Source organism: Myxocyprinus asiaticus, chromosome 16 (assembly GCF_019703515.2).
Source record: "Myxocyprinus asiaticus isolate MX2 ecotype Aquarium Trade chromosome 16, UBuf_Myxa_2, whole genome shotgun sequence".
Classification (NCBI taxonomy): domain Eukaryota; kingdom Metazoa; phylum Chordata; class Actinopteri; order Cypriniformes; family Catostomidae; genus Myxocyprinus; species Myxocyprinus asiaticus.
Window position 1 is genome coordinate 22,475,173 of NC_059359.1, and position 72,089 is coordinate 22,547,261.

Consider the following 72,089-nt stretch of genomic DNA (forward strand, 5'->3'; position numbering starts at 1 on the left):
CCTAACGCTGATGATCAGGGCTTTTTTATAGATCTTGAAGGGATGTTGCAAGTTACTGGCACTCCTCATGATATAATATTGGAGACTTTAATCTATTGATGTACTCAGTGAAGCAAAAGTGGGTAAGCCCCCTAGAGCAACATTGACACTTCACAGGATGTGTAAAAATCTTGGTCTTACAGATATTTGGAGACTTTTTAATCCATCTGGGAGGGACTATACATTCTTTTCATCAGTCCATAAGATTTATTCTAGAATAGATGATGTTGTCTGAAAGTATATATATATATATATATATATATATATATATATATATATATATATTATGTTTTATTTATTTATTTTTAATGTTCTAATTGTTGGTGACCACTGTAGTGTATGTTTGTGTCGGGTGGGGGGTGTGTGGGAGTGTTCGGGGGGAGGGGTTTAATTTATATAATTGATTCCATATTTTATGTTTTGTTTGTATGATTTATGTATGGAATCAATAAAAATTGTTAATAACAAAATAAAAATACTGAGCTATCTTCAATCAATCAACAATAAATAGATTATATAATAAATAAATAGATTTTCTTTGTTAGCTTAAAGACCCCACGAAATTACAGCTTCCTCAAAGGTGCTGTAAGTGATTTTTTTTTTTATGGAATTGTATTGAGAGAATGTTCCTTTCAGCTGAAAGATATCAGTGAAATAAGTGTCCGGAGATATCTCACCAGTCTCTGTGAAAGCACTAGACTGTGTAACCAGCAAACAAAAATGTGACCCCTGGCCACGGACACGTTCTTTGATCAGCCAATCAGTAGATTTTCATGTGCTTTCCGACTCAATCATTTTGTGTGTCCTCAGAGTGTAGTAGCTGAAGCGGAACATTCAGGTTCAATGTCATGTTGATATTCATAACAGTTGTCAGCTGAGGGCGCTATTTTGCTACTGTTGTGTTTGACAACCATGTGAAGACAAGTAGGTATAGCTGCAGGCTGGAGACCTCCAAATGGGGGTGGAATTTCCAAAAGGTGGCAGGGTTACACCAATAGCAGATTACACCAACTCCAAAAGGGGGCGTCACTTCCACTCACGGTTAAGGTTAGGGAAAAGGTACACCCCTTTTTGGAGCACTGCCTGCAGCTATACCCTTCTCTGAGAAGATGCATTACTGCTCTACTGACTACGGGTGATGGTCTCAACAGTATTTTTGGAGGGTGGTGTTTTGCAAAGAGGGACTGTGTCTAATTTAACGGCTCAGTCTTGTGGAAGTTCCAGAACTGCTAAAATCGCTTACAGCACATTTCATTTTACACAATTATAGTTTGTATGCCAAGCAGAGATTGACATCAGTGCAAAAGGAAACAGACTGGCTGCATTATTATTTTTGTCCTTATGTTCTCCCTATCTTAAAAGACAGGGTTAACTTTTGGTTAGGTCAACTCAGTTAGACCTCATTATGCAGGGACCCTGTGAAAAGCCTTGAAGGATGAAGGAAAGCTGACCTCTACTGGCTTCTTTTGCCATTAGGGTACATGGAAGGAAACAGGAGCTGCGATATCCGGTGTGTTTTTTACAACTTCAAAATCAGACCTTGGCCTTTCATGGTTTAGGGTTTATTTCAAAATCCCTAAAATAAGACCAAAATTGTCAGATGTAACTCCTACTGGAGCTTTCAAACTACATACACCAAACATTGGCACAGACCTAGGTTGTTCTGACTTAGTGTTCTATGTCCTTTCTAACTGATCAGAATTACAGTTTTCACACAGCGGACAATCAAAAGTTGGTAAAAATCCCATAGACTTACATTGACAATGTTCAAATGAATATTCAAGCTCAAACTATCTCTCTCTCTCTCTCTCTCTGTCTGTCTATCAGGCTGGCTGGCTTACTGTAAGGTCTTTTAAACATCAAGCTTGAAAAACATTTTTAAACTTTCAGGCCAGGTTTTGTCAAGCCAACATCAAAGTTTGTCTTGACAAACTTTACATATCAAGTTCTAGTCTAGCATAGTTAGCATACTCCTAAGTATTTTAGTATTATCAGACTCTGTGTTTCTGTGTATGATGTACACTCTTGTAGCCATAGAGAAATGCATTCAGTTCCCTAAAATTCCAGTGGAAGAACATAATGTTTGAAAAGGAAAGTGAAAGACAGAGAGAAGAAAACTCAGGAAAGTCCCCAAGTCTTGCCAGTGCCGGATCCTGCTGAATATTGGATTCCCTTTCTGTAACATCTATGAGTTCTCTCTCACAGTTTCCGTGGAAACATGCACTGTATGCTGTAGCTAAATTCACTGCAGTGGTCCTCACTCTCACTTTCATGAAGCTCAGTTTCTTGGATTTTCAAAGCTGCTATGTTTTAATCTCTAAATGTAATAGTTTTTTTCCCCACACATTTTAGTCAATCTAAGAATAATTAGTTAGTTTAAAAAAACTATTTTATATATTTTTACTTTGAGTATGGTTATTTAGCATGAAATGTTCTATTTCCAGTATGTATTTATTTGTATAGCACTCTTTATAATATACGTATATTGTTGTAAAGCAGCTTTAAAAAAAAAAAAACAATGCCTGTCTGTAGCGAACCAGTTGATTTTGGGTGAGAACATACCAAAATGTAACTCCTTTTTCACTGTACATCTTGACAGCAGTCTCCTTGGCGATCATGATTTCAAGCTTGATTACACTTCCTATGTCGCCATCTAGCGCTCTGCACATGCGTCAAGCTCTAGGAAGTGTAACCGAGCTTGATATTATGATTGTGCCTAGAGACTGCAATGGCAAGATGTACAGTGAAAAAAAGACATATTTTGGTCTGTTCTCACACAACTGGATCGCTTCAGAAGACATTGATAAAACCACAGTCGTATGGATTACATTTATGCTGACTTTATGTGTTTTCACCATTCACTTGCATTGTATGGACCAACATAGCTGGGATATTCTTCTAAAAATATTTGTTTGTGTTCGGCAGAAGAAAGAAAGCCATACACATCAGGGATGGCATGAGGGTTAGTAAATGATGAGAGAATTTTAATTTTGGGTGAACTATCCCTTTAAATTTTTAGCCTTTCACACCCAAACACGATGCACATCTATTGCACTCATTTGTGCTTGTGAACAGTCTTCTTTTTCTTTTCTTTTTTTTTAATGTGTGATGCTAAAACTGATGCCATACTCCAGGGGAGCCACTGCGTACCTTTCACTCCAGAGAGAGAGAGAGAGAGAGAGAGAGAGAGAGAGAGAGAGAGAGAGAGAGAGAGAGAGAGAGAGAGAGAGAGAGAGAGAGACGTGAAGAATGAAATCTATCTCTGTTTATCTGCAGTATGACTTTTATGTAACAGTTTATTAGATTACATTTCATATAAAAGCCCTCTTTCTTTTTCCCAACATCTCTCTCTCTCTCTCTGCTCTGTTTTGTGTTACTCTACTGCAGCCTCCAAAGAGATACCGAAATCTGCTGACATCATTGTCCAAGACCCACTTGCCGAAAGGAAGAGCAGGAGGGAAGGCAAGAGAGGGAGGAGGAGAGAGAGCATCAGACTGGGGCGGGCGCTCTCGCAATCAGAGAGAATGCTGCATCTCACGCTCAGATTTCCCATGCTGTAACCAGTGTGGCTCTGCAGCTCTCTCTCTCTCTCTCTCTCTCTCTCACTCTCACTGACGTAAACGCACACGCACTGAGCACGGATCCTCTTGTATTTTCACTGGACGGCATCTTTGCACTGAGCAGGCAGCAGCCAACACTAATTTTCTCTCTCCTGCGTTCGCTGGCTACTCTCATCTGAAGCCTGTATTTAGGGAGTGCGTCAGAGGCTGTGGCACACGGATATGCCTGGTGAAACTGCTCATCGCAGCGGCCCATCACAGGGCCAGCTGGACTCTGGAGACTCACAATCAGAGCTACCAGGATTAGGTGAGCAAACTCGCACCTTACTACAGCACGCTATACCAGGCACAGCGAAGGAGATAGGTGGAAATAGCAGGTGGCTGGATTTGTGCATGAAGGAAATGAAATAATCCACTAGGACAAGTACGTCTAGGAGACAGAGAAAAGGAAGAGGTCAGCCGCACCCAGAAACATCACACAGCATGGTCAAAAAGTGATTGTTGTACACACACACACACACACACACACACATACATACATACATACATATACACACACTACTCCTTCCTGCCAGCAATTACAGTAGCATGAATCAGCATCCCTTTCAGGCCCACAAGTTATAACATCAGTTGGAATCAAGGCCGCAATAGGACAAGTGCTTAGGTGCCCATAACATGGATACATGAAATACCTTGATCTAATATGTTACTTTAGTATAAGATCTTCATGCCTGGGGTAAATGAGTACTGTATCTCTGTTTGCTTGTTGAAAGAGAGGGAACAATGGCCAAATGTTATGTGCAAAAATTACACATAAACACTCTTGCAAATTACAGGTTGCATTTCTGAGCATCAGAATGTTCTATTTATATTTGAACTAAACTAAAATTATTAACTGCTTAAAAATTAATTCTAACATAAACTGCAGTTTTTTTTGTTATGGTGTTTTGAGATAAGAGTAAAGGTGGTTATAATTTGGGCATATGGTCACTTATTTGTTTAATCAGTAATGGAGTTAATAGTTTTGGTGCAGTGGAGGAAGAAAGCTTGTCAAACTATAGTTACTAGGTGATTGTTTGTGTGCTTCCACACAGGCTACTTTGCTTCAACACTGATTAATTGGAGAAAGAAGCACAATCTGCAAAAAGGCATGGAATTTTCCAGTAAGCATATATGTGTGTGTGTTTAAATGAGCGGAAAGATTGCCCTAAAAACGAGAGCCCCATTGTGTGACAGTTTGTCTGCACTATCTTTAGATGACCGAACTAATAAGAAAGGAGTAGAGAGACCTATGACACAGGGCCTGATTGTGAAATCTGTAGAGTTGATTCAGTCCATGCTGCCTCTAAATCAGATATATAAGGTGAACCGAACATCACAACACAGTACGAGGCATACTGGGACAGTAAAGGTTGTGTTCAGTGATGATAAGGGTGTGGTACTGGAGAGCTGTGAGGAATATGGCAGAATTATTTGCAAGCCCCACTGGTGATGATACAGTTCTTCTTATAATTTATATTGTTGGCATTAAAATGTACCTACCATGTATAAAAATTACTTCTGCATGCTCAGAGAAGAAAAGCCCAATCAGTCCTTTCTGTCAAGATGCTTTGGAAAAAGAAAAAAAAAAAAAACTTTCCTAAAAATGCTATATATAATAAAGTGAATTAGAAATAAAGTGATTTCCATTTCTTCACTTAATGGGTTTATTCATATTTCATTGATTTTTAACTGCTTTATAAATATTTAAATGCAGTACGAAGAGGTTGAAACTAAGACACTCACTAATTGAAAAAAATCTGTTGGCAATATAAGGGCTAGATAAGCTGAGAGGATGTTGATCTGGTTTGGTTTCCCTGCTTATATTCAGTCCTGGTCATTACATCACATATATAGCAAGGAATCAGACAGGTCAGGCATTAGACAGGCAGACAAGGGGGGTTAATTTGTCTTTGTTAATGCGCTCTGTGTGGTTCCTATTGACCATGTGTGCGTTAATGAGGCCATTTCCATACAAAACCCACAAGATACAGACAGGCTGAAAGTAATAGTTACTTTTTGTATTTTATTTATTTATTTGTATTTTATTTGCAAGTACTATGCTGCTGTTGACAGTACCTTCCATTGGGGAATCAGTGTTAAGATATCAGAGATGTTTCATCATTACTCTTGCCTCTAAGGACAACAGCATTGTTTTTATCAATCAGAGCTTGTCTTCAGTGAGCCACTCAGCTATAGTTTTATAAGTCTCTTTAGTATTTTTGTTTTAAATCTGAACAATGTATCCCACTCTGTAGCCTAATAAGCATCTCCGGTACAGAGATCAAACCCTTCTCTATCTCTCTCCATTTGATTGAGTACTCCGATTAAAAAAATAAGACCAGAGGCTATTTAGCAGAGACGGGCCTATTAAAATGAATGGGAAAAATTGGAATCCCCAGCAGTCAACGGATGTAGAAAGGAAGTCCCGCCTTACAGGTAAAAGAGCCAATCACCTTTTAGATACAGACATCGCCTGTCAATCAACTCGAGAACATGCATGCGCATTAGCAATAAATGCCATAATTTTTTTTTTTTTTTTTACCGTAATCTGAGGTAAAGAAGCGCAATTTATGATTCCAGAGTTGTCATATTTTACCACTGATTTGAAATATGTTCTTTGATCGGAATCTTGACCAACCATTTTGGAGATTTTGGTCTTTCCCCATTCAAGTAGATAGGAGCTGCACTTTCATACACTGGAAATAGCTTCCCGGGAGTGTTCCAAAGATGGCTGCCAGTGGACTGACTTGCTAGAAAGACTTTGGGTACGTCTCAATCAGCTCCCTAGCTCCCTATGTTGTGATTAGTATATGGTGAACATGAATTCGTGCACTGGCAAGGGTGTTCATCCACTGAACATTGGGACACTTATGACTCAATTACCTGCGACACGAAAAAGAGCTTGTGCATTCAAGCGCAGCTATCCATCGCTGTATGAATGACACTAGCGTTCATTTTCTTTGAAGATATTAAAATGTACAGTGTTATTATGAAAGATAAATTACATTAAATACAGAAATAAAAGTATAAAGGAGTATATTTTAAGCCTACTTTAACAACTCTAATATTTAAAAGATTTTTTCATTTTCAAGATCATGAATAAAAGACATTACAAACAACATCTCTTTAAAAGAGAAAATAAGGCTTTGACATATATTTACACTTGTGCTAGTCTTCTATCATCTTAAGAGTCTTCAGAAGACATGACGACATTTCCAGTAAGGGAACATAGTGAGCAACACTGCTCCCTGGTTTTTATGGTGAATTGTGGGATTTTTTAGGGAGCGAACGTTTCAGTGTACTGGAACGATTTTGCGATTAAGACAGCCCTAGAAATGGCCGACTCCCTGATCAATGCCCTGACTACTGAACTAGGGAGCTAATTGAGACATACCTATTGATAAGGCTGGGCATAGATTCATTCATTCTTTGACTACAAACTCTTCAGACATGTTTTGTAAGTTTTGTTCTGTGGTTTGAGTGGTTTTCTGTTATTAATATTGATTGTGGTCCGGTTGAAGGGAAACATCTTGTCAGAGGTTGCAGTGTAACTGCTGCTCTTGTGCACTCTCATGAACGTGCACAGGACAGCAATGGTCAGTCAAGAGTTTCACCTAAATAATACATTAGATTTAACAATGACTGAATTTTTACTTTTGGGTGAAATATCCCTTTAAGAAAAACTGTTTTTTGCGCTTTATTATCTTTCCTCATAATACTGCAATGATTGATTTATGTCCTCATGAAATCAGAGACTCTCCCCTCGAAATCTAAACACAACTGGTCAAAAAACACGACTTGGTGTAACAGTGATGTGTCTCACTTGTACACTTGTGATTGGATCACCCAAAATGCATCTTAATACCAGGTGTACACAGGGCCTTAGTCGGGGACAAATGTTCATGTAATTGATACAACCAGTCTGCGATCAGTCGTGTATTGTGCGCACCAGCATGACGGATAACAAGAATGTGAGCCGCTGGGCACTGACTGCAAGTCATGTAGTGTGCGCTTGGCATCTGTATACGGTTCAGTGTGACTCTGTTGGGTTCAAACGTGTACTGTGATTTGCCCTTCTTTTGAATCAGCTGCCGTAGCAGTCATGTGGTTTTCACCCAACGTGCAGCTCATGCAGACTGTATATTGTTTAATTAAATGACATCCTTCTGCTTTTCAATGACCACACTTGGCCATATTGTTAAATTGTCATTGTTTTCATCTAAACAATTTCACATTCTGTAAAATTTTTCTAATAGCATTACACTGGAATATGATACCGAAATTAGCAACAAGATAATATTGTACAGCTTAAAAAAATCTGGTATCACAATATTTCGTTAGTATTGGTATACCACGCATCCCTACAATGGAGTAGCATGTCAGAATCCTCAGTATTCATAAAATGGTGAACAAGAAATATCTGGATGACCTACTATTTCTGGCGAGATTCTAAAGTGCAGATCGACTGGACACTTTACTATGCCATAATCCCTCAGGAGCTAAGAGACGTTACGTTCAAAATGTTGGATTTAAAAGAATGGTGGTGAACCGCAAGTCGGACGGATCTTTTCAACTGTAATGATTTATATAACAAGATATATGGAAAAATTAGTTTTTCCTTATTTTTAGCAAAAACAGAGTATATTATTTTCACAGTTGTTGTTATTACATCATATATTCGGGTCACGGGTCAATGCCCATGTCCCCGGATGAAATATGATCAGAATCTATTCATACTACTCGTATGCATACCTAAAGAATGTAGGCTGAGTTTGGAAAGGCATACTACCCATGCTACTCTTACTACTGCTATATCTGTTCATGGCAGAAATAGTAAGAGTAGTATGGTAGTATGCCATCCCTAACTCGGATCGGCCGAGAAGAGTGTCCTTCATCAAATACAGTATATATTCCAACATTACGCGATTTCAGACGCAGGGCATATGCTCGTGCTACCTGGCAAACAGCAGGGGTCTGATAGCAGAGGGCACTCAAGAAAGAGGTCAGACACACACACAAACACACACAACACACTTCCTTTGCCCCATAGTTACTTTGTTCTGTAATTTTGTTCCATAAAGGATTTTTTGTGGCAACAAAAGGCTCCTCACACACACACACACACACAATCACTTTGCATACAGTTCCAAAACAGTGCTGCCTTGTGCAGAAAACAGAAGATGGCGTTATCTTTTCGTGTCATGGCTAAGCAGAACAATCAACCTACTGTCACACATACACAAACATACTGTCAAGCATGCACAAATATGTACAAAATAGCTCAAAAGGTTGGATGATGTGAACACACAACAATACAAGCTGTTATGACACAATAGGATGGATCTGGCCATTGTTGACATTTTTAGGACACATAGAAGGAGAAACAAGAGGGAAGGGATAAGATGGTGATGCACAAAGGCAAACGAGAAAGATAGAGGCCTGAAGTGGTTTGGAGTGGTACACATGGTGGGAAGGGCAAAGAAGACAATGGACAAATCAGAATAAAAAATAAACACACACAGAAACCCCACAAGCATAGAGCAAGGAAACATAAGAAAACATAAATGCATATAGAGTTGTTTATTCATAACATCAATTTGTATGCTACATAAGATATATTAGGACTACAATGTTTGTCTGATTAGTCAATAACAAAAACTGTAATTGTAGTTCTTATGTTGCAACATGATAACAACTTATGATTTTAAAGCACACAACAGCTTCAAAATTCACTTTTGATGACTGTGCAATTCAAAGGACAAAACATTTTAATTCTCTTTAAGTAAATATAACCACAAACATTGTTTTACTTATAAATCAAAAATCGCTATTCTTAAAAACCATTGGACATTCCAGAAAGAAAACATGTTTTTAGAACTACAAATTGAACAGCTCTATAAAGACAGGACAGGACTTCATGTGTATATCCCCAATCCTACGTAACTTGACTTTTGTCATTTGTGTCAGTAACTATGCCTGTGTGAGTATTGTTGATTTTTTTAGAGTGCTAATCAGCTTGTGCGGTAGGCCTCAAAGTCATTGATGTTGTAAGGACAATCTTATAAAATCTTTCTGTCAAAGCTCTTGTCAACAACAGACTCTGTTGCTGTATTTTGAACATCATTATATTGTATGTTTTACACATAATTAAGCATATGAAATTGAGAACATGATAGATTAATGGCAATGTGACTAAAATGAGATCATCTGAGGAAAAATATACAACACGCATACAAATGAACGTCACTGAATTTCATGCATCTACTGAATGTAATAAGCTACATGACTATCTTTGTCTGACAAAACTATGATGCTAAGAATCTCCCCACAGACTGATAAACATTTTGCATGTTGCTTTTTTTCCTCATTTTATTTTCTGAACACATGTACTTACACATACACTGTGCCAGCTTCTTTAAAAACATTTTACATTTCTATCCTTTTCATGTAAATATATTGTGTGTGTGCATGCAGGGGTGTTAGAAAACCAGAAAGGAATAAGAGAGATTTCTGTTGACAATACTGCCTATTTTGCTCCCTTTAAAATCCATGCTGTCAGTCTGAGTTTGCCATATAGGCAAAAAAGAGACTTGTTTCCCAAAGACATCCAATTACCACACATACATTAACATGCTCCTCAGTAAACATCACTCTTTCTGTCACTCACTCTCCTGAAGTCAAGTAAAAGTTTCCATCATGATATCTTTAGATTACTCATTTTATGACCTGCAATGTTACAGGTATCTCATCCTACATTATATTACTTTTGAATTATTTTGAATGGTTCTGCTTGTTGTCATGCCTTATTACACTGGAATTAAGTTTTTTTTTATTCTGTCTCTGTATGATTGTATTGTATGCAATCCACTTTAGAACACTTTATATAGCTACAGTTCAGGTCACCTTTTGAAGAACTGTTTTGAATATTTCATACACTGACATTTAATTGACTACTAAGAGACTTAAAGGGGGATAAAAAAAAAAAGAGCTCAGTGGCTTCTGTACGGTGTGAAGTGACTTTATCAGGCAATTCCTATTTCTTTTCCAAAGCAAGAAAATTTTAGTATTTTTATAATATTCTATACTATCGTAAAGACTCCGTTATCAAACTATTATGAGAATTTGCTTTAAACCATATTATGAAGACTTTCTTTTCAAAGAGTATTCATGCAGAAATTTATCAAAATGTATGTATAAAATGCATAATATCTGGGCATGAATAGTAAATCTATGCAGGAACTAAATGTAGTTTTTCTCTATTCTTCAACCTTTTAGATCTATCTGGTCAAACATCCAGCTCTTCATCCTCAACTCCAACTGACAGTGTCTCCAGTCCTTCTCCCAGCAGCCCTCCCAAACTGTCCCCATTATATACTCCATTTGGCCCCCGTCTAGTAATGGCCAAACCCACCACTTCTCCTCGTCCACAGCCTGAAGGTGCAAGTTTTGAACTGGAAGGGCGGTCTGGAACTATCATCCGACCAACGGGGCGATTTGGTAAAGGAGCCTGTAGAAGAGGTCCTATGAAAATGGAACGGATTAAAGTCTTAACTGGAGAAGAAATAGAGAGTGACTGTCAGGAGCCAGAGACCATGGACTCAAGGGTAGTAATGGGGCAAGAAGCTCTACTAAGAAACATGGAGACACAGAGTGGAATGCTGCTAGGAAAACAGATAGGCCAAGAAAAACCTATTTCAGGACACCAGCTCTCAGAACGTTTTAAGAAAAGTCAGGTGGAGCTGGATGAGAAAGAAAAACTAGACACTGGTCAGGTGAATCCCATTGTGGACCAGGGTATGAGTTTAACTTCAACCCCAGAACAGGAGAGAACCATAGGTCAGTTATTTGAATGTCCAGTCCTTGAGTCCAAAGAGAAAGATGGTGAACTGACAGAGAGCAGTACTTTTTTCCCAGACAATGAGGGAGAGCCGCTGTCTTTATCTCAAGGTAAAGTGCCTTCCTTGTCATTTTCCGAGCCTCCCTTTGTTGTTGACCCACGACGCATTGGTGTTCTTCCAGGTGTGGATTCTGATCAATACTATACAGCCCCTTCCACTCCCATTAAGATGGCTTACTGCTCACATCTCAAGCAACAATGGTGCTCAGGGAGCCCGAGCCAAAGTCCTGGTTCCCCAGCTGATGAGTCCGATCTGTGCTCCCCTCCTACCTCTCCCTCTGGCTCCTACATCACGGCTGAGGGAGGCAGCTGGACCTCATACACCTCCAGCACCTCTCACTCCTGCTCCCCAAATTTAACAGCTGAGGCAGAGTTGCAAGAGGCTCCAGCTTGCTACGTGGGGTCCCTGTCAGAGATCGGTGATGAGTTTGGAGAGGAGCGAATCGGAACTGAGAAGGATTCTTGCATGTCAAAACCTGATATGTCAGAGTTGCTTGAAGATGTGGTCTGTGAGGTGGATATGCTAACAAGGGACACCTGTAAGCCTCGTTGGGTGATGGAACAGGCTTCCACACATGAGAGCAGGATAAACACAGACTGCCAGGAAGAGACCGAAGTGTCTGAGGACTCTCAAGGGCAAATAGATTTCCAGAGAGCCCCTGGTGTAACCCATGCTTTTAATGATCCACATCATAGTCTGGAACTGGATGTCCATGCCTGTGTGTCAGAGCCATTTGCAAGCCTGGATCCCCCTCTAACACCAGAGGAGAATCCAACTTCTTTTCTCCTCAATCAGAGGCTGACAACAGTGCCTACCTCACATGACACAGGGAGCAAAACTCCTGTTGAATGCTCTTCAGAGATCGGAGACATAGGCCATAACAGTTTATATCTTGAGATTGGATCCTCAGCTCCACTGTTTCATGGCTACTCCAGAGAAGATGGACCCGGGGGAGATGTAATGATTCCTGCCTCCATGTTGCCTTTCCACGGAAGCTTGATATTCCAGGCTGATTCCATGGAGATAACACTGTTTCCTACAGATGATGAGCAAGGGAACGATGTAGATGCATATGCTGCTGGAGAGGAGGAAGCAGATGTAGAGGAGTGTGATGAGGAGGAGGACGAAGATAATGGTGTTGATGATGATGATAAAGATGTGGATCACAACAACGATGCACAACAGCAAGAGGCAGATTGGAGGGGTGGAAGGGGTATTGAAGACCCAATTGAGGATGACACCTCAGCATCGTTCCTAAATTCACTTTCAGAGAACTCGATAAATGAGGGAGTAGATGAGTCCTTTGCTTATCAGGATGACACAGAGGAGTCTATTGATTCCACTTCTTTTAACGGGGATGACGATGACCACCTGTATAGCACAGAGAAGCATGCTGAACTTGCCCAACATTTTCCTGGGCCAGATGAACCTGTGCAGTCAGTGAGCCATGCCAAATCAGAATCCTCAGGCAGAGAGAGTGAAATGGAGATATCCTCTGGATCATCTGAGCCTCCAAATGTAGAATCACAGGAAAATCTACCAGAATGCAATGCGCATGATGAAAGCATAATCACACCACAAATCTCAGAAACAAAGGGTGAGCTTGCAGAAGGATTAACTGTAAATATTGAAATAATAGAGCAGGAAGGCCAACAAAGAACAGATCCCTCAAAAGTCACAGTAACTGAAGAGAAAGGACAGCAGATCATCACCAATGATCCAACATCAGTTGATCAAGACAAAGACATAGGAAAATATAGTCAAATTGACTCCTGTGTGGAAGGTGCCACAGCCGCTGACATATGCTACGAGACTAATGTAGACGATAACCAGGAACTGGATACGAAAAATGGAAATAGCATGGAATTGATTGACACATCAGTGCAGCTGGCTGAAATGGCAACCAATGACCTAAATAAGGGAGACCCCCACCTAACATACCTTGATGACTGCAGCCCCACAAACATTCCTGTCTGTGCCTATCCTGAACTGTCTGATGTACCAGATAACTTAACTCCAGCTGATGTTCTACCATTTGAACGTTCCATGAATCAAGAAAATCTTACAGACAATCAGCATGGCAATGATGATATAAACCACAGCTCTTCAAATATGTCTTGCTCCACTTACAGCAGACTTGTCATTTCACCAAAGAAAGAGAACTCTGACATGGCAGAAAATGAATTTTACTCTGAGGGTTGGACACCAAGGAACCCCTTGTCTTTAGGTGAATGCTGTGACTTTGAGGCTGAAAATCTGCTAATGTGTGCGATAGCCAGATCAGTGCACAGTAAGGGTTTGTCTGTTGCTCATAACATTGCTGCTGGAGAAGACATCATGGGTGACAGTGAGGACAACAATAGATACTGTGACCTCCATGAGAAGATGGCAGACACTGAAGTTGCCATGGTTGAGTCAAACATTGCCAGTTGGAGATCCATTCAGGATCTTTCAGAGGCAGGAGGGGGTGAGGATGATGCAAATAACCTTCAAAATCCAGAGAGCAATCCACTCATACATTGCAGTTCTGATAAGGGTCTGATGACATCATGGAATGATCCCAAAAATACTTGCACACCCCTAATTTTGGGTGCTCCATCAAAACTTACGTTGAATGTGCTTTCAGATGATGGGAGAGATGTGAAAGATACGACTCCAAACACAGACTTTAACATTCCAGAGAATTTGTCTTCAGACACATTTAGGGATGGAAGTGCTGAAATAATTTCTAAACTGATGTCTCAGGATCACAAATCTTGTCTAGAACCTGACAAGGTCCCTGTTTCAACATCGACCATTTCCCGTGAACAAAGTGGATTTACTACAAATACATTGAATTCAAACCAATCAGACAATCTTGGTCCAGCTTCAAATCAGTATCATTCGAACTCTCAACAACTTAGTAGAACAAACACTGTCTCAGAAGACAAGCTCACATTTAACTTGCAAGGGGGATCATTTGGCAATTTTACACTCAGAAAGAAATCAACCAATGTAAAGATGGTTGGCACCTCAGAAGCAACACTCCAACAAATATCTAAGGCACATAAAGAGAAAACTTCAGATTTTGAAGATGGGGCTCCAAATGAAACAGTAGGGCAGGAAGTAAGGCAAGTGGAGGCAAACATCAAAAATGAAAATTTAAATGATGAAGCTAAAACAACTGTCAGACAACTCCAAGACCAGAAGACTACAGCTGGCTCTCAGGTTCAGAAGACTGGTGAATTTGTCACACATGAGGGAAACAATGACAAGGGATCGAAAATATGTCTAAAGAGAGAGGCACAAGAGTTTAAAGAGAAAATTCAATTTCTGGAGAGCAACACAAAGCTTAATGATAAAGGTTCACATAAATCAGCTCTTATTGATGAGAAAGATGAGGCAACACCAGAAACAGTGCAAAATGCTAATTCAAGTCAAGCCACACCAAAGGTAATTGATGCCCTTGAAACCAACCTTGCCGTTTCAATCTCGAAGGATAAAGAAAAGATCCAGTCCCAAAAGAGGGAAATGAAGGCTACAGCTAATCAAGCATCAAGCTCTGATGTGCTTTCATTGAGAGAGGTTTTTGCTGAAACGCTGCAAAAAAAGGATGTCTCTATAGCAGGGAACACTGAACCTTTTCAAACACCAGAAGAATCAATTTTCCACTCCCCTGACTCTAGATCTATTGATCAAACAGTTTCTGTTTGTACAGAGTCAGTGGTTGTAACTCCGATAACAGACCTTACAAGGTATGGTGGGCACAAAGAACTTTCCAACAGTATAGTAGGTTTAACAGAAACCACAAGAGACATCACAGAACAAGACAGGGTCTCTCCCAGATGTACATCCACAGTTGTCCAGGAGAAGGACCTCTCTACCCCCATACAGGAGTCACAGCCCACACATGACATCTCCCAAACATCTGCTCTCTCTTCGCATACTCAACTAGCTCCAGATGACAAACCCAGCCCACCTGACTTTCAAAGTTCCCTTAAATCCACTGGAGTTAGCACTATGGAATTAGAAGCATGGGAATCAGAGGAACAAACACCAATTTTGCTTCCTATTCAAGACACATGCCATCATGAGAGTGAGAGATCGGTCATGATGCCAAAGCCATGCAGACATGAGAACCCTCCAGGTAAACTTTAGTTTGTTTGTTTACCCTGCTGAACTAAAAAAAAAAAACTGCTTAAACCAGCATAAGATGGTTTGCTGGTCTTAGCTGATTTATGCTAATCTAGCTAGTCTTCAACGGGTCTGTCTGTCTCCCAGCTTAGCCAAGCTGATTTTCAGCTGGTCAGCCAGTTTGAACAGCTGACAAGTAAACAAATTTCTTCTAAGAGCAGCAAACCACTTTGAGCTGGCTTAAGCTGGTAGTGTTACAGATGTGTTTCATGTTTCATCCCAGAAAGGGCTGGTATTTAAATGTTTTACATATCCTGTTTTTATTTATTTATTTATTTTGTAGTATGTAAAGGACACCGAACAGAACAGGCCCAGTCCACAACATCCATTAGACAAAAAGACAGTACCCATGCCCAAAGGTCATTGAATCAGTCAGGTGAAAGAGAGACCCTACCTCACATCAGTCCAAGACCAGGCTCCTTGGTAAAATCTCAAACACAAGCAGAGCGGCAAAACATAGAACGAGATGTGTGCCCAAATAGCTACCGATCAAAAAGCCCAGAGGATGTGGATCTTCCCTTCAAAAAGAACAGTATGTACATGTACATAATCTGTTTTAGCCACAGGAGCTTTAGCATCTTTCTTATACTGTATATTCGTTCTTTAAAGGAGACCTATTATGCAAAATTCACTTTTACATGGTGTTTGAACATAAATGTGAGTCGGCAGTGTGTACACAACCACCCTACAATGTTATAAGTCCACCCACTCCTCTTTCTTATATTTCTATTAATCAAAAACAGTGTCTCCAAAATGATCGGTTTTTGTTTCTGCTCTAAAGTGATGTCACTTTTGAGCAGACCACGCCCACGACTGGTGACTGACTCCACCCTATTATCATAGATCCTCCCCTGAGTGATCGACACACAATCCGCCATTTTTTTTCCATGCTGGAGCAGCTACAGTGAGAAGAATAATGTCTCAGCTTCGTAAGCATCATAAGTGTTCTGTTGTTGGCTGCATAAGTGAACATAAGAGTCTTCATGTACTCCCAGCATCAGAGCCACTGAAGACGCAGTGGACAATTTTTTTTTTTTTTTTAAGCAAATGTGCCCCAAAACATACAAAAATTCATTTGTTTGTTTAAATCATTTTACACCGGACTGCTTTGTGAATGAGGATCAATATTGTGAAGGTTGCACGGGAAAGGACGAGTCGGGAAGCTCAGACACCGTCAAAGTAAGGCTTTTATTTTCTGCCCTCTGCACAGCCTGTACACTCTCTCTAGTGTTTTCCTGGGTTCACTCAGATAGCTTCACCAATAACAAAAACTCTCCATAAACATAAACATCTTAAAAGACATGCAGCTTTTTGACATTCAGGACACACGCCAACACTGGACTGACGTGTCGTTCTCTCTCTGCTTCTGACGGTGGCGTGGCTGTTTATATGCCGCTCTCCCCAGCTCACTGGAATTAGAGACAGGTGTTAGACATAATTTAGCTCCAGTGTAAGCGCCCTTACTGCTTTCTCTCTCTCCGGACGGGCACTCGACTACGCCCCCGCTGCCACAAATATAAAGCAGGATTTTCCAAATATTTGATTCTCAAGTATGGATCAGTACCAACTGTTCGTGTTCCAGCTTTAGTATCGAACTATTTTGTTAATGTTTGCAAATCGCCTTTCCAAATGTGCCTGTTAGCTGATTCCACGGCTAATGCAGCTAAAGTTGCCATTGTCTCTGATTGTATTCACGGAGAACAGAGCTATGTCGTTATTTTTACGCTTACTGTCTGTATAATAATAGGGGGCGGGGAGCAGCAGCTCATTTGCATTTAAAGAGACACACACGAAAACAGCGTGTTTTGATTCCACCCAAAAAGAGGCATTTACAACATGGTATAATAAATGAGCCATGGGGTATTTTGATCTGAAACTTCAGACACATTCTGGGGACACCTGAGACTTATATTACATCTTGTAAAAAGGGCAATAATAGGTCTCCTTTAAATACCTTATTTATTGACTTCTGCAAAGCATTTTTTTCTGCTTTGGAAATTTATACATTTGTATAACATTTTTGATTATATATTATACATATTTCCATTTTTGTAGTATTTTGAAATATATGTTGCAAATATGTACTAATATCTGACTTTTTTATATATAATCTGTGAAAACCATACATGAACATGCATATTATATATTTTACATACATTTCCATATATCAGATTTCTGTATTGATTATACCTCTGTTTAATATTCTTTATCCTTTAATAGGTTCTGGTAATGAAACAGATAGTGATGGTTCAGTGCCTGAGCTAGAGGAACCTATTGGAACATTGCTGAGACCCTCAAACCCACAGGTGGGCAACTCATTGATGAACCATCTTTATAAACTGCAGTAAAGATGTCCAGCAATGCAGAACATAAGCAAAAAGCATCAGTAAACAAATCAAATCAAATCACATTTATTGTCACACAGCCATATACACAAGTGCAATGGTGTGTGAAATTCTTGGGTGCAGTTCCGTTCAATATAGCAGTCGTGACAGCGATGAGACATATACCAATTTACAATAACATCAGATTAACACAACACAATTTAAAGTCTAATGTACACATAATTGCACACAACAATATACAAATAACATACACTATACAGTATACAATACGCACAATATAGATACACATTATTCAATAAAAATAAAAAATTATATATAGAATGTACAGTAGGCTGTATTGTACTGTATTGACATTCAGGCTGTCGGTTGATAGTAAGTTGTTAAGAGGGAATATATATAATAATAATATAATTTATGACAGTCCGGTGTGAGATATAAGAGTAAGAGTAATAAAGTGCAGTGCTGATGTATTTTGATCGTGGGAGATCAAGAGTTCAAAAGTCTGATTGCTTAGGGGAAGAAGCTATCATGGAGTCGGCTGGTGCGGGTCCTGATGCTGCGATATCGCCTGCCTGATGGTAGCAGTGAGAACAGCCCATGGCTCGGGTGGCTGGAGTCTCTGATGATCCTCTGAGCTTTTTTCACACACCGCCTTGTATATATTTCCTGGAGGGAGGGAAGCTCACTTCCGATGATGTGCCTGGCAGTTCGCACCACCCTTTGCAGTGCTTTGCGGTTGTGGGCTGTGCTATTGCCGTACCAAGCGGAGATGCAGCCAGTCAGGATGCTCTCTACAGTGCAGGTGTGGAACCGTGTGAAGATGTGGCGGTTCATTCCAAACTTCCTCAGCCGTCTCAGGAAGAAGAGGCGCTGATGAGCCTTCTTCACAACGACTTCAGTGTGGATGGACCATGTGAGTTCCTCAGTGATGTGGACACCCAGGAACTTGAAGCTGCTGACTCTCTCCACTGGTGCTCCATTGATGGTGATGGGACTGTGTTCTCTGTCTTTTCTTCTGAAGTCCACCACAAGCTCTTTGTCTTACTGACGTTGAGGGAGAGGTTGTGCTCCTGACACCAGTGTGTCAGAGCATGCACCTCCTCTCTGTAGGCTGTTTCATCATTGTCAGTGATCAGACCTACCACTGTCGTGTCATCAGCAAACTTAATGATGGCATTGGAGCTATGTGTTGCCACACAGTCATGTGTGTACAGGGAATACGGGAGTGGGCTGAGAACACAGCCTTGTGGGGCTCCAGTGTTGAGGGTCAGTGATGAGATGTTGCTGCCTATTCTAACCACCTGGCGTCTGCTTGACAGGAAGTCCAGGATCCAGCTGCACAGCAAGCTGTTTAAGCCCAGAGCCCGGAGTTTCTCATCTAGCTTGGAGGGCACTATGGTGTTGAATGCTGAGCTGTAGTCTACAAACAGCATTCTCACATAAGTGTTCTTTTTTTCCAGGTGGGAGAGAGCAGTGTGTATTGTAGATGCAATGGCATCATCAGTGGAGCGGTTGTTGCAGTAAGCAAACTGCAATGGGTCAAGAGATAGAGGCAGCACAGAGTAGATGTAATCTCTGATTAGTCTCTCAAAGGATTTGCTGATGATGGGGGTCAGAGCAACAGAACGCCAGTCATTTAAGCAAGTTATTTTTGATTGCTTTGGAACAGGCACAAATGTGGATGTTTTAAAGCATGTGGGGACTACAGACAAAGAGAGGGAAAGGTTGAAAATGTCTGTAAAAACAGCAGCCAGCTGGTTCGCGCACGCTCTGACGCGGCCCGGAATGCCGTCTGGGCCCGCAGCTTTGCGGATATTCACCCGTCGGAAGGATCGGGTTACATCCGCTACAGAGACGGAGAGTGAACTAACCTCTGTAGCTTCGGCCGCAAGAGCTCTCTCCGCGAGGGCGGTGTTATTTCCCTCAAAACGAGCATAAAAAGTATTTCGCTCATCCAGGAGCGAGGCAGTGGTGTTCACAGCGGAGTTTTTATTCCCTTTAAAGTCCATGATGATGTTAATTCCCTGCCACATGCTTCTAGAGTTGGTGGTGTTAAACTGTCCTTCAATCTTGCTCCTGTACTGGCGTTTTGCTGTTCTGAGGGCATAACTGGCTTGTTTATGCTCCTTCGCGTTCCCGGAATTGAAAGCGGAGGTCCGCACATTAAGTGCCGCGCAAACATCGCTATTTATCCATGGCTTCTGGTTCGGATAGATCCATATTATTCTGGTTGGAACTACGTCCTCCATGCACTTTTTGATAAAACACATTACGTTATCAGCGTAAACCTCGATGTCGTGATCGGAGGCGGACCGGAACATCTCCCAGTCCGTGTGATCAAAACAGTCTTGTAGCATAGAGTCTGACTGGTCCGACCAGCACTGGATCATTCTGAGGGTGGGTGCTTCCTGTTTCAGTTTCTGCCTGTAAGCGGGCAGAAGCAGAATGGAAGAGTGGTCCGATTTGCCAAATGGTGGGCGGGGGAGGGATTTGTAGCCATCCCGGAAGGGAGAGTAGCAATGGTCCAAAACCCGGTCCCCTCGTGTGTTGAAACTAATGTGCTGGTGGTATTTTGGTGCGACTGATTTGAAACTAGCTTTATTAAAGTCCCCGGTCACAATGAACGTGGCCTCAGGGTGCGCGGTTTCCTGCTCACTTATACTCCCATACAGTTCCTTGAGTGCCCGGTCTGTGTCGGCTTGTGGCGGGATGTACACAGCAGTGATAATGACCGCTGTGAATTCCCTCGGTAGCCAGAATGGTCGACACAGAAGCAAGAGAAATTCCAGATCAGGAGAGCAGAAAGACTTGATAGAATGTACGTTCCTCTGATCACACCAGGATTTGTTGATCATAAAACATACACCACCACCTCTGCTTTTACCTGAGAGGTCTTTCACTCTGTCCGCTCGGTGCACGGAGAACCCCGCGGGTTCAATGGCTGAGTCTGGAATCTCCGCAGACATCCAAGTTTCTGTAAGGCAGATAATGCAGCAGTCCCTCGTCTCTCGTTGGAAAGAGATCCGCGCTTTCAGCTCGCAGAGCTTGTTATCCAGAGACTGAACATTTGCCAGTAGAATACTGGGTAGCGGGGGTCGATTTGCATGGCATCTTACTCTGATGAGAATGCCGGCTCTATTTCCCCTTTTCCTCCTGCGTTTCCGCGGCGGTGCAGCACAGACAAAGGCTCCGCTTGCGTGTTTGTAAACAGCGGGTCGGCATTGAGGAATCTGAAGTCCAGTTTACGGTGTGAAATTGCTGAACCAATGTCCAAAAGTGTTTGTCTGTCGTAGACAATAAGGCAGACAAACATCCAAGACAAAAAACATAAGAATTGTGAACAAAACAAACAAAACACTGCCATGTTGTGTCGGAGCTCGCAACGCAGCAGCCATACTCGGCGCCATCTTGAGTCCAACATACTGTACACTTGTTTATGCTGCATTGTAAACAAGTCAAACTAAACCTGTATTTTATGCAATGATTAAATGTAGTTTAGTGTACTGAATGGACAGTGTTTATGTACTTACATATTCTCTTTTTATTTAATTCTTTCTCTCTCAGTTACCAGACTCTCCTGCTGATGATTCAGTGAGCAGAGCTAAACAGAGTCGAAGTGAGAAGAAAGCACGAAAGGTGAGGCTGTACTTCACATCAAAGAGAACACAGTTGATTTAATGCAACCATATTGTGCAGGTAATCTCTGACTTTTCTCTATGTAATTGTTATCATTACAAGGCAATGTCAAAGCTTGGCCTGAAACAGATCCATGGAGTGACACGTATCACCATTCGGAAGTCCAAGAACATTCTCTTTGTTATTACACGCCCAGATGTTTTCAAAAGTCCTGCATCAGATATTTACATAGTCTTCGGAGAGGCCAAGGTTGGTATTTCCCATCAAAGATATCCATTACATGCAATAAGCACAAATATTTCCCTAAAGCTGGTTACAGTGGCACAGATTATCTTAAGAAATGAAGATAAAATTGGATCAGTGTCCATTGATGTTTATCAGTGCTTTCTGTCTCTCTCTCTCTAAGATCGAAGACCTTTCACAGCAGGTACACAAGGCAGCGGCGGAGAAATTTAAGATTCCCCTTGACCCCTCACCTCTGCTATCAGACATCACACCCACCCTGACCATAAAGGAACAGAGTGAAGAAGAAGAGGAGGTAAAATATATTCCCTGCATTTCTGGCAAATATAACCTGCATTGAGAAATATGATTGATTGAATGAAGTGAATGCATTAAGTTGAATCTCATTCTCTTTCTCTGTTTGTAAGCTGGATGAGGGTGGGCTGGAGCAGAGAGATATCGAGCTGGTAATGGCGCAGGCCAATGTGTCTCGGGCTAAAGCTGTCCGTGCGCTGCGTCACAATAAGAATGACATTGTCAACGCCATCATGGTGAGAGATTGTTTTAATTAACCATTCAGAGTTCCTGTATCCAGTGTAATACTTTCACACTAGATTCCCTCCAAGTCTTGTGAAACAAGTTCACACACAAACACACACATATTAGCATTTTACATTTTCATTAAGACGTTAATTAGTATGTTTATTCATCTGTTTTCCTCGGACCATTGGCTGGTTCCCACAGTTTACATGAATTCAGGTTGTACTTCCCTTGTGGGGACATCTGGTACCCACAGTGTAGGAAAAATATGCCCCACACACACACACAAATTGCTCTGATTGGAAGATTGCAATACTGATATTTCACCTTTTGTGTCTGTTCTCAGGAGCTGACTATGTAAGAGAAGAAAAAAAGACATCTTCCCTGCCTTTTGCGTGTTTCCCCAAGTAATGCTGCTATATTGCACTGCCCAAACTCCTGCTGAAATAAATCTCTTAAAACTAGAGCTGTTTGTTTCTTAAAATCCTGCCATAATACAATTTGAACGTACTTTTAATATTGCCTTATGGCTCAGTTGGTAAAGCAGAAGATTGTAGAAATAAAAGCCTTCAGGATTGCATCTGATTGAAGTTTTCTAGAATCGTTTGAGGTATATTTACATACATCTTATTCTGCAAGCATAAAATCAGAATTATGCACCCAGCAGATGATTCTATAATTGAATTAACCCTCATGTTTTCTTCTGGTCATTTTGACCCAAAGAGGAATTTCTTTTGCCTGAAATGCTAGTTAATGTTATTCTATTGGATTAAAACTTTCTGACTTCGCTCACACAGGGTATCAAATTGTCCCCCAAAAAAACTTTTTCTCTTTGTTACACTTTGGTGTTCTCAGTCAAAAATGACCTGCCTATTAAAAATTGCTTATAAATCACTCATTATGGTATATTATAACCAAATATTGGATTAGATCTTTTGTCAACTTGTTTTCTTTAAATTAGCACAGGTTTTGTATTTCTTTTTGGAACTTACTGATCGTAGGCCTCATTGACCTGAGCATATGCACCTCGGTTTTTGAGTGATTTGTGGATAATTTGGGAATATTAATTAAAATAAGAAAACGTACTATTTATCACACTAGTGTGCTTTAATGTTTAATCTTGAAGTTTGTTTTGAAATGCTTTTATTTTGTACAAAATGGCACAAGGTCACACTTGTGGTGTTCCCTGTCAAAAATGACCGGCCATTGAAAATTAATGGGAGAGATCAAAAATAAGACAAACAGTTAGTGTTCAGGAGCATGTTCATCCATTAGATGAGCACATACGTTGCAAACATAAAGGCCTCAGACCTGTGTATGCACACTTACACGTGCACACGAATAAGCACAAACTCTATTACATGCTTTCTTTTCCAGAGATGAACTTTATCCTACCCTGAACTGCATCCAACATCCATCCAACATTACACACACAAACTCTCTTAAGTAGTACAGGCTTTCTTATTCACAGATTAACTTTATCCTATCCTGAACTTTATCCAACATCCATTCATCCATCCAACATTCACACACACCTGACCTTTCTTTGCCCCACAGTGACCCTTTTCCAATAGAATCTTTCTTTCATCACACCTTTCAGACAAAATATTATGACAATGTTTTTGGGAATTTTCATTCTCTCACAAAGCAGCAGATCAATGTTTACTAATATACAGAAGCTTTCCCACAGCTAAGGTATATAAAGCCTCATAGGGCCTTGCTCATCATTCACTTTGTGCAGCACAATGGCCAAGTGGTTCTCTGTGCATGAGGCTCTTGATCACATCCTTGATCATGACACTAGGCCACTTGGCCTGGTTCATTTAAAAATAAAAGTCAATTTTTGTGATCTTACCCATTATTTTTTATGGCCGGTCATTTCTGACCAGGAACACCAAAGTGTGACTGTCTGCCATTTTCTTACAGAATAAAAGTGCTCCAAAACAAACTTCCTTTTTAAAAATTAAAACAAACTAGTATGTAATTTTTATAGCACAGATGCTTTCTTATGGTATTTAATAAGAAAATAAAATTTAGTCAAAGTAACCCATAAAGAATGCTTTTTCACTCAAAAACCGAGGTGCATAAGCTCTGGTCAATGTGGTGATAATACAGTAAATGAGAGATTTATAAGCAATTTTTAATAGGCTGGTAATTTAAATAGCTGGTAATGGAGTTAAAGAGTTAAAACTGATATTAGAAAGATGTTTTTAAACAGAACTTGCCTGTACTTTTGTGTTGGTGTCAGCTTTATGGTCAACAAATTATGGTTCACACAGTTGGAACTGGATTGTGAGTGGATTCAACTTGTGCAAATTAAAGCTAATATTTGAACTCCACCTTCAATGAAAACATGACATGTGGTAGACAATTAAACTTGGGATTTTAATTCATAACATATTAATACACCAAAACAAGCAGGATTATCAAATAAATTCATACTTGGTGCTTGAGAAATCATCAGGCTATGGCATGAAGCCATGAGCATTACTAAAATTCAGTGTTTAACAAATCTGATGAAATGTGGCTCCTAAAGAAACACTGAGGTATGTGGTTAGACATGTTACCATGTCATTCATAAAATTATTTTTAATACTTTTGTGGCATCCCTTTTTTTCCCATTGAAACCTGGCACAGAGTTAAAAGTTAACCAATGTTTTTACACTTGTTATTACTGGACCTGGTTCATACCTTAGGTCTTAACACTTAGAAAATATAGTTTTATTGAACAGTTAACTGTGTAACTAGCATTAGGTTGAACATTAGCTCTCCTTGTATTCAAGCAAATAAAAGCCTTGAATAATATAAACTTCTTTTATTCAAGTTAGCCTTGTGTATTTAACCCAACCAAAGCCTGCACAGTGCAGTTGCTGTGTTGGATAGTGTTTCGTCCTCCAGGTGAAGCACTCTCCAAATTCAGCCGTTCTCAGTCTCATCAGTTCTTTCTATTTCCATCTCTACCCTTGTTCTCATTGTGTCCAGCTACATTTGGATCAGCTTTTAGAGGGAAGGACATTAGCCTGGAAGTGGCCCTGATTGGTGATGTTGCCAGCAGGGAAATAACGTGCCACTACAAAGGTAGAGCCATCCGATGCCACAGCTTTACCCACACCAATTTTCTTCGAGCTTTTCCACACCATTGCAGTGAAATGACCTAGAACAATGACACGATTCTAACATAAATCCATGTGCATTTTAGCAAGGATTATAATGTCTGTGGTTGTCAGGAAGTGTTTGTGTTTGACTAATAGGACGGTTATGTTAGTGCTGCTGAGTTAAATATTTATAACCTGCCAGGCAGTATGGAAACATTTGAGTGGAGTGAGAAAGTCCTGTTTCCTTGGAGAGGTTTTCCCCTCTACATATTACAGGTTTAGATGCAGTATAGAGTCTTAAATTCAGATTTTTTTATTATTATTTATCAGTTGCTGTAAAATCTTTCAAATGTGCTCTGTCCTCTTGTGAGGGTGCATTGTAATACTAGTTTCCTGCAGTTGAAGTTAATGAGACCCTTGTGGGGTGAGGTGATGTGAAATAAATGTAAGCTGAGGCAATGTGAGTTAACAGTTGTAAATGGTGGAAAAGACTTCTCACGACTGGATTTATAGGGAACTCCCTGTGACTGAGAGGGCTTAGAATGCCTCATTTTAATAAGATGAGTCATATCTCAAAACTTAAATCATTCCAGATAAGAAAAATAAATATAAATATTTTAAATGATCCCTTACTTATCCAGAATACAATATTACACAGTCTGGGGCAAAATATAGTCTTCAGATCTGAGACAAAGTAGAAATAAGTGAGAAAAATATGACCACCTCCTATTGCACTGTTATATTCTGTATGTATTTATGTCATGTTTAGTTAGCTGTAAATATTCTTACCAGTGGCAGAGGAGAATCCTGGCTGGTTAAAGTTGTACTGGTTCACTTCATTGTACCAGCGATCAGACACATCTTTACCTTTCGACACAAACATACAGAGATTCTCATGTGAAGGAGGAAGGCCACAGAAGTGTAGTAATCAAAAAGTGGAAGACTGATAGATTCATCTTGAAACTTTCCTTATATTTTTTAGGTTTGTTTGTTTTTTGCTGTCTGCTGAACTTTAATATTTCAAAGTAAATCTAATGGAACATCAGAGATTCCTTCACTTTTCCATGAAGCATAACTTTATAAGACCCACTATACTTCTAGTGACACTTTACAAATTACCCTGGACTGGTCAGACATTCCATTCCACTTAGTAATCAACTTAAGGCCGAACAGAGTTAGTCGATGCATAATAAGTCCCAGCTGTTGAGAAGATCCTACCCCCTACATCTGATCACTTTTCAACACCTTTGCTGAGCAAACACCCTTTGAGAGGAGGTACTGTATATTTTGGCTTGAATATAAAAACCTGGTGTGTAAACATCTCATACAACCCCCTAAATGCAGCAGCCCACACAAGCCTCCCATCCATAAACAAGATGTGTCTCTTTTGTCAGACAAGTAGCTCCTGCTTACAGGAGGATCAATGGTAATCATGTGTTTGCAGTCAGAAATAATGCTTTATCTAAGACACACATTGTGCAACTCTCTATGAGAGGTGCCAGGAAACATGAAATGGACACACATGGGTTCAAACCTGTTTGATCATAAGACGCCCAAGCTAAATTTTCTCCACAATTTCCTCTGCTAGACTCAGCGCTGTGCTTCAAAATCCTGGTGCTAGCAAGACTCTCAGCATATCTATAAAACACATGCATGTGAACACAAACAAACTAAAGGGAAATAAAAAATAAAATTAAAAAAAGGTAGATTTAAAGGAACAGATGGGCTTGGAACAACAGAACTTTTATTTTTTTCAGTGAACTATCCCTTTAAAAAGCAAACAGCAGAACAAACAGATGGGATAGGTCCCTGAAGAGTTCTCACCGTGCTGCCTCATGACTCAGTTTATTGCTGAGTTTTAAAGGGGGGGCTTCATGCTTTCTCCTGTATTCATTATGTGTCTTCAGCACCTCCTCACAAAAAAGCCTGGAGGCTACAAGAAATTAGAAAGCATAACAATTTCTCTTAGTCTTTGTGAGAATAAAACAAACACAACAGATGTACAGCCTTGACATCCATACTAACAATGCAAGTTAAAAGTCTATTACTTTACACTAGTACTATAGTTAGACTGCAATTACTTTGACTAGTTTGACTATTTAAGAGATAGTTCACCCAAGAAACTTAAATTATGATCTTGATCAAGTACAAGATGAACGATTAAATAAACCAGATAGTCTAAATATCTGAGCAAGATTTTAAGATTTTAAATTGAAACTAGAAGAAAATTAGTGCTTGCCCATGCAAAGCTTGCCACCACAATGCAAAGGTGTTGTGGGTGGTTGCCTTGTGATCAATGTGGGGTACGTTACTCAAAAAAGTAATCGACAACAAAACACATTACATTTCTACAATTGTAATCTAATTACTTTACTGATTACTTTTCTATAAAGTAATCACATTACTAATTACTTTACTTTTAGTTTCTTTCTAAAACACTTTTCACAGAAAAGTTTTTTTTTTTACTCTGAGAATTCAAATTAATGTCTAGATTTTCTCATTGTTCATTGTCGCACATTAATTAATCACATTTTCTCCTTTACAATGATTCGTTAGGGGTGCACACCCTTCAACTATCACTGAAATGCAAAAAGATATACATGTCTGTTTGCGTTCCGTGATAGTTGCTTGCAACTTAAGAAATTTACTCACCCTCATGTTGTTCCAAACCCCTATGACTTTTTTTCTACTGTGAAACACAAAGTAAGATGGTAGGCAAAATTTAAATGTTTTCCATACAATGAAAGTGAACAGTGACTGAGGCCAACATTCTGCCTAACGTCTCCTTTTTTGTTCTGTGGGGGAAAAGTCCTACAACTTTGGAACAACATGAGGGTAAGTATATGATGACTGAATTTTCATTTTTGGGAGAACTATCACTGGTATCATGCTGGTATCCTTTGCATACATATCTTAATCAATATCACTAAGCCATATTTATGTCGACTGCCTTTCTGGGTTTCATTGGCACAGCCATCCTTTCTTAACTTAAGTAAAGTTGCTTCGTATGATTTTACTTAAGTTTCATTTTAAGCATGTGTTAGTCTATTTTGAGTGAAGCTATACAGAGCTTGAACATTCAGGTTTATGAAAAGATTGCAAACAATGTTTGCTCTGAATACTGCCAAGCAACATTTGTTGTTTGACTTGAGACTAGAGGCGTCAATCCAACATCGTAATGCTATTCTTTCAAACAAAGCAAGGACTGAGTGGACAAACAATCCCTAGCACGCAGCAACTAACAATCACACACACAGTGTGGTAAAGCTGGCATATAATCAACCTGTGTTCTTAAAACATCATTCAGCAGCAGAGGATGGCAGTGACTGGAGAAGATATTAATTCCATAGTATCACGGATAAGAAGATGAGAATTGTGCACTTACCTGACTTCCCCATGTTAAGAAGAGCCCTCTTAGCTGTGTTCCTGCTTGTATGTGGAGTTCCCTCAATGTCACAGTTCCTGGCAGCTGTTACAATACTTCACTTGTTTCTCCACCCCTTTCTCTTTCTTTCTATCTTGTGTTTTTCCAGCTTAACCTAGTGCAATCACATTTTTCTTCCACTGCAATGCAGACACTTCAAGACATTTCTAAACATCATAAAACATACTTAAAGTGCCTCCTTTTTCAGCATTTCCTACAAAAATCTTATTTTTCTTTCTCTTTCCTCTTACCTCACCTTCTATCTTTCGCTCACATTGGTGTAAGGCAGACGGGATTCTCCGCTCAGGAATATGGTGACGACATCATCTGTATGAGCCATGTGGCCATATATGGGTGTTGGCATTACTGTTTCCAGCTGTAAGCATCGAGATAAAACCAAGTCCAAACCAAGAGCATGCACATTGCACAAGCATGCACACTTGAAGAAAAAAAAATGTTTGTGTGTTAGACGGCCATTCAGACAATTATATCTCAGAACTGGGCAGGCTGTTAGAATTTCAAAGTCAAGCCCTATTGAAGTGTTCGGATTAGTGTTCATCACCTGAGGAAAAGTTTACATTTTAAACTTAATTTCCGTCTTTCTTTTTCCTAAGGAAGGGAAAGACAGAATTAAAAAGGTTGATTACCCCTATAGTAAACAAAACCTATCAAAATAAATTTGGACTTTTTCTTATCAGTTATGACAGTTATTATCCATTAAGGGTGTGTCTAGGTGCAATCCTGCAGTGCAATAATATATATATATATATATATATATATATATTAAAAAAAATTCTATTAATGTTATTAAAGAAAATGGCAAAGAGTCTGGATATTGTACCTAAATAAAAGTGGGTGTGGATGTGTAAATCTAGTTTATCTACTAGATAAACACTTAGCCAGCCAACTACTGTGGTGTAGTCACTAAGGGTTGAATAAATGATTACACTGAATGCAACTTCAGCTCAGCTATAATTAAATTAACTTTTTCTTTTTACCTTAAATGGGTACTGTCAAAACAAAGGCTAAACAGATGCGGTATAGACACATTTATTTGGTTAATTGATCAAAATCAAACAAGACCCTCAGATTCAAAACTGCGCTAAACGTTAGGCGTTTACATTTTCGTGCAGTCAGCTACATATTTAATTTAAGACACAGCAGAAAATTGCATTTTTGGAACATAAAAAGTCATCTTAAGGAAAATTTGCAATAAAACACAAAATATGAGATAATAAAAGGATTTGTTTTGGTGTGTGTGAATAAGTAGGTAGCATCACAATCACTTATTAGACAAAGCAATAAAACCAGCTATCCAACACAGACCTCTGGTGTAACTACAGTACACTAAAAGTACAAGTTTGAATGAAAGTTATGTGGCATTCAATAATAATCAGATAACTCTCATTATCTCATGGCAGATATTACAACAACAACAAACACCCTGATTTTAAATCTTACTATGTAAAGGCACTTTTAATACAGAAAAGGTTTGTGAGTCCTCAGTATTTCATTATCTGGTTTTCTACATGATGGCTAAAATCAGATTTCGTCCTCAAATAATTACGAAGATCAATAAAAAAATAGGCACATTAATAAATCCTCAAACATGAAGAAAAAAAACTGAGTAAGCAACAATTAGATACATACATACGGGGTACCGTTCAGTAAATAAAACATGCACAATGGCAAATATGGAATGGCATTGGTTTATAATATTTTAGTATGATCATACATATTTTGGATTCTGGAGACATACTGTATATTGGACATATTGTATATTGATTTTAATAAAACATATTGGTTTCTGTATCTGACCACTGGTTTTTAAGTATTTATTTACAGATGTCTCCTTTCATGTGCAAATTTTGTATTGGTTTGCTGAAATCTACATTGGATTGCTGCTAAATACATTGGTTAGTTTGCATTTACAGTGTTTAGTATGCTAATATACTGGTTTATAGAATTACAAAAGGTTGCTGTAGTATATAAGCAATTGCTAGCATATTTGTTGGATTAGCAATATTGGTGTGACTGTATAATCACTGGTTTGCCGGGATTATCATTTTTTAGATTTGATTATGCCCTAGCCTAGCCCATACTGGCCTTAAGATCAGTTAGTTTACTCTTGGCCTTGTGTAAACTTAGTTTAGTGTCTGGGACTTTCAGGAGACAGGGTTGAGCCACATCACACACATCATTTTTTTTTAAAAGCTTATTTTTGTCCACATGCAACACCCACCCCGGCTCCATGTGGAAAGCTACACACACATGATCCCCACAAAGTATTTTTCTGTATGTGTGTACACATGCACACTCATACCTGTAGGTTCCGGAAGGGGCCTGACAATGCCACCACATGGCCCCATCACGGTACCCACACACACCATCACTATATTTAGGAAGTTGAGGATAATCATTATAAAGATGAATGTTGGGAGGGTGTACTACAACGCTGTAGACAATCACTTGTTTGTAGAGCACAGTCTCATAAACACGCAGAACTGGACTTTGGTCACCACAGAACTGTTCACCATAGTGCCAGAAAAGCTCTTTAAGTAAAAAGGTGAAACGGAAGTTTCCATAGGAAGATTCTTTTTGAAAAGCCTTTGAGATGGTGAAATGCTCAAGGATGGGCAACTGGTTGCGAATTTGGGCAGTACTATGCTGGGGGAATAAGGATGCCAGGAAATGCACTTCAAATGAGAATATGTCAAGATGTGATTGATAAATCCCACCAGAGGAAATGGGACTGATCACTTGCCACTATGTCTGATGGCCTGAATCTTTAAAAATCCCCCTAAGACCATTTTCCCCAGTGACATGGGACACTTTCTGTACAAGGAATTCCACAGATTCAGGATAAGAAGGAATGCAGTTATGAAGGTACCCATTCTCTATGTAAGGTTGCTCTTTTAATTCTGACACACTCAAATGTTGTCTCTCAAAGTATGTCTCTTCAGCAATTCGGGCATTTTGGCGCTTCTTTCTGAAACAGAAGAGAACATAAAAATTGGCCTTCTCATCAGTATTTCCTATTTAAACAGAATAACCCATACATATTATAAAAAAAATAAACATTCATATTATTAAAAAATACATTATAATACATTTTATATATATATATATATATATAGAGAGAGAGAGAGAGAGAGAGAGAGAGAGAGAGAGAGAGAGAGAGAGAGATAGATAGATAGATAGATATAGATACACACACACACACGTATATTAATTATATAATATAGCCTATAATATATTTTCTTTATTTTTTTCTCTCTTTTTTTTGTTTGTTTTTTTTTTGGACTTTTGCAAGAAAAATGTAAAGCATTCCCAAAAACATTGGTTAAACCTGCAAATTATATAGGAAAAGAAACTTGTATTACTGTAATATATCATAAAGAGAAATCTGACATATGGATATCAACATTGCATTTCCCCCTCATGACATCTGACTCTGCCAGGCTAAATACATCAATTAGGGTCTTGCCTTGCTCTGATTTCACTACTATATGGAAACAAAGTTTCAACCTAATGCTTAATTGACGTCAATCCAACAATTTGTGATGGTTCAGGATATTAGGAAGGGAGCCTAGTTTTTAATGATACATTACAGTGAGAGCACTCCAGTACTTATGCCAATGTAAGCGATTCTTAATATATACAAATTATTTAAAACCCCAATTCCAAAAAAGTTGGGACAGTAAGAAAAATGCTAATAAAAACAAAAAGGAGTGATTTGTAAATTATATTCACCCTTTGCTATATTGAAAGCACTACAACTACACATTACATTATGTTTTTCCTTGTGAATTTCATTGTTTTTTTGAAAATGTACAGTAATTTCAAATCAGACGATTGCAACACGCTCCACAAAAGTTGGGACAGTCGAGTGTTTACCACTGTGAAACATCACCATTTCTTCTAATAACACTTATTAAGCTTTTGGGCACTGAAGACACAAATTTAAGTTTAGAAAGTGGAATTTTCCCCCATTCATCCAAAATGCAGGTCTTCAGCTGCACAATTGTACAGGGTCTTCGTTGCCATCTAATGTGCTTCATAATAGGCCACACATTCTCAATTGGATACAGGTCAGAACTGCAGGCAGGCCAATCTAGCACCCACACTCTCTGCTTACACAGCCATGCACTTGTAATCCGGGCAGTATGTGGTTTGAAGTTGTCCAGCAGGAAAATGCAGGGACGTCTCTGGAAAAGACAAAGTGCTGGATGGCAGTAAATGTTGCTCTAAAATTTTTACATATCTGTCTGCATTAATGGTGCCCTCACAGATGTGCGATTTACCCATGCCATGGGCACTGACACATTCCTGACCCATACAGACACTGGATTTTGGACCTGACGCTGATAACAGCGTGGATGGTCCTTTTCCTCTTTGGCCCGGAGAACAGGACAGCTGTTTCTCAAAAACTATTTGAAATGTGGATTCATCGGACCAAAAATGCACAGTTCCACTGTTCTACTTTCCATCTAAGATGAGACCGAGCCCAGAGAAGTTGGCAGCGCTTCTGGACAGTGTTGATGTAGGGCTTCTGCTTTGCATAGTAAAGTCTTAACTTGCATCTGTGGTGGATGCAGTGGTGAGTGGTGTTGACTAACAAAGGTTATTAAAGTAATCCCAAGCCCATGTTCATGATATCCATTACAGATGAATGACGGTTTTTTAAGACAGTGACGTCTGAGGGATCGGAGATCACGTGCATTCAGAAGTGGTTTTCGTCTTACCCTTTATGTATCGAGATTTGACCAAATTTCTTGAATCTTTTAACTATATTGTGCACTGTAGAGGGTGAAATGCCCCAAATCCTTCCAATTTGTCTTTGGGGAACATTGTTCTCAAAGTGCTGGTTTATTTGCTGAAGCATCTCTTGGCAAATTGATTGAAAGTCTCGCATGATCCTTGCTCTTGAAGGACTAGGCTGTTTTTGGAGGCTTCCTATATACTATGGCACGATTGCCTCACCTGTTTAACATCTCCTGTTTCACATCGCCTTGTTATTTTAACTCGTCAAATTGTTATTAGTCTTAAATTGCCCGTCTCAACTTTTTTGGAGCATGTTGCAATCATCTGATTTGAAATGACTGCACATAAACTAAAAAATAAATAAAACAACAATGAAATTCACAAGGAAAAACATAATATAATGTGTAGTTGTAGTGCTTTCAATATAGCTAAGGGTGAATATAATTTACAAATCACTCCTTTTTGTTTTTATTAGCATTTTTCATACTGTGCCACTTTTTCGGGATTGGAGTTATAAAAGAACTGCAACTTAAAGGTGCTGTAAGCAATTTTAACCGCTCTGGAAATTCCACAAAAACTTTGCTCAGGAAAACTGTGGTTCCCTATCTGTCACTCACTCAATGTTGTGTCAATGTAGTGACACTAGGGGTCACTCTTGGGAGCCCGAAACACCTCTGGTCTTTGATAAAAGGCCAATGAAAACTGCCGAGTGGTATTTGCATACCACTCCCCCGGACATATGGGTATAAAAGGAGCTGGTATGCAACCACTCATTCAGATTTTCTCTTCGGAGCCGAAAGGTCGATGTTCACTGAGCTGAATTCCCACGGCTGTTCATTCACCTCTGCTGGATCTGACGCCGCATTTCAACGCCTTCTCCCTCCTCTGCAGCGCCTTTGACGGCGCTACCCACTCGGAGACAGCGTTCGTGGATGGATCATGTACTCATTGCGAGAACATGACCATGGCAACGTTGCGGTCGCGGCTTGCCTTCTTAAGAAAGCAAGCCACTTCAGCGGCTCCCCGCCTCGGTCCTTCTACCTACAGGTATGAGGCCAGCGCGGCTAGCACTGGGGGTGATTTGGGGACCCCAATGGGACCACCTCCGCCGGGTATCCCCCCGCGGACCTCCCATTCCCCAGCACGCACGTCTGCCCTGACCGGGCTTCCGGATAAGTCCGCCGGCTCATCTCACGGCGAGTTCGACCTCTTGTTCGGAGCCCGTGAAGGTGATGAGCTCTCGAGCGCAGCATCGGAGAGCGGGCTCATCCAGTCGGATACGGAAGCCTCAGCTGGGCTCCCCCCCTCGGGTACGGTCGCCCAGTCACAGGCTGACGCGGAGATGACGGACATGCTTTCCCGGGCAGCCGCGAGCGTCGGGCTAGAGTGGAACCCTCTGCTCTCCCCTGAACCCTCACGGCTCGATGATTGGTTCCTGGGCATGCGGCTCTGCTCAGAGTCACGCCCCGCCCCAGTTCCTTTCTTCCCGGAAGTGCAAAAGAAGCTGACAAGGTCGTGGGAGGCACCTTTTACTGCCCAGTCCCGATCTTTCAGCTCCCCTGCCCTCACTACCCTCAATGGAGGGGTGGCTAGGGGCTATTTGGTGATTCCCCCGGTGGATAAGGCGCTCGCGGTGCACCTATGCCCGCAGAGCGCCGCCACCTGGCACGGGCGCCCAAAGCTCCCATCCAAGGCCTGTAGGTTTACGTTGTCCCTGACGGCCAAAGCCTACAGTGCTGCTGGACAAGCCGCCTCCGCCCTGCACGCCATGGCTCTCCTGCAAGTCCACCAAGCCAAGGTGCTAAAAGAACTGCACGAGGGTAGTTCCGCCCCAGGATTGATGCAGGAGCTGCACTCGGCAACTGACCTCGCTCTCCGGGGGACGAAGGTCACGGAACGGTCGCTCGGGCGGGCGATGTCCACCTTGGTGGTCCAGGAGCGCAACCTTTGGCTCAACCTGGTCGAGATGGGAGAGGCCGACAAGGCACAGTTCCTTGGTGCCCCCATTTCCCAGGTTAGCCTGTTCGGCGACACCGTCGAGGACTTTGCACAGCAGTTCTCGGCGGTGAAGCAGCAGACGGAAGCTATCCGACACATCCTGCCCCGGCGCAGCTCAAGATCCTGCACCCCGCCTGCTCGTCGCCAAGGGCGTCCCCCTGCGGTGACTGCACCGGCTCCGCCGCAGCCCGCCCCTGCGGCCCGGCCCCAGCGTGGTGCCCACTGCAGGAAGCAGACGCCACCTGTCTCACGGCCAGCCGCCAAGAACCTGTGAAATGCTTCGAAGCACCCCTGAGATGGGCAACCCAGGGACGACGAAACCCGCTGCTCTGGAGCTGGTAAGCAGACCACTCCATACCCTGGTGGAGGGCCGGGAGGAGAATTTGTTGCCTTTTCATTTAAGTTCGCCGCATGCCCAAGTGGCTGCGGTACCCAAGATTTCAGCAATCTGAAAAGAAAGGCGGTGGGTTGTGGCCAATCTTGGACCTGCGAGTACTAAACCAGGCTTTACACAGACTCCCGTTCAAGATGCTGACGCAAAAACGCATTCTAGCGAGCATCCGGCATCAAGATTTGTTCGTAGCGGTAGACCTGAAGGATGCGTACTTCCACGTCTCGATTCTACCTCGACACGGACCCTTCCTGCGGTTTGCATTCGAGGGTCGGGCGTATCAGTACAAGGTCCTCCCTTTCGGCCTGTCCTTGTCCCCTCGCGTCTTCACGAAGGTCGCAGAGGCAGCCCTTGCCCCATTAAGGGAAGTTGGCATTCGCATCCTCAACTATCTCGATGATTGGCTAATCCTAGCTCACTCTCAGGATGTGTTGTGTGCACACAGGGACCTGGTGCTCTCGCACCTCAACCGACTAGGGCTTTGGGTTAACTGGGGAAAGAGCAAGCTCCTCCCAGTTCAGAGCATCTCTTTTCTCGGATTTGAGTTGGACTCAGTCTCGATGACGGCATGCACAGTCAGTGCTGACCTGTTTGAAGGCGTTCAGACAGAAGACAGCAGTTCCACTGAAACTGTTTCAGAGGCTCCTGGGGCATATGGCATCCTCAGCAGTGGCCACTCCACTCAATTTGATGCATATGAGACTGCTTCAGCACTGGCTCCAGACTCGAGTCCCGAGATGGGCATGGCGCTGCGGGACACATCGCGTGGCCATCACGCCGGTCTGTCACCGTCTCTTTAGCCCTTGGACTGACCTCACATTTTTACAGGCAGGAGTTCCCCTAGAGCAGTTCTCCAGGTGTGACGTGGTTACGACAGATGCCTCCAAAACGGGCTGGGGCGCTGTATGCAACAGGCACACAGCCGCCGGCTCCTGGACGGGCCCGTGGCTACGTTGGCACATCAACTGCCTCCAGTTGCTGGCAATTCTGCTCACCCTGTGGAGGTTTCGGCCGTTGATCCAGGGCAAGCGTGTGTTAGTTCGGACAGACAACACGGCAATGGTAGCATATATCAACCGTCAAGGCGGTTTACGCTCCCATTGTATGTCACAACTCGCCCGCCGTCTCCTCGTCTGGAGTCAGCAGCACCTCAAGTCATTGAGAGCCACTCGCATCCCGGGCGACCTCAACACTGCAGCGGACGTGCTGTCACAGCAGGTTACCCTCAGGGGAGAGTGGAGACTCCACCCTCAGCTGATTTGGAGTCGATTCAGGCAGGCACAGGTAGACCTGTTTGCTTCCCAAGAATCATTCCACTGCCCGCTCTGGTACGCCCTGACCGAGGCACCTCTCGGTATAGACACGCTGGCACACAGCTGGCCCCCTGGACTATGCAAATATGGGTTTCCCCCAGTGAGCCTACTTGCACAGACCCTGTGCAAGGTCAGGGAGGACAAGGAGCCAATTGTCCTGGTAGCACCCTACTGGCCCACCCAGACGAGGTTCTCGGACCTCACACTCCTCGCGAGAGCCCCCCCCGGTGAATTCCTCTGAGGAAAGACCTTCTTTCTCAGGGACGGGGCACCATCTGGCACCCGCGACCAGACCTCTGGAATCTCATGTCTGGCCCCTGGATGGGATGCAGAAGACTTAAGTGGCCTACCACCTGCTGTGGTAGACACGATCACTCAGGCTAGGGCCCCTTCTACGAGGCGCCTGTATGCCTTGAAGTGATGTCTGTTCGCTAAGTGGTGTTCTTCCCGACGTGAAGACCCCCAGAGATGCGCAGTCGGATCGGTGCTTTCCTTCCTGCAGGAGAGGTTGGAAGGGCAGCTGTCCCCCTCCGCCATAGCGGCCCACCACGACACAGTGGACGGTGAGTCCTTAGGGAAGCACGACCTGATCATCAGGTTCCTGAGAGGCGCCAGGAGGTTGAATCCCTTCAGACCACGCCTCATTCCCTCATGGAACCTCTCTGTAGTTCTTCAGGTTCTACGGGGAGCCCCCTTTGAGCCCCTGCAGTCAGCTGAGCTTAAGGCACTCTCTTTGAAGACTGCCCTCCAGACTGTGCTCACTTCCATCAAGAGGGTAGGAGACCTGCAAGCGTTCTCTGTCAGTGAAACATGTCTGGAGCTCGGTCCGGGCTACTCTCACGTGATCCTGAGACCCTGACCGGGCTATGTGCCCAAGGTTCCCACGACCCCTTTTAGGGATCAGGTGGTGAAATTGCAAGCGCTGCCCCAGGAGGAGGCAGACCCAGCCCTGATGTTGCTGTGTCCGGTGCGCGCTTTACGCATCTATTTGGATCGCACGCAGAGCTTTAGTGTCTCTGAGCAGCTCTTTGTCTGCTTTGGTGGACAGCGGAAAGGAAGCACTGTCTCCAAGCAGAGGATCGCCCACTGGGTCATTGACGCCATAACAATGGCATATCACGCCCAGGACGTGCCGCTCCGGCAGGGCAACGTGCCCATTCTACCAGGAGTGTGGCGGCCTCCTGGGCCTTGACCAGTGGCGCCTCTCTAATAGACATTTGCAGAGCAGCGGGCTGGGCAACACCCAACACCTTTGCGAGGTTCTACAATCTCTGGGTGGAACTGGTTTCGTCCCGTGTAGTGGCAGGCATAAGCAGGTAAGTCCGGGACAGCTGGCCGGGTGTATCACTTGTGCATAGCGCCTTTCACCTCCCCTGAGCTGAAGACGTGCACTGTTGATTCCCAGTAGTGTTCACAAACTGTGTTCCCTGGATGATTTCCTCCGAGCCCTGTGGCAAACAAGTTTGCGGAGAAACTCGCTGCCGGCTCAGTACATGTGCTAACTAAGCCCTGTACTAAGGTAGGTGCTCCACATTTGTTGGTTCCCCCATAGGTAACCCCATGCAACATATATCTTCTGCTAATTTGTTTCCCTGTTGGTAAACTGCATCTTCCTTGGGCAGAGGCCCCTCTGCCCCAGTCACCATGTTTGTAGAAACTCCTCCCCCATAGGGTAGGACCTACCATGGGACTTCTCCACATAACATACTTCCGACAAAGCTCGGCAAGACCATGTGACGTATTTCCACTCAAATCCTTCCCCTTGGGAGGGACACCCCCCCGACGTAGACCTGGTGGCCCCAGTCGTTTAACTCTTTTTTTCTTGGGGAGAGGCAAAAAAGAGAGGATAAGAGGCCATGACTGGGCTAGCCTGTCTCTAACTTTTGGACAGTCGACTTGTGCCCGAAGGGCCGTTCGACACTCATAACAGCGTTGTGGGAGGTTACGTGTCGGCCTGGTGCGCTGGCTACGAGGCACACAGTGGTCTGCCCGTCACACACCGCCAGTTCACGTAACACAGTTCAGCCAGTTGTGGCGTTTCGTATAGGGACCCCTAGTGTCACTACATCGACACAACGTCGAGTGAGTGACAGATAGGGAACGTCCTGGTTACTTGCGTAACCTCCGTTCCCTGATGGAGGGAATGAGACGTTGTGTCCCTCCTGCCACAATGCTGAACTGCCCGCTGAAATGGCCTGGACCTTGTCTCGGCTCCTCAACACAAAACCTGAATGAGTGGTTGCATACCAGCTCCTTTTATACCCGTATGTTTGGGGAGTGGTATGCAAATACCACTCGCCAATTTTCATTGGCCTTTTTTCAAAGACCAGAAGTGTTTCGGGCTCCCAAGAGTGACCCCTAGTGTCACTACATCGACAAAACGTCTCATTCCCTCCATCAGGGAACGGAGGTTACACAAGTAACCAGGACGATAGCCTATTATTTTAATACCAATAAAGGAGTCAATATTTTTTCACCATTTTGAATAGTTTTTATGAAAAACATGATATATAATATTAAGATTACATGAAAAGAGAATTATAATGTTATAAAAACACAGATTTTTGAGAGTTTAGTGGAACTGAAGGTGTTAGAATAAACAACTTGGTAATGGCATACTACCATATTACTTTTACTATTTCTGCCATAGACTGACATAGCAGAAGTAGTATGAGTAGTATGCCATTGCACACTCAGCCCATGAAATGAATGTCATCGTTGTCATCGGAGAGTCTGGCCAGTCGTAAATAAGCTGTGCCATCATCAGAGCTTGTACAGCCACTTTGGAGCAAACTCAACTGCAAACTCTGCCCGGCTGAGCCAGGTGGTTGGTGTTGTATCACTTGACGTTGAGCAGTGGCGCCGACTAAAGTCAGAAAAAATTCGAACCAACATGCAATGCTTCAAGTCAGGCGCTGAAGTCAGGCGCAGTGCTGCATTAAATTAAACACGCGTGTTCGACTTCATGCAGTGCTGAGCAGACCGATCGGTGCCAGTCTATGCAGAAAATTATTCAGAAAATTGCCGTTTGATATGAGAAGACATGGACAATTTTGCAACAGGTAGGTTTCAGTTTACGGCTCTCCCCATTCGTTTGTACAGTATCCGCAAACGGTGACTGAAAGGTGCTGTAAGCGATATTTTTATTGAAAAAATCCTCCTCCCAGAAAGATATCACAGAATAAGTGTTGTTGTAGGATGGCCAGAGATAAAGACGAGACCAATGATGCATGAGAGCTTTACTGAGTTTTACGGAGATGCATACAGCACAGACGGGTCTATGTCAAAGACAACTTAGTGGTGATGAGCACAGAATTTATAGCCATGAGGCACCTACAGAAGAGAAGCAAATCTAACAAAGAACATTCTAGAAACTTACAGATGACAGCATAGCAGAAATATGTGATAAGCATAATCAGTAATAACAGTTGCTTTATACTTTATGAGAAATAAGCATGGGAGCAAGGCTATTATTCACTGAAGGACAGCTCTGGGCCACAACACAAATGCTTCAAGTTTGTATCAGTTCTATCCTCCCTTCTGTTTGCCCAGGCTTGCCCAATTCATGGACACAGGTGGCCTGTACAGGGAATGTGTGCAGAACATTGCATGCCATATGATGTCCCATAACAGAGTGCAGAACACTGCTCGCTGTATATTGTGTGTATACACCCGGCTGGCCTGGGTGAATTCAAACGTTGAGAACAGTGAACTCTTAAACGTAAGAAATATGATATAGTGTTTCTTCAAGAAATGCATCTTTCCTCGCAGGAAGCTGAAAAATGTGGGAATATATGGGGTGGACATATTTTCTTTAGTGTTGGCTCAAGTAAGAGCAGAGGAGTCATTACATTGAACTCCTGTTCAGATTACAATCTTTGATCATCCATTGTACTTTACTTCAAATCTGTTGTATCATGGAAACCTGGTCAGAAAGATCTTTCAGCATTCTCTGCAATCTCTGCCCACGACTGCGGGCATGATTTTTGTTCCCCATCAGCACAAGCCACGCCCTTATTGAAGACTACCGGCAGCTTACCGATAGTCAGCATCGGATCCCTTTATGATCTTTCTGGAGCCTGAACTATTCACAGGTGACTGCCTGATTAAGATGATCAATGAAAACATTCTTGATGGTTTAGTCATGACTGCGGGGCATGGTTTGTGCTCAAGTGTTTTGGGAAAAAAATATTTAAAAAAAATCACAATGACCGCGGAGATGGTGGGTCAAGAGTAAGGGCATCTTCCAGCAACACAGGGAAACTGGGTTCACTCATGGTGACAAGGGGGTTGGGTGCGGGTGACAGAGATCTTGCTGGGGATTTGGGGGGGGGGGAGGGGGTAGTCGACGAACTGTCGTGAGGGCGACTCGTTTGCCCTCCTCTTTGTACTGAAGGTGACTCATTCGTCCTCCTCTTTGTACTTCATTCTGGAGACACTTGGTTGTTTCCTGTAGATCCATCACTCTGGCCTGTTTGCCGGGTTACTTCCTTCCTCCCAGCATCCTCGGAAGTGTGAGCGGTGCCAAGGACCATTTCGACTGCTCGTAATACCTGACTTAGGTCTCCCATCGTCGAACCGGGAACCTATGGGATATCTGGTCCGAGATCCATGGTCCCTGACCTCGTTCCAGGGGTTTAGGGGTGATGGGGGAGAAAATAACTTGGAATTTTGTCTGTAGAAAAACCAGGTGCATAATCTGCCTACTCTGGCCTTGGTCTCAACGAGTCCGGCAAGGATTGGTTGTTCCAGTCACAGGAGGAGCTCGAGATAGGCCCTTCGATCTTGCTAGACAATCCTGAAGTTTCTGGTTTGGTCCACCCGTTCTTTGGGTGGAATGTCCGGTCTCGTCGTTGGAGGTTGGCAATTCGGGATTTGTAGACATCCTCCACGTAATAAATTAACCTTAAGACTGCAGCCTTCAAATTACCAACGGTAACACTGTATCATCTATCAAGGCTTCGAGCGGCCATATCTAGGCTCTGGTCTGTCATGGGGGATGAAGGCTGTTCATGATATCCCACTTCTGACACCATCTGTTGTAGGTTGGCCAGAGACAAAGACGAGACCAATGATGCATGAGAGCTTTATTTTTTTGTTATTAACAGTTTTTATTGATTCCATAAATAAATCACACTAACATAACATAAAATACGGAATCAATTATATACTTTAAACCCCTCCCCCCGAACATTTCCCCACACCCCCCACCCGACACAAACATGCACTACAGTGGTCACCAACAATTAAAACATAAAAAGAAATGTACAAAAATAATAAAATAAATAAATAAAACATTTAGAAATATATATACTTTCAAACAACATCATCTATTCCAGAATAAATCTTATGGACTGATGAAAAGAATGTATAGTCCCTACCAGATGGGTTCAAAAGTCTCCAAATATCTGAAAGAGCAAGATTTTTACACATCCTGTGAAGCGTCAATGTTGCACTAGGGGGCTTACACACTTTTGCTTCACTATGATCAAGGACTGAATCCATCAATTGATTAAAGTCTCCTCTCAATATTATATCATGAGGGGGGCCAGCGCCTTGCAACATCCCTTCAAGATCTATAAAAAAGCCCTGATCATCAGCGTTAGGTGCATAAATATTAGCCAAAATAAGACTTTGCCCGTGAATTTCTGCTAAAACAATAATGACTCTCCCTAATTTATCTTTAATCTGTTTGAGACATTTGAATTGTAGATGTTTACTTATCAATGTAATGACTCCCCTGCTCTTACTTGAGCCAACACTAAAGAAAATATGTCCACCCCATATATTCCCAAATTTTTCAGCTTCCTGCGAGGAAAGATGCATTTCTTGAAGAAACACTATATCATATTTCTTACGTTTAAGAAAAGAAATAACCTTCCTTCTTTTTATGGGGTGCCCCAACCCATTCACATTCCACGTGGAGAGAGACAATCCACTCATATTAACATTTTGACATATTAGAAAAAATAGATTGTGTGTCAAAAATACAATTATAAAGACCACATTCCAACATTAGTGCAACAGTCAAACCCCGAACTTCCCCCCGAACCAAACGTGTACATTAACCCCGCGCATGACAGCGCCAACCAGTGTCCATCCCTCTAAACTCAAATGGTCCATGTACACCTACGAGAGTCCCCGTGACAAATTTGCTGTTGGATTGCTCAAGTCTGTTTCTATGCAAATTTTGTGAGACAGAATTACAAACAGAAAATATTCTATAAAACAAACTCCAGCCACTAGCAGAACCTGCACAAAAAAAAGGGGGACGTTCTGTTCCTCAGGCAGTCAAACGAATGTTCAGTGAGCCGGTCCATTTGATCGTTACACGAGTGCAACACACACCCTAATCACTCCAATGTCCTGCAAGAAATATTCCACAAAACAAACTCCAGGCGATAGGAGGCATAAGCACCAAGAACAAGCAGATTCATCCACAACTATCCCAAAGAAATGATTCTACACAAAACAACCTCTAGCCGCTAGGCAGAACCAACACAAAATGAAACGAAAAAGGCACTCATTTTCCTCAAACAGTCAAGTGTATGTTCAGTGAGACAGGTCCACTAGGCGGCAATATGAAAATCACCAAATGGCTTACTCCAATGTTTTTATGAAGGACATCGCTTGCTGTGGGTAAGTAAATATTTTGCGGCCATCCTTAGTATCTATTCTCAATTTGGCCAGAAACATCAGAGCAAAATCGACCTTCCATTGATGTAAGAGATTCTTGCATTCCTTGAATCGATCACGTTTCTCTCTTGTCGAAAGTCTGGGAACAAGACTTTGTGTTGTGGTTCTTCCAAGAATGCCTTCCTTTACTCCTCGCCTCACATTACACAAGATCTTTATCAGATGATCTCAAAAATGTGGCCAGAATTGATCGGGTCCTGTCTCCCTCCACGCCGGAACCCTGTGAGCTCGCTCGATTTCCAGCTTATGGCCTGTTATGTCGAGCAGACTCTGGAAGAGCTCGTCTAGGAATTTTATCATATCTCGGCCTACCTCATGCTCAGGAATTCTAACAATTCAGACGTTGTTTCACCAATTACGATTCTCCAAATCCTCCAGTTTTTTCCCCAAACGAGCTCCAAGTCCATCTTGGTCGTTAGCGGGTTAGCAGCTAATTCCCTCTCCGATAACTCCAGAAAATTGATCCGTTTCTCAACATCCGCAACTCTTGTAACCATCTCAGTTAATTTCGCCTCCATGGAAGTGATCGATCGACGTATTACAGCAAGATCCTCCAAGTCTGCAACAACCTTCGTGCAGCATTGCCGACACATTCATCAATTCACACCGGATTTCTTTCAGTTCACCGTCCGAATTGAGTCCGGGGCTTCCAGCCTACCACTGAGGGTAATCAGCCCGAGCACGTAAGTGTCTTTTAATATCTTAGAGCCCGAGGATTTTGAATTCTTTGACATATTGTCTTCCCAAATCAATTAAGGATCAGGGTGTATCGAATCTCACTGGTTTGTGACACAAATATTATTAAAACTGGCAAAGTGTGCAGAGCTCGCCGTTCACACGTCCGACCCTCGCATGGCACCCATGAGACCGCATGAGAGCTTTGAGTTTTACAGTACAGCCGGGTCTATGTCAAAGACAACTTAGTGGTTGCGAACACAGACTTTACAGCCATGAGGCACCTGCAGAAGAGAAGCAAATCTAAGAAAGAACATTCTAAAACTTACAGATGACAGTATAGCATAAATATGTGATAAGCATAATAGCAGAATCAGAAATAATAGTAGTTTTATACTTTATGTAAAACAAGCATACGAACAAGGACATTATTCATTGAAGGACAACTCTGGGGCCACAACACAAAGACTTTAGTTCGTATCAGTTCCATCCTCCCTTCTGTCTGCCCAGGCTTGCCCAATTCAAGGACACAGGTGGCCCAAACAGGGAATGTGTGCAGAACACTGCGTGCCATATGCTGTCCCATAACAGAGTGCAGAACACTGCTTGCTGTATAATGTGTGTATTGTCCCATAACAAGTGTCCTGAGATATCTAATCGGTCTCTGTGATAGCTTTAGACTTTGTAAACAGCAAACAAAAATGTGTCCACAGGCGCGGTCTTTGACGCTTTTGTCAGTCAATCATTTTGCACATTCTCATAGTGCTGTAGTTGAAGTGGATCATTGATGCTTAATGCCATATTCAGATTCAAAATAGTTGTCAACTGAGGGCGCTATTATTGTTACTGTTGTGTCTGACAACCGTGGGAACATGCACTAATGCTGCTTTTCTGTTCAGTGTCGGTCTTTGATGTGCAGTGTTTTGGCAAGAGGGGGGTGACTAATTTAAAAGCTTAGTCTTGTGGAAGTAGAATGGCTAAAATTGCTTACAGCACCTAATGATAGACCTTTTCACAGACCTGTTATGATGGGTTTCCACCTTCTTTAAAAATGTAAATGTAGCAAACTTTTTTATATTTCCCATTTAAAAAAATATTTAGTGTAAATTTATAACATTGTACTTTGTATTATATTACCCTGGAATATGTTTTAAAAAATCAGTCACCACAGCTGCAATGAGGCTTCTAACACAGCTGCGGAGAGAGTGACAGAAAATTTGGCCTGTTTCTTCCTTGTTACTGCTGTTATCCAGCACTGTATATTTGTATCTTCTTTTGCAAATCTGTGAAAGCTTATCATTGATTTTTTTTTTTTTTTTTTTTGCTGTTGGAGCAAACAGATAAGCAAAAATTTTATTTGCTGTGGTCCCCCATTCACTGGCATTCATGTTTAACCAACTATGACGACTTCCGCTTCGCGGCACACGGACGTGTTAAAAGGGTCCATTGAAGGTTACCACTTTTTACAGTGCAGTATCAGGTCTGATTAAAACAAATAATTGAAAATTTGCTAATAATGTTTTACATGACCTTTGATACGTGATGCTTCCAGAAGATGTAATAATTTCACACAACCAGAGAATTTCCTAAATAAATAGTATAAAATGTAATAAATGTATACATTTTAATGAGGTGTAATTATAATAAATGAGATATGATCAGAATAATATTGACATAAATTAAATATAATCGAAAATACAATTAATATTGAGTAAAGATAGTAATACTGAGTAAAACTTAATCAAGATAAAGATTAATTTGAATGTACTGAGTACCATTCTAAGTAAAAGAAATCTTTACCCATACATATTGTGTTATCTAATAAATGAAGTAACAATTTTTTTTTAAATCAAGTTTAACCTCCTGAAACCTTAGCATTACAGCTGTGTGCATTTTCCATTCCCCTTTTTGATTTGTAACTAGTAGCCCCTAAAAAACATGCAAAAAAAAAAAAAAAAAAAAAAACAACAAATAAAATTCAAAACAAATAGTTTTCCTAAAAATTAATGTACACATATGTGAAGTGTGACTAAGTTATGAAATTTTAAATAATACCAAGCTATAGAAAGTCAGATCTTTTTATAAAATTGTTAATGTTTCCAGGAATGTTGGTTGTTAATATTTTTGCGATGTTACAGACATTACATCAGAAATTAGCATAAAAACATCTGATTCAAAGTATTGGCCAGCATCATCCAATCACTGCCAACCATGTTAAAATAACATTTTGCATGAAAAATTCTGAATCTATGTACTGATTACTATTGTCCCACGTCTGCCAAACATGTTAATTGGTCCAAACATCATCTGCAGCCTGAAACTTAACTTTTGACTGGATGTTAGGTGTGAATTCACTTGGCTGCATAGAAAAGCTATAATAGGATGCTCTCTTGCTACCTAATTAGGGAATGACTTAACCTCCAGTGTGCTGTCTGTCTGCACTGGTCTCAGAACAGTTTGAAATGCACCTTATTTTCATCCTAACTCCATATAAAGCCTCTGAAAGCAACATTTTCCAGCTTTTGGATGCATCCATTGATTCTCAATGTGATAATGCAGAGTGAATATAGGATATTTTAAGGAAAATTAGCCTATAGTTATTCTGTTTAACAGCGTGCCGTTTCGCGATATATCGATGACATTTTTAAAATGGCATATTAGATGAAACTAGAGACTCTAATCTTTTGACTCAAACAGGATTTCTTTTTTTTTTATTTTCGTTTTTTTCCAATTTGGAATGCCTAATTCCCAATGCACTCCAAGTCCTCGTGGTGGCGTAGTGACTCGCCTCAATCCTCAGTTGTTACCGCGGAGACATAGCGCGTGTTGAGGCTTCACACCATCCACGCACCATGCGCCCCACCGAGAGCGAACCACATTATAGCGACCTTGAGGAGGTTACCCCATGTGATTCTACCCTCCCTAGTAACCAGGCCAATTTGGTTGCTTAGGAGACCTGGCTGGAGTCACTCAGCACGCCCTGGGATTCAAACTCGCTAACTCCAGGGGTGGTAGACAGCGTCTTACTCGCTGAGCTACCCAGGTCCCCTCAAACAGGTTTTAATGTAAAAACTTAATGAGGTTTTTTACCAGATGTATGATAATGTGTGCAATATGACGATGCACAGTGAATATAAGATATTTTAAGGAAAATAAGCCTATAGCCACGCATGTACGTTTACGTCGAACTTGAAGTTAGAGGTCAACCTAAAGGTTAAGTCGCTAGAGGCCTGAAACTATTGTGGTCAGGATGCGAAAAAACCAAGTCGTAAATTAAAAAGGACCTTTTGGGAGACCTTTGTTTCAACTACTGAATCTTTTAAATTCCTTTGCGACCATCAACAGGAAGGAAGACTTCATGCTTTGCATGTATGAGAGATCCCAAGTTTAACCAGCACAACTTACATGGATAATTCATATTCACTTAACAGCATACATACAGATACATTGATAATATAAAACAAAGGGTAAGTATATATGAATATTGATACATGAACATGATTAGACTGCATGATATGAATAGGCTACAAGTGATGACTGTCTCATAACATAATGACAGGTGTAGAGCCGAGGAGGGCGGGGCCGGGCTGGAATGAGACACACCCGGTCCCCAATCAGCCTGATGGGGCGCGCGAGGGATAAAGGCGGCCGGGGACGACAGTTCAAGAGAGAGAGAATTGCAGACAGTTGTACTGTGTGTTTTTGGTTGTGTGTTTTGTTTAAATTGTTTATTAAATTATTATTTAAGTTGTCAAGCCGGTTCTCGCCTCCTCCTTTCCACTGAACCCCCTTACACTGGTGCCGAAACCCGGGAAGGAGGAGGGATTCCCGTCGCAGGGTCCTCGACACTGCCGTCCACCCAGGGGAGTGCCGCTGCCGTCCGACGGGGGACGGAGTAGCCCGACCACCCGGACGCGGGGAACGGACGCCGTCCGCGAGGCGAGTGGGGAAGGGACTCCCCGACTGCCTGGAGCGAGGGAGCCGCTGCCAGGGGCGGAGGAGTGCCCTGCTGTCCCCCGGGAATGCGGAGGGGTCGAGAGAAGACCGCCGTCCGCGGGGGGAGGAGGGAAGCGACTCCCCGACCACCTGGAGTGGTAGGGCCGCTGCCAGGGGCGGAGAAGAGTCCCCATGGGACGCCGGGAACGCGGAGGGGCGTTCTGTCCGCTGGGGGTCGGAGGTCTGACTCCGGTCCGCCCGGGGAGGAGCGGCTGCAGTCTGCCTGAGAGGGTGGAGTAGTGATCGAGGACCACGCGACGGCGCATCAGAGTTTCTTTTTCTCTCTCTCTCTGTCGCTCCGTGTTGGCCTTTCCCTCGCCATTTTGTGTTGTTGTTTTTTTCCCCTCCTGTCTCCTCCCAGGTCGAGGAAGGCGGGGAGGACCCGCCGGCAGTCGGGGCATAAGGCACGCCCCCCCCCCCCGGAGAGGAAGGGTGGGGGGGGGGTGTACGTCATGCCCCGACTGCCGGCGGGTCCTCCCCGCCTTCCTTGACCTGGGAGGAGACAGGAGGGGAACGCCGGGAGGAGTGTAGAGCCAAGGAGGGCAGGGCCGGGCTGGAATGAGACACACCCGGTCCCCAATCAGCCTGATGGGGCGCGCAAGGGATAAAGGCGGCCGGGGACGACAGTTCGAGAGAGAGAATTGCAGACAGCTGTACTGTGTGTTTTTGGTTGTGTGTTTTGTTTAAATTGTTTATTAAATTATTATTTAAGTTGTCAAGCCGGTTCTCGCCTCCTCCTTTCCACTGAACCGCCTTACAACAGGATATAACAATATTACGTAATTAAGGTAAATAAAAAACACCTTTCCTCATTCATTAATCTTCCAGCAAAAAACAAATGTAATAAATTCTCAAAAACAGGTTAGGTTAAAGCTGCAATTTCAAACTGGTTAACACTGTGTAAGCAGACAAAAGCTGTTGGTGAAAGAACCAATAGAGTTTATGCAGAGTCGTATGTTTCGAGATACTTTTAACAATAAATAGATTGCAATATTATGGGTATAGATTAAAATAATCTGCCGGCACCAAAGTATGAGATAAGCATGCCCATCTGTTGTGACAAATACTTAAAAATTAAATATCGAGTTCCAAAATCACTAGAGCAAGCTAAACGCAAAAAGTGTGTGTTGTCAACATTTTATAGATGCTATAAAATCACATCACAATGGGTGTTTACTTTTTCTGAGAAATTAATGGATGACACTGGAACTGAAATACAAGCGGGCATTTTAACTTTAGATTTTACAGCAACAGCACGTGAGATTCAAAAATTGCGGTATGGATCGAGTGTGATACGTGCATGCTGCGCTCATGAACATTAGGTACATTAATTATATATCAAAACTTGTAAAAAAACATCTCGGTTACGTACGTAACCCTGAGACGAAGGGAACGAGACATTGCGTAGTTACGCGTATGGGGAGTGCCTTCATACACGACCTAGTTGAAACCTCTCTACAATAACGCCAATATTCTAATATTGGCTATGGTGTTTGAGCCCCGCCTGTTCTGGTGTGAAACTGTCCACTATAAAAACAGGTGCTCAAACACCATTTCCTCAGAATTTCTGACTGAGAACAAGGAGCGCATCGCTCATGCCTCAAGAACTCTGAATCTTGTAGTGCGGCTTGCGTTCACAATGTCTCATTCCCTTTGTCTCAGGGAACCGAGGTTATGTACACAACCCAGACGTTCCCTTACGACTCAGTACACTTGACATTGCGTAGTTACGCATATGGGGAACATAATCCCATCACGCTGCACTACACGACATAACTTCCCAGAGAGGAAACATGGTGGCGCAGTCTTGTGGGACGGCGACCGACATGAGCATGCCGCAGTGAGTGATCCTCGTAATGGCCAGGAGGACAGCACTCATAACGAATATATGAACTATAGTCATTTAGTATGAATTAACTCCTTATGAACCCAGCCAGGAAGGGAGTATATTTATAATGAAAGTGCTTGCAACTTTATGGTAAATTATAACGGCTTGATTGCAGGTGGTTGTGCAAATGATGGGGAGCCCGTACTTAAAGGGAAGGGCATAAGTATATATATATTTGGCTAATGAATAGCAAGTGCTCTATACAGAGAGGACTTGTGAAAAAAGAGACGTTACGTCTAGATTGTAAAACCTTGCGAATGTGTTTTGAGAGGACCATCCTGCTGCAAAACATATGTCTTGTAAGGACACATCATGAGGAGGCCATGCCTCTAGTTGAGTGTGCTTTAACACCAATTGGGCAAGTCTTACCCTGCGACTCATAAGCCAGGGTAATTGCATCGACAATCCTGTGAGAGAGCCTTTGCTTGGAGATGGACATTCCTTTTGTGCGTCCTCCATAGCATATAAAGAGCTGATCAGACAGTCTGAACTGGCAAGTATGCTCTATATATGCATGTAGTGCCCATACAGGGCATAACAATGCAATGATTGTTTCTCATCTGAATTAAATGGAGAAGGGAAGAAGGCCTGAAGGTGAACCACCTGCGCTTTGACGGGCATGGTTAGGACCTTGGGTACATAGCCTTTCCTGGGTTTTACAGTGCCTCTTGAAAGACCAGGGTCAAACTCCAGACATGAATTGTCGACTGATAGTGAATGCAGGTCACAGACCCATTTTACTGAGGCCAGAGCCAGCAGTAGTGTGGTCTTAACGGTGAGCATGCGCAGTTCAACAGAGTCCAAAGGCTCGAAGGGGGGCCCTGCGAGAGCTTTTAGGACTAAAGTTAAGTCCCAAGTCGGGACTGTAGCCGGACGAGGTGGGTTTAATCGTCTTGCTCCTTTAAGGAACTTTATGATTAAATCATGCTTGCCTATAGAGGTGCCAGCTTCATGTGTATGATACGCAGATATAGCTGCCACATACACTTGGAGCGCTGACGGGGTGAGTCCTCCGTCTAATTGCTCTTGAAGAAATATTAGAATTTCATGTTTGGGGCAGTTTACTGGGTCCTTGCCATGTAAGAGACACCAATCAGTGATCACCTTCCATTTTAGTGCGTAGAAGTGTCTCATGGATGGTGCTCTGGCTTATAAAATGGTGTTCATGAACACGTCAGTTCTGGCATGTGTAGTGCGCCCCGTTCAGGGGCCACACATGCAGGTCCTACAGCTGGGGCTGGGAATGCCAGATTGTGCCTCGCGCCTGTGGGGAGATCCCTCCTCAGTGGTATTTCCCATGGTGAGCAAGCTGTACAGCATCTCCATCATTTCCGGAAACCATGGCTGGTTGGGCCATTTCAATGTAACTAACAGAACCGTTCCCTTGTCCTCTTGGACTTTGCATATGACAGAGTGAATAAGGCATACCGGGGGAAATTTATATTTGCATTTCGCCGTCCATTTGTGTGCCATTGCATCCGTTCCCAGTGGGGCTTGGGACTTCGAATAACAGAGGGGACAGTGGCCATTCTCCACTGAGGCAAATAGATCGATTTCTGCTTTGCCAAATATTTCCCAAATCCTCAGTACAGTTTGAGGATGAAGTCTCCATTCGCCCGGTATCTCAATAGTGGTGGTGAATGAATTCTGCCTTGGCAGTTTATATATGCCACAACTGTCATGCTGTCTGAGCAAACCATGATATGACAGCTCGTTATTTCTAACTGAAAGCCATTAAGGCTGGAATTACAGCCGATATCTCTAAGCGGTCGATGTGCCACGCCCTCCTCGCACCTGTCCAGGTGCTGAAAGTCGGGCGTCCATCGCACACCACCCCCCAACCTGTGTTGGAAACATCTGAGATCACCACTTTCCGCCTGACAACTTGGGACTTCAAGTACCAGAGGGGACAGTGGGTATTCTCCACTGAGGCAAATAGATTGATTTCTGCTTTGCCAGATATTTTCCAAATCCTCAATACAATTTGAGGGTGAAGTCTCCTGAATTCCGCCTTGGCGGTTTATATATGCTACAACTGTCATATTGTCTGAGCGAACCAGGACATGACAGTTTGATAATTCTGATTGAAAAGCCTTTAAGGTTAGAAATACAGCCGATAGTTTTAGGCGCTCCGTGACAACTTGCCCCAGCGCGACACCTTGCTGGTAAAACGCAGATGCCGCCACCACAAATCCCAATGCTTTCTGAAACAGTTTCAGTGGAAGTGTTCTCCCCAGTTTGAACTGAGACAGACACTTCATGTTTGGGGCAGTTTACTGGGTCTTTGCCATGTTCGCCTGGCTGAAGCAGTAAGTCTCTGTGCTGGCATAACGAAGCCTCTGATTGCACCAGTAACAGCCAATCGTCGAGGTAGTTCAAGATGCGTATGCCGCTCAGTCTCAGAGGGGCGAGAACCGCATCAATGCACTTTGTGAATGTGCGAGGAGCCAGAGACAGTCCGAAGGGCAGTACTTTGAATTGATACGCTGTTCCCTCGAACGCGAATCTCAAAAACATCCTGTGATGTCGTACAATTTGGATATGAATGTACGCATCCTTCAGATCTATCAACGCAAACTAATCGTGTGGGCGTACGTGCGATAAGATCCATTTCTGAGTATTCATTTTGAATGGGAGCTTTATAAGTGCGCGATTTAAATGTCTCAGATCCAGGATCAGCCGAAGCCCGCCGTCTTTCTTTGGAACAAGAAAATAACGGCTGTAAAACCCTTTTTTGTGCTTGACAATTTGCCACAATCTCTATTGCGTTTTTCACGGCGAGACTGTGTATTTCGGCTCGTAACACTGGCGTGTCTTCAGACGAAACCGTGGAAGACAGAACGCCGTTGAAATGGGGTGGCTGGTGTGCAAAATCGGATCGTATTACCATGTTCGATCGTTTTTGCACCCATTCTGAAATACCCGTTAGGGCTCGCCACGCATTTGTGTAATGGGACAGAGGGCAATTTGGTTTGCTCACTGTATGGTATAATGCGACGCTCACTATAGGGAAGCGGTTGCGCATAATGTGGATGCTTTGAAGAGGAAAAAGGGGCTCTTTATTGAGAATGTGTGAGCATCTCGTGAATTTGCAATGAATGCTGTATTCTTTTTTGCACTTACTGCATTTTTTTATTGCATTTATTTTAGTGCAAGACACAGAAACAACATTTTGAACAATATTGTGAACAACAATATTCCTTTCCCGACAAACAATAGTGGGGAGATGGGGAACAGTTAGAAATTACTGCAAAGGGAGTTGCTCTGCTTTTTGGAAATCTGCAAAAGACCAGAAAATCAAAATTGAACCAAGTTAACAAAATCAAACAAAAGGTGAATGACCTGATTTCTCTCAAAATCACAAGTGAAACCAAACCAAATGTTGAGAAACAAATAAAGCAATTTGATAAGTTATGGAAAGATGTAGTAGAATTGCATAATTCAATCACTGAAATGCCAATCCCACAGGATGAGTTTGACAAATTAAATGGTTCAACACCAAAATGGCTGAAAATGAGGCTTTTTTTTTAAAGATGTCAAAGAGTGGTTGTCTGATGCTGGAAAGCCACTGAATGTGGATGAAAACTATGATGAATCATCTACAACAAGCAGTGAAATTGGACCTGATGACAGTATTTCAAGTGTTTATTCAAAATCATCTCAAAGCAAATCATCAAAAGGCTCAAACACCACCTCAAGTTCAGCTTCATCTGCATGGTTATAGGTTATGGCAGAAAAGGCTGTGTTATTACAACAGACTGCTGCAATGGAGAAACTACATGTTTTGGAGGCTTAGGAAGAAGGACTTCGCATTCAAAGTGAGAGACTCAAGACAAAAGGAACAAATGAAATTGAATGCAAAAATAGCAGCTACTGATGCAAAATTGTCAGTTCTACAAACCAGTGATGTCGGTAGTTATAAAACAACACCTTCTGATGGTTCAAGATGTAAAAAAAATCTCATGCATTGAATCGCAATACACAGACTACCCAGCATGCTCAAATGGATCAGTTTGGAAATGTCACTCAATCAGCTTTGCATGGTTCAACTACACAGTAAGCTGCTGGCATACAGGACGGTGCTGCAGCTACTCAAAACAAGGCTCAAATTTCTCATTCTCTACCTCAAGCTCATTTTCCACAAGCTCACTCTCTACAAGCTCATTCTCCATCACAAATTAATACAGGACAAGGCATAGTGTAGAGTATCATGCAACAACAAGCAAATTTAACAGCTCATCTGGTTCATCAACAAGCCATAACCACTTTACCTCCACAAGTCATTCCAGTGTTCGATGAAGATCCATTACAGTTTGCTTTTATGCAAGCGTTTGAACATGGAATTGAAAGACTACAAACTTGCAGGACTGTTTATATTATCTGGAACAGTACACCAGAGGGCACCCACGAGAACTAGTCAGAAGCTACCAGCATATGCCAGCACACCAAGGGTTCAGTAGAGCCAAGAACTTGTTAAAAGAACACTTTGATCATGAGCTAAAAATCGCTTCAGCATACATGGCAAAGGCTCTGAAAAGGCCTACAATAAAACCAGATGATACCAGTGGTTTGCAAGCATATGCATTGTTTCTAAGAGTGTATTGTAATGTAATGGGAGACTTGCAGTACATGGATGAGATCAACGTTTCATCAAACCTCAGGAACATCATGGTGAAGCTGCCTTATCGACTGCGGGAAAAATGGAGAACCACTGCTTGTGAGCTACTAAAACTTCAAGGCTGTAAGGGTAAGTTTACAGATATGGTGAACTTCATTGAACATCAGGTTAAAATTCTCAAAGATCCTCTCTTTGGAGAGATCAAAGACAAACAACCAGCCATATCTTACAAGGTCAAAAGCAAATCTGCACCGTACAGTGGTAAAAGTTGGAGCTCAGCTACAGTGGTCATCGTCAATGCCGTTGAAGGTTCCCAGCCTAAAGTCTGTCAACCACATCCCAGCTCTTCCCATGCATGTAAAGAAAACCATGTACAAGAAAATATCTCACAGACAAAAGATTGAACTTTTAAAGGAACATGGAATTTGCTTTGCCTGTCTAAAATCCAGAAATCTAAGCAAAGTTTGTACAAGTCATCAAACTTGTAATGTATTCAGTCTAAAACATCCTACTGTATTGCACATCTCAGCTAAGGATAAAACATCTCAGGAGTCTCAAATGAGTAATGCTCTTGTCACTTTGCAGACCTGTGCTCACACTGGGGCCAGAGAAGATGATTGTGTTGTCCATTGTGCTTGTGCAGGTGAAGCCCAAACATGGACACCATACTGTAACTACATATGCTTTCTTGGATCCAGGGAGTACAGCCACCTTCTGTACTGAAGGGCTCATGAGGAGGCTGAAAATGACTGGAATGAAGAAACGCATATTGCTTCTTACAATGGGACATGAAAAGGTGGTAAACACATCTGTTCCCACTAGCCTGGAGATATCAGGATTAGCTGAAGACAACTTCATGGATTTGCCTGAAGTCTTTACTCAGATGATGATGCCTGTTAATAAAGACAATGTGCTTCACCAAGAGGATCTGAGGAAATGGTCATACTTGGATAATGCCAAGATTCCCAGACTGGATGCTGAGGTTGAATTGTTGATTGGCACAAACGCTCCAAAGCTCCTGCGACCATGGGAAATTATTAACAGTCAAGGTCAGGGACCCTATGCTGTCAGGAAATTATTGGGGTGGGTCATTAACCATTCTGTAAAGGAAGCAGATGATAAATGGAATATTGGCTTTCATTCAGTCACTGCTAATAGGATTTCTGTTACCAAGTTGGAGGAGCTAATGATTGCTCAGTACATTCATGATTTCAATGAGAAATCTTCAGAGGATGATCTCAAAATTTCCAGAGAAGATCAAAGGTGTTGCCAGACACTCAAACACCACTTCCTTCGGCCACTCTCTCTCTCACTCTGATGCTCTGGCATGCCTTATCAGGTCGCCCTCCGCCATCACTATAATGAGAGACAGGTGTTAGAGTAATTACAACCCAGGTGACGAGCCTTACCACTTTCCCTCTCCCGCAGACAGACACATGACCATGCCCCCCCATGCCACAGGTACGTTTAGCTGAATTATTGCTTATCTTATATAGAACTTGCAAGCACCACTAAGAAAAACTAATGATATCTTAAACTTTTAAGGAAGTGTTCTGTTCCTTGCATGACCCTATAATTTCTTGACCAATTTACATTAGACAGACTTCTTGCTATCTGCGTTAACTTAACATCTGAGGTCTCAGTCTCTTGACATAACCTTTTCTTTTCCCTACTTTATTTATTGACAAAACGTATTATTAGTTAATACTAGAATTAGTCCACGGACATATTTAGTCGCGGTGTAACGGTACATGTATTCGTCCCAAACCATCACGGTACGGACGTCACGGTTCGGTGCATGCAGTCAGACGAGTTAGTCACAGGCATTCCACACTCCAATCCAGAAGGGGGCACGCGCAGTAATGCAACGCTTTTTGCTAACCGCCACAACAGGAAAAAGAGCAGAAGAAGACACCATCCACGCACCAACCCCAAACAAAAATGGCGTGTTCAGATGACACACAAGAGCTCGAAGACCCGCCTACTTGTTTTAAATCAGCAGCGTGGGAAAGTTGCAGGTTCCCAGTGAACTACGGCAGCAGTGGAGAGCAAGTGGTAGATAGGACGGGGATGGTGTGTCAGCGTTGTAAAGCAGTTGTACAGTATGTGAGTGGAAATACGTCCAACATGCTAACACATATCAGACGACATCACCCAGATGTGCCAATCACCGGAGCTAGGCAGAAACAGATGACAGGAGTGCAAAAACTTATCCCTGCACCTTTCAATCAGCCTCTAGATGTGAGAGCAGACAGGGCCAAAGTCATTACCCTGGCAATTGGCATATACACAAACAACATATAGTTTAAGTGGAACAAATTGTAACACTCCTTCTCCTAATGCACAAGTTTAATTTTTCATTATTCTATTTATTTTGTACTTTATAACAAAAGAGATACTTTTCACTTTGTAGCTGATTGTGACTAAATACCTTTTGTTTTTTATCAGCCCTACAACAAAAAAATATGACCTATGCAAGAGTGCATTCTGTTTACTGCTTAGTGCTTAATACACTAAAGGAGGCTGTACTGTACCAACTACCTCAGGGGGGACTAAATACCGCTAGATGGAACAAACTGTAATTTGCACTACTGTCTGTTCAAAATAAATGAAAAGAAACCTAGCATTTGGGATTTGTTGCTTTTTCCTGTTGTACCAAACTCGTACCGAACCGTGACTTCTGTGTATCGCTACACCCCTAATATTTAGATCTATTTACTTAAATATATTCAAATGTTTATTTTTGTATTTTTGCATTTATCCAGTATTCATTTTATAATTGTTTTTATTTCATTTACTAAATTGTTACAAATTAAAGTTTGTGTTATTCCTTCTACAAAACCCTCTGGTTGTGTAATCATTCACCTGCTGGATCTTCTTGCATCAGTTAGGTATTCTTTAACTCTTTCATGAACAAAGACAGAGGCTAGAACCATTTCTCTCAACATTACTACTTTATTTATGCAGCAAGGACAGAATGCAGTACATTTGTAGACTTCATTTTGAAAGGAGCTAACAATTATGAATTGTATGAAATAAAAATTATCTTTGGTCACATAAATCATTTGGTGGTTTTTCTGAACTCTAGGTGAGCATCCTCAATAAGGTATTGAGCAAAATTATGTAAGGTAAATTGGCTTTCTGAACCCACATCGGTTCAGGATGCCGTGGTATCCACCAAGGTTAGCGTCATGTCGAAGGTATGACACTCTGAACTGCACATTTTCAGGCTGTGCCAGTATTGATTTGTTGTTATACAGGTATTTATTTGGCAAACTCATACCTCTGAGGGTCTGAAGCTTCAGGTGCTCCCCCTCAAAGAAACGTTCCTCACCTCCTCTCTCATTGAGCCGATTCATTCTATTAGGTTGGGACAGGTACTGTCTGGAGATGAAATCACATCTGAAATTGGAGTGTAGTAGCTATTTGCATTGCAAGAATACAAAATGTTTACATCATTTTAAGAATTCTGCAATGTATTTAATTTCAACAAAGACATTAACAAAGACAGAAAACCAAAATATGCCAACACAGTATAGTGTTCTTCTCTCTTATGAGGGAATACACATGACTCTGTTTTATGCTTATTTTTATTTAAGTTTTTAAAACTGAGATGTAGTCAAGCATTTACAAGTAATGATTTTTGTGCTCTCAGTGCTCAGAAAGTTGACAAGAACAATTAGTTTTTGTTCTGTGGCTGACTGCCAAATTAATAACAATAACTTCTACATAACTAAAATAAAGTGGTAATTCGAAAGTGTTACAAAGGAACAGTTACATTGAATTAATTGATCTAAGCTAAAACGTCTGCTTATTATTATGAGCAGATTGCTCAGTGTAAATATGATTTCATTATACAGCTAAACCAGTATCAGGTTTGTGCAGAAATCGAAACTCTGGGCATGCTTAACTAAGTAGCAACATGTCCACAGCAAGATCAAGCCAACAAATGTCTCTTAAGCATGTTGAGAACAGAGTTGGCATTGACTACTTTATCAGTTCTTATAAATTTTAGACAAACCTGTTTCCAGTCCATGTGTGTGTGTGTGTGTTTTTTTTTTAAATAAGCCAAATAAACTTGAACCCTCAGTTTTTTTTAATTTTGTGAAATATTCAATATATTTTTTAATAATTGTTATCAGTAAGATCTTAAATTAATTGAGCTTTGCTCACAAGTTATAAAAGATGCTATTAAAAACAAATCTTAAATAAAATGAAATATGGTTATTTACTCACCAAATTGCTTTTAAGGTGTTATCCCTTGTCCTGTACACTTTACAAAGTCAAGCAACGAATGAAAAACCTCTCCAGTTTCTTGTAGAACAGTTAGGCAAGAGATTCTTCTATTTACTTATATTACAACCTCCGCGGCTCTCTCGTAGAGAGAGCCTAACAGTCAACTAGCGTGTTACGACAGTAATTCACCGTTTACGGATACCTTACAATTGAATGGGGAGAGCCGTCAACTGATAACTATCTGTTGCAAAATTGTCGGTTTCTTCTCTTATAAATCAGAAATGTTATCGTACTAAACTCCTCACATAGTTAATTCCAAAAGAATGTTTTAGTGTAAAACATGTTGAAGATTAGTGGAGAGACGTTCAATTCATTACGTGTTTCATTAATTCATTACGCTGTTTCCTCACAAAAGTAGTTTATTCAGCACATTAAAGCATTTCCTCCATAGACATCTATTAAAAAAGGACTCTTGTCTCCTCAGTGTACCGCCCATAGAATGTCTATGGAACCGCCGCGTTATGCATTTTATGCTAAGCTTGTAGACACCTTGATAGAAGGGCTCTGGTTAAGCTCAAACTTCAGAATAAAAGTATTACACATTAAAAAAAAGAAGAAGAATAAAAGAAAATAATTTCAGACAAGTGAGCGATCATCTATTTAGTTATCATTTTAAGCAAACATATTTATTGTACCTTATGAAGCTATTCTTCAATTCTTGTTTTTACCCAGACCAAGAGTTTATAAGTCAAAGAAAAGCCATTTCAGTATTTAGTTTCAACATGTACTCTTATTTTTAATCACTTTCATTCTTATAATAATTTCTAGCAGGGACATAAGTAGGTGTTTTGAAAGTGTGGGGACACAGCTGTAAATAGAGTGCGCTTGTTCAGCTGTCTGGGTTAAGTATTTTTTCCATTCATTTTTTCCACAGGCTTTTCATAAAATCCTTCATAAAAGAGTTCTAAGCATTAACCAAACCAACCAGCTCTGTGAATCACAACATTACAAACTTTGATTTGAAGCAAAAAAAGTATTTGAAAATCGGACAAAAAGATTTTCAAATACAAGACTTTGTTCTAACTGACACAAGGTACAATGAAGCATTGTGAATGACAGTCAAATAATAAATAAAAATGATAGAAATATAACTATTGGTTTTAGGTTGTTGATTATAATTCTAGAAACAATATATTTTAAGTTTACTGCAAAATATTCGGATATATACAAATAGAATATAGTGTGAGGGTGTAGGGAGACCGACTCGATTGCGTCATTCCCAGTGCGCCACGGAAGTGGGCGGTCGCTTGTTTCGCGTCCTTTGTTTGCCATGATTCTCTGATTGGTAGATCTTTCTCTGCTGGACCATGGTGTAGTAGTTTACCAGGAATTCCACTATTCAACACCATTTTTTAAACAATGAAGTCGAAATAACGCAGACTGATGGCTTCAACAGAGCCAAACAGTATCGATGAACAACATCGGGCTCATGGTAGTTCTGTATTTAAAGGTTTATAAGTTACAGTTGAAAATCAATTAGTCTTTGAAAAAAATGGGATTTTTACTACCGGAATAAGCTGCAATAATAAAGGGCATGTTGTGGAGCACTTGCTTCAGTTTTACACATGAAAACAAAAGACTGAGCACAAGCTGGTTGTTTAATAAAGAAGAATTTAATCAATTACAATAATGACAAATGTGCACAATTTTATTTTTTAATTTCTGCTTGTGCATACTGTATCTTTTTGAAGTGGCTCAAGTCTTTTGAATTCATTCACCAAAATTCGATCATGATTCATTTTTTAATTCGTTCACTGGCCATTTCTGAAGGTGCTGGCAGGTGGCGACAAATTATCATCTTATGTGCTATGAGTGAGCCATTGAATCATTTTGATTAATTTAGTAGTTCACAACCGAAACGAGTCTTTACTTTAAAATTTGCATCTACAAATCTACCAAGAGACTTTAGTAAAGTGTTTTGTAAATATGTTATTTGATTGTAATCTTGATCAACCATTTTGGAGACTGTAACTGTTTTTGACTGTTTTCCATAATATCTTTTGATAGTCTCTGTCTCTCATATAAAGCGAGGGGAGGATGACAGAAAGATGACAAGTATCAGAAAGAGTGAGGAGCGCAAGTTAAAATGTGGGCAAGTTCAAAGTTTTGAGGTGCTCTTAAAGGTGCTGTAAGCGATTTTTTTTCATGGAAAGTATGCAAAAAAATGTACAACTCACTAATGAAATAAGTGTCCTGAGATATCTCACCAGTCTTTGTAACAGCACTAGACTCTGTAAACAGCAAACAAAAATGTGTCTGCGGACATTGACACTTTCTGCCTTTCAAACATTTTGCACATTCTCATAGTATTGTTGTTGCATTATTGAGGCATAATACAATTTTTATGCCATGTTGCTCATAACAGTTGTCAGTTGAGGGCGCTATTTTGCTGCTGTTGTTTTTGACAACAGTTTCTGCTGGTGTTGGTCTCAATAAAGCTCATTTGGTATCTTTGGTGTGACAGGTTTTGGAAAAAGGGGGCATGGCTAATCCAATGGCTCAGCTTGAAGGCTAAAACGGCTAAAACCGTTTACAGCCAGGGTTGTGCAAAATTCTGAATTTCAGAATTAACTCCCTTTAAATTCATAAGTTGAAATTCGAATTGAATTGGCCACACCCCACAGAAAGTTGAATTTGAATTGGAATGAATAAAAGTGGAATTTACTAATTGCAATTCAAAGAAATTCAACACAGTCGCACACAAAAAACAAAAATCACATTTTGTGACATAAATAATAACGTTATTATTTCAGATCAAGTATGCCTATTAATTCCCTAAAAGGTAGAATTATCTTTTTAACCTCTCTCTAAAAAAATTAACATAGCCATCAAAAGATTTTGTTTTTACTGTAAAGCACCAGAAATGGTTGTTTCAGATAAAAATATATAAAAATTGGAATATATTTAGCAAATATGGAGCATTCCTGTAAATGAAGTGTTCTTCCATCATAGTCCATAAATAAAATGTATTAAATAGTGAAATAAATGAAATACAAATTTCTATAAGTGGCATTTTGAACATTATTATGTTTTATTATAAATATTACAAATTTTTATTTCAATTAAAAAAAAATATTGATTCACATACATATAACAAAGAAAAAACACAACATATATACATTGAATCAACATTTAACCCCCACTATTACCCCTCCCCAATCACCAACCCCACCCTGACCCCCATCGAACACCCCTGTGGTCACAAATAAGAATACACACAAAAAAACAAAACAAACAAACAAACAAAAATTATTATATACATATAATCATATATATTAAAACTAAACTACTCTTTCCACAGCCCCTCCCAGAGAGTCCCCCAAAAACACTAAGTACTTGCCCCATTTCCTATCAAACAAATTCCAACCCCCCAGCCTTCTGCTTGACCCTTCCTCGAAAGCAGCCACCCTCCCCATCTCTGCACACCACTCCGGAAATTAGGGCGCTCCATCCGACTTCCATCCCCTAAAAATAAAATGCTGGGCAGAACCCAATTTTTTATGTGTTTATCCCCCAAATTTATGACCGCCCCATCACCCAAAATACAGAGTCTGGGGCAAAATGAAATTTGAGTGACCAAAACATCACACATAAAACTCTGAATCTTCAGCCAAAATTCTTGGATCTTGACACCCCCCCAAAAAACATGGGTTGAGTCTCCATCTTATGATTGGCATCGCCAGCAGGTGGGTGGGTCTTTAAGACCAAGCCTATACAAACTACAGGGGGTCCAATAGAATCTATGTAAAATCGTGAATCGCATAAGGCGCACCCTTGCATCTCTAGATGCAGACTTGACGTTTTTTAGAATCCTAGCCCACACTTCCTCCAATACCAAGTTTAAATCTTTCTCCCATAATCTCTTGATAGAAGTGGGGTGCTACTCCCAAAAACAATACAGAGCAGGTGGCACAGCTGTAAATACCTATAGAACTGAGATCTGGGAATCCCAAAATGTTGAACCAAATTTCAAAAGATCTCAACACTCCACCCTCATATAGGTCACCGCATGTATTAACCCCCCTCACAATTCACAACCCACAGAAAGGGGACTTATTAATACATCACTTAGGGTTCAGCCATATGCTTGAGGCAACATTTAAATAAATGTCCAAATTAAACACTCTGGACACTTTTGTCCATACCAAGTGTAAATGCAAGACAACGGGGTGTAACTTAACTTCTCAGATTTGTTTGATGGGAAGGCTTTGCAATGGCGAAATAGGGGCAAGAACTTCCTGTTCAATACAAAACCAGGGAGGGGCTCTCTCAGGTGGAAGCGACCAATGAGCCAAATGTCTGAGACTGAATGCATAATAATAAAACAAAATCTTGGGTAGGCCTAGCACACCTTTGTCAATCGGCCTATGTAACTTAGTGAAATGTAATCTGGGATGCTTACCATTCCAAATGAAGTACTTCGCTATGCTATCAAATTGCTTGAAATAAGAGAGGGGGACATCTACAGGAAGAGACCGTAGCAGGTAGTTAAATTTTAATAACATTAACCTTCCCAATCATAGATAAATGTAATGAAGCCCACCTGCCCACATCCCTCGAAAACCTTTTTATCAAGGGGTCAAAATTAACTAACTAAATCACACAAATTTGCTGGGAATAAAGTACCCAAATATTTAATATCCTGTTTGGGCCACTGGAAGGTGCCCGGCTGAAAAACCATTACTGGGCAGTACGCTGTCAAAGCCACAGCTTCAGATTTAGACCAACTGACTCTGTATCCTGAGAACTTAGAAAAGGAATTAATAATTCTGTGGAGGCAAGGCACAAATCTAGTGGGGTCGGAGAAGAAGAATAAAAATATCATCTGCTTAAAGCAAAAGCTTATGTGCCATACCTCCCGCCACCACTCCTGGAAAATCAACTTCCCTTCTTATCGCGGCTGCTAATGGTTCCAGAGCAAGACAGAACAATAATGGGGAAAGAGGGCAACCCTGCCAGGTGTCCCTGTACAGAGTAAAATGATCTGAAATTAATCAATTTGTTTGTACTGTCGCTACCGGGTGTCTATAAAGTAACTTAATCCATCCAATAAAAGTATTCCCGAACCTGTATATTTCCAAAATCTTAAAAAAAAAATCCCATTCTACCACATCAAACGCCTTTTTGGTGTTAAGTGAGATGGCAGCGACTGGAGTCTGATCATTCGCAACTGACCACATGATATTGATGAAAGGCCTGATGTTATCAGAAGAGCTGTGGCCCCGAATAAACCCCACCTGATCTATATGTATAAGAGATGTCATAACTTTACTTAATCAGTTAGCCAAAATTTGACAATATTTTTATGTCTAGCTGGATCAGGGAAATTGGACAGTAACTCTTACACTTGCTTGGATCTTTGCCCTTTTTAAGAATCAGACTGATCCTGGCTTGTGTCATGGTTGGCGGAAGCTTTCCATTCTTTAATGATTCCATATAAGGGGCCTGGGTAACTCAGTGGTAAAAGACACTGACTACCACCCCTGGAGTTTACTAGTCAGCCAGGTCTCCTAAGCAACCAAACTGGCCCGGTTGCTAGGGAGGGTAGAGTCTCATGGGGTAACCTCCTCGTGGTCACTATAATGTGGTTCGTTCTCGGTGGGGCGTGTAGTGAGTTGAGCGTGGATGCCACAGTGGATGGTGTGAAGCCTCCACACGCGCAATGTCTCCATGGCAACACACTCAACAAGCTACGTGATAAGATGCGCGGGTGGGCAGTCTCAGACTCGGAGGCAGCTGGGATTCTTCCTCCGCCACCCGAATTGAGGCGAATCACTACGCAACCACAAGGACTAAAAGCGCATTGGGAATTCCAAAGGTGAAAATAAATACATTTAAAAAAATTATTCCATAGAAACTTCTAGCAAAAGTGGAGCCAGTTCTGTAGCATAAGATCTAAAAAATACAGCGGCAAAGCCGTCTGGCCCAGGTGCCTTGCCTGTGGGCAAGGCCTTAATTACCTTGTCAAACTCCTCCAAATTTATCTCAGGATCAAGATAATTTTTTTGCTCAGTTGTCAGTTTAGGGAGATCTAATGGTTCCACAAAGTGTCTAATATCTTCATCAGTAGAGGAAGATGTGGAACTATAGAGGTTGAGACAGAATTCTTTAAAAGCATTATTAATGTCAATGGGCAATGGCTGAGGTAAATATTTCACCACAGCAGATTTCACTGAGGGAATGTTAGAAAAAGACTCTCTCTCCTTTATATATCTAGACAAAGGCTTCCCTGCCTTGTCCCCAACTCAAAGAATGACTGTCTTGCCTTGAATAGCCAAAGCTCCACCTTCCGCGACAAAATAGTATTATATCTGTGTGGCAAGGAGGAGGGCTGGCCCAGGCCGTGATGATGCATGCCCGGCCCCTAATCAGGCGGTCGGAGGTGGCAGTTCAGGAGAGAGAGAGCTACAGGCAGCTGCCCTGTATGTGTTTATGTTTGTGTGTTTTTGTTTAATTAAATATTACTTTGTTGCTTCGTCCGGTTCTCGCTTCCTCTTTTCCCTTTTACCTTGTTATAATCTGTATTTCAATCGGGTCAATTCTCTGAGGCCATCAGATGACATTCGGCGCTTCAGCTCTGCCTCGGCACCTTTAATATTCCCTTCCAGTTCCACGAGTTCTCGTGCTTTGGATTTTTTGGTGAATGAGGCATACTGTATGATCCGACCCCTAAAAACTACCTTAAGTGCCTCCCTAGCCACGCCCACAGAGGTTACTGAGGACCAATTGGTCTCCATATAAACATTGATTTCAGCCTTTAACATTTGTTGGAATTCAGGATTTTGCAAAAGAGATACATTAAAGTGCCAACTATACGATTTCTTTTTCTTCATATGTGACAACACCTCTAAACTCACCAGGGCATGATCTGAGACTAAAATGTTTCCAATTGAACAATCAACAACAGATGAAATGAGGGACTTAGATATAAAAGAAAATCTATTCTAGAATAAATCTTATGGACTGATGAAAAAAATTTATAGTCTCTACCAGATGGGTTCAAAAGTCTCCAAATATCTGTAAAACCAAGATATGTACACATCCTGTGAAGCGTCATTGTTGCTCTAGGGGGCTTACGCACATTTGCTTCACTACGATCAAGGACTGAGTCCATCAAAAGATTAAAGTCTCCTCCCAATATTATATCATGAGGGGTGCCAGTGGCTTGCAACATCCCTTCAGGATCTATAAAAAAGCCCTGATCATCAGCGTTAGGTGTGTATATATTTGCCAAAATCAGACTTTGCCCCTGAATTTCTGCTAAAACAATAATGACTCTTCCTAATTTATCATTAATCTGTTTGAGACATTTGAATTGTAGATGCTTACTTATCAATGTAATGACTCCCCTGCTCTTACTTGAGCCAGCACTAAAGAAAACATGTCCACCCCATATCTTCCCAAATTTTTCATCTTCCTGCGGGGAAAGATGCGTTTCTTGAAGAAACACAATATCATATTTCTTACGTTTAAGAAAAGAAATAACCTTCCTTCTTTTTTTGGGTTCCAACATTCCACGTGGAAAGAGACAATCCACTCATATTAACATTTGACATTTTGACATATTAGAAAAAATAGATTGTCAAAAATAAAATTATAAAGACCACATTCCAACATTAGTGCAACAGTCAAACCCAGAACTTCCCCCCGAACAAAAAAAACAGAAAAAAGAAAATCGTGTGCACGACAGCGCCAACTGGTGTCCATCCATCTAAACTCAAACAGTCCATGTATGCCTACGAGAGCCCCTGCGACATCTTTGCCATCAGATTGCTCAAGTCTGGTGCTTCTATACAAATTTTGTGAGACAGAATTACACAACAGAATATAATCTATAAAACAAACTTCAGCTAATAGGAGGCATAAGCACAAAGAGCGTGTAGATTCATTCACGTAACTGTCCCGGAGGTGTGTTCCTCCACAAAACAAGCTCCAGCCGCTAGCAGAACCAGCACAAAAAAAAAAGCCATTCAGTTTCCTCGGGCAGTCAAACGAATGTTCAATTGACCCAATCACTCCAATGTCCTGCAAGAAATATTCCACAAAACAAACTCCAGCCAATATGAGGCATAAGCACAAAGAATGTGCAGATTCATCCACAAACTGTCCTGAAGGAGTGTTATTCCACAATACAAACTCCAGCAGCTAGGCGGAACCAGTACAAAAAGAAACAAAAAAGGCACTCAGCTTCCTTGGACAGTTAAGTGAATGTTCAGTGAGTCAGGCCAACTCAGCGGTTACATGACTGCAACAACTAACTTACTCAGTCATTGACTTTATGAAGGACATTGCTTGCTGTAGGCATGTAAATATTTTGCGGCCATCCTTAGTATCTATTCTCAATTTGGCCGGGAACATCAGAGCAAAAGCGACCTTCCATTGATGTAAGAGTTTCTTGCATTCCTTGAATCGATCATGTTTCCCTCTTGTCAAATTTGCAAAGTCTGGGAACAAGAAAATGTTGTGGTTCTTCCAAGAAAGCCTTCCTTTGCTCCTCGCCTAGCGTAACACGAGATCTTTATCAGATTATCTCAGAAATTTGGCCAGAATTGATCGGGGCCTGTCTCCCTCCGCGAACCTCCGAGCCAGAACTCTGTGAGCTCGCTCGATTTCCACCGAGCACGCTAACGGATCCTAAGGAGACAGCAGAGCAATCCGCGTCTTCGCCCATTTGCCTACAGAAGTGAAGAAGATTTTTCTTCCTTCTTCAACCGAGTCGACTTTGATTTGTTGATTTCTCCACCAGCCCGCCGAGAATCAGCCAGCGTATTGCCCACCGACAGAGTGAGGAAACAGCCTCCCGAGCAGACTCGGGAAGAGCCTTTCTAGAAATTTCACTATATCTCTGCCTTCTTCGTCCTCAGGAATTCCAACAGTTTGGATGTTGTTTCGCTGGTTGCGATTCTCCAAGATGCGCTCCAAGTCTGCCTTGGTCGCTAATGGGTTAGCATCTCTGATGACTCCAGATAATCGATCTGTTTCTCAACATCCGCCATTCTTGTAACCATCTTAGTGAATTTCGTCTCCATGGCAGTGATCGATCGACGTATTACAGCAAGATCCTCCAAGTCAGCAATGACCTTTGTCAGCATTGCCGACACGTTCATCAATTTGACAGTGAATTGCCTGCACTTCACTGTCCAAATTGAGTCCCGGGCTTGAGGCCTGCTGCTCAGGGGCTTCAGCTTGAGCATGTAAGTGTCTTTTAATATCTCCAGAGCCTTAGGATTTTGAATTCTTTGAAATATTATCTTCCTAGAATAGTTAAGAATCAGGGTGTATCGAATCTCACCAGTTTATGACACAAAAAGTATTAAAACTAGCCAAGTGCGCAGAGCTCGCCGTTAACACTTCCGAACCTCGCATGGTGCCACGCAACTGCAGAACACATTCTTAAAAAAATAAATAATAATTGACATATATTGTTATATAAAATATTCTCTCTCTAATTATTTGTTTACAGGAACCAGCGCAAACACCCTGAATTTTCAGCTGTATCTCCTGGAAGGCCTCAAGAGTTGGAACCGGGATCGGACAGCAGCATCCCAAGCCACCAAGCCATCCTCTCACCTCACGTATGCAGGAGAAGTAGTGCAGTCTCTGAACAACAACAGTCTCAAGGTGTTTGGTAGGAAACATGTTCCCACCTTCCAGCCTCCTGCAAAGTACACTGGTAAGACTTTAATTGTGGAGCAAAAACACTTGATTTCTACTGATCCATTATTTCACTGCAAAAAAACATATTTGTCTTGATTTTCAGAAAAATATCTAAACATTCTTTAAAAAATATAAACTGACTTGATAAGCAGAATGAAATCATATATTAAGTCTTGTTTTCAGAGAAATCTTACATAATTTTGTAATGTTTATGCTTAAGAAAAAACTATTTGCCAATGGAGAAAGAAAATTAAACTTGATCAATTTCTTTTTCATATGCCATTGGAAAATAGCTTTGTAAGTAATATATAAACATTTTCTTGTTTTAAGGATATTTAGAAATTTTTTACCTGAAAATAATACAAAAAATTATTCAGAAAAATTATTTTTGCAGTGTATATTAGTAATTTGCATTGTTTTATAGCCTTTTGTAATACAGTTCTCATTTGTTTGGAGTAAAAAATAATTGTTTTATTTTTCCTTATACATTTTAATGTTCTTACAAGATTTTACACCTGACATTTATACATCTGTTATATATCTTTTGTAAAACACTTTGAATTAACATTTTGTTTAAAATTAGCTATATGAATAAATTTGCCTTGCACTGCATTGATCTGCATTTTGCTTTCTTTAGGGGAGCTTATTACTCTTATACACTTATACTCAGCCAGACAGGACAGCCACTTCAGAGGGTGGACCCAGATTCAGAAGACACGGACCAGTTGCTGGAGGACGTTAATGTGGAAGAGCAGGAGGATGAAGTATTTGAAGAGGACCTCACTGATGACCCTACTATGTCCTTACTCCTTGAAGACCTCACTACCGTTACTGACAGAGAAGCACCAAGCATTCAGCCAGCTGCTGCTCCATCCTCCACACTGCCAGCTACTCCTTCATCTGCCCTGCCTGCCTCCTCAACCATCCTGACAGCTGCTGCTTCCATAGTAGATTTTTATATATGAAATATAGAAAAGTACTAATATAGAATAGCTTTGTGTGACCCAGGAGAGGGCATATGAGGTTACTAGAAATGCTGATGTTTTAAGAAACTCTGTGCACTCAGCTGTAGCAGAAATGTTGCAAGAAATACTCTTGTGTCCTCAGCTGTAAGCAAAGAACAATGGTACTGAGTCATGAGAAAGCTCTAGGAAAGTACAGCAAAATTAAAAGACTGACACAACCAATAATCAATGTAACTATATATGCTCAGATTGTGACGTATTATTCATTATGAATGTATACTTTTTTTTTTTTTTTTTTTTGTCATAGAATTTATCGTTGCAAATTGCATTTTTACATTTTATACCACCCCACCCACCATATACAACCCTACCCGCCCACAAAAGAGCAATCCTCAATCAGAACAACAGGACTTACATACATATATACACACATCTACATACAGTGCATCCGGAAAGTATTCACAGCGCTTCACTTTTTCCACATTTTGTTATGTTACAGCCTTATTCCAAAATGGATTAAATTCATTGTTTTCCTCAAAATTCTACAAACAATACCCCATAATGACAACGTGAAAGAAGTTTGTTTGAAATCTTTGCAAATTTCTTAAAAATAAAAACGAAAAAGTCACATGTACATAAGTATTCACAGCCTTTGCTCAGTACTTTGTTGAAGCACCTTTGGCACCAATTACAGCCTCAAGTCTTTTGAGTATGATGTTACAAGCTTGGCACACCTATTTTTGGGCAGTTTCTCCCATTCTTCTTTGCAGGACCTCTCAAACTCCATCAGGTTGGACAGGGAGCATCAGTGCACAGCCATTTTCAGATCTCTCCAGAGATGTTCAATCGGGTTCAAGTCTGGGCTCTGGCTGGGCCACTCAAGGACATTCACAGAGTTGTCCCATAGCCACTCCTTTGTTATCTTGGCTGTGTGCTTAGGGTCATTGTCCTGTTGGAAGATGAACCTTCGCCCCAGTCTGAGGTCCAGAGCGCTCTGGAGCAGGTTTTCATCAAGGATGTCTCTGTAAATTGCTGCATTCATCTTTCCCTCGATCCTGACTAGTCTCCCAGTTCCTGCCGCTGAAAAACATCCCCACAGCATGATGCTGCCACCACCATGCTTCACTGTAGGGATGGTATTGGCCAGGTGATGAGCGGTGCCTGGTTTCCTCCAGACATGATGCTTGCCATTCAGGCCAAAGAGTTCAATCTTTGCTTCTCATGGTCTGAGAGTCCTTCAGGTGCCTTTTGGCAAACTCCAGGCGGGCTGTCATGTGCCTTTTACTGAGGAGTGGCTTCCGTCTGGCCACTCTACCATACAGACCTAATTGGTGGAGTGCTGCAGAGATGGTTGTTCTTCTGGAAGGTTCTCCTCTCCCCACAGAGAAATGCTGGAGCTCTGTCAGAGTGACCATCGGGTTCTTGGTCACCTCCCTGACTAAGGCCCTTCTTCCCTGTTCGCTCAGTTTGGCCAGGCGGCCAGCTCTAGGAAGAGTCCTGGTGGTTCCAAACTTCTTCCATTTACGGATGATGGAGGCCACTGTGCTCATTGGGACCTTCAATGCTGCAGAAATTTTTCTGTACCCTTCCCCAGATCTGTGCCTCGATACAATCCTGTCTCGGAGGTCTACAGACAATTCCTTGAACTTCATGGCTTGGTTTGTGCTCTGACATGCACTGTTAACTGTGGGACCTTATATAGACAGGTGTGTGCCTTTCCAAATCATGTCCAATCAACTGAATTTACCACAGGTGGACTCCAGTCAAGTTGTAGAAACATCTCAAGGATGATCAGTGGAAACAGGATGCACCTGAGCTCAATTTTGAGTGTCATGGCAAAGGCTGTGAATACTTATGT

The 72,089-nt window shown here is 41.6% G+C and overlaps 2 protein-coding genes and 1 pseudogene across 6 annotated transcripts; 1 reads left to right on the forward strand and 2 right to left on the reverse strand.

Annotated features, from left to right (window-relative positions):
• Positions 1 to 3,255: 3,255 nt before the first annotated feature.
• On the forward strand, positions 3,256 to 22,919 carry LOC127454439 (uncharacterized). 3 transcript variants are annotated; one of them, XM_051721635.1, is made up of 9 exons: positions 3,270 to 3,906; positions 10,917 to 15,665; positions 15,996 to 16,244; positions 17,933 to 18,018; positions 21,622 to 21,693; positions 21,796 to 21,942; positions 22,100 to 22,231; positions 22,344 to 22,466; positions 22,802 to 22,919. In XM_051721635.1, exons 1-9 carry the CDS (start codon positions 3,822 to 3,824, stop codon positions 22,814 to 22,816), a joined length of 5,658 nt encoding a protein of 1,885 aa, XP_051577595.1. In that variant the 5' UTR covers positions 3,270 to 3,821; the 3' UTR covers positions 22,817 to 22,919. The 3 variants fall into 3 exon arrangements, with proteins under 3 accessions (XP_051577597.1, XP_051577595.1, XP_051577596.1); XM_051721636.1 differs by lacking the exon at positions 3,270 to 3,906 and adding an exon at positions 4,587 to 4,762; XM_051721637.1 differs by lacking the exon at positions 15,996 to 16,244 and having other exon boundaries at positions 3,256 to 3,906.
• Positions 16,273 to 29,307, reverse strand: LOC127454452 (Golgi-associated plant pathogenesis-related protein 1-like). 3 transcript variants are annotated; one of them, XM_051721652.1, is made up of 5 exons: positions 28,936 to 29,307; positions 27,375 to 27,483; positions 27,085 to 27,188; positions 26,340 to 26,417; positions 16,273 to 17,121 (listed from the first exon to the last, which is right to left on the reverse strand). In XM_051721652.1, exons 1-5 carry the CDS (start codon positions 28,946 to 28,948, stop codon positions 16,958 to 16,960), a joined length of 468 nt encoding a protein of 155 aa, XP_051577612.1. In that variant the 5' UTR covers positions 28,949 to 29,307; the 3' UTR covers positions 16,273 to 16,957. The 3 variants fall into 3 exon arrangements, with proteins under 3 accessions (XP_051577612.1, XP_051577613.1, XP_051577614.1); XM_051721653.1 differs by lacking the exon at positions 16,273 to 17,121 and adding an exon at positions 24,822 to 25,609 and having other exon boundaries at positions 28,936 to 29,295; XM_051721654.1 differs by lacking the exon at positions 16,273 to 17,121 and adding an exon at positions 25,616 to 26,234 and having other exon boundaries at positions 28,936 to 29,304.
• Positions 29,308 to 29,809: 502 nt separating this feature from the next.
• On the reverse strand, positions 29,810 to 55,387 carry LOC127454451 (uncharacterized; annotated as a pseudogene).
• Between the last annotated feature and the right edge of the window lie 16,702 nt (positions 55,388 to 72,089).

Bases quoted from the DNA above. Each gene is read 5' to 3' on its own strand.
- LOC127454439 (XM_051721635.1), top strand. From the start codon at position 3,822: ATGCCTGGTGAAACTGCTCATCGCAGCGGCCCATCACAGGGCCAGCTG. The intron at 21,943-22,099 runs GTTGGTATTTCC...TCTCTCTCTAAG, and splicing joins TAGTCTTCGGAGAGGCCAAG to ATCGAAGACCTTTCACAGCA. The intron at 22,232-22,343 runs GTAAAATATATT...TCTGTTTGTAAG, and splicing joins AGAGTGAAGAAGAAGAGGAG to CTGGATGAGGGTGGGCTGGA.
- LOC127454452 (XM_051721652.1), bottom strand. The intron at 26,418-27,084 runs GTTTGAACCCAT...TTGTGTCGAAAG, and splicing joins GGCGTCTTATGATCAAACAG to GTAAAGATGTGTCTGATCGC. The intron at 17,122-26,339 runs GTAAGAATATTT...CTCTAATTCCAG, and splicing joins AGGATTCTCCTCTGCCACTG to TGAGCTGGGGAGAGCGGCAT.